Here is a 72,089-nt window from a genome sequence, read left to right on the forward strand (position 1 = left end):
CTGTAGGAAGAGTTGTTTGGATTGGACAGCGGGCTATCTATTGGAAGATTGGTATATTGGAAGATTTACTGATGTAATTCATAATGAATAATTTTTTTGTAATTTGGCTTTTTTTCATCCTCCATAGAGCTCAAGTTCAACTAATTCGTATTAAATGGATGTAGAATTGATGCAATTCCACTGTGGTTCATTAGGCATCAGTAAAGTGAGATATGAACTTGACTCGGAGAGTTATGAGGCCATGATGGCTTACTCTGAGGAAGATCAGATCTCACAAGAGAAGCATGGTGATGGTGACTCCAGTACAAGTTTAGCTCCAGTGGCCTTGAAGGAACCGAGAAAACCGCATAAGATACTGAGCTCCTCAACACCGAGAAACTCCAGAAGAAGTAGCTCCTCAACACAGAAGAGAAGAAACTCTTCAACAGCTAAAAGCCCTCACAGAAGGAGCTTTTCAACACCATGGAGCTCTAGACGAATGAACACATCAACACCAGGAAGTTCTCAAAGAAGGATCTCCTCAGCACAGAGTTCTCCTTACTCAAATGCACCAGATGAAGTTTCGAGAAGTCGTTCTCCAAGGCATATGTCTGGGTCTGTGGTGGGGAAGAGTGATGCAAGAAGGGTAAGACCAGGTTCTGTTTACTGGTTTGTATTTATATGGTTCATACTGGTTTTGAACATTCACTGGTCATTGAATGGAAACAAAATCTTCTGGATAGGTGATCATGGATTACTAGCTACAGTATGGGGAGGTTCATGGTAAATTGAATTTTTTTTTTTTGTTACTGTTAACAGCTGTCTCTTCTCTCTGCCTCCCTTCACACCCACTGGGCCGGTCCTGGTCTTGACTCGGTTTCGTTCTACCTTGATCTTGATTTGATCTGAACTCTTCAAAGTATTGGTCTTGATACACTCTGGTCTTGGTTTAGGCAATCTTGACTGCAAAACTAGATCAGACATGAGTATCAGTATGGGCTATAGTCCTTCCTGCACCGCATGGCGGTGCTGATCTCCATTTCTGTAGCCCTCAGCCTCTCACCTATTACACAGCTAGGGTTACAGTGGGGGGCTGGTCCTCTGGTAACCACAAGAGTTTAACTCCCCACTCGCATCTGTATTGCAGCATGCCTTGCCAGACAGCAGTAGGTACCATTTTTATGATGGTCTTTGGTATGACCTGACCTCAAGTAGAACTTGCGCTCTCCTGATCGAGAGGCGGACACACTAACCAGTAGGCCAACTCACGGCTATTAATTATACATACTGTACAATAAACGGTTTTGAAATGAACATACTAAATTACAGATTAGCATTGGCTACTTTTACCAAACATTTTTACATATCCGGCATCAGTGAAAAGTTCTCCATGTTTAACGATTTCTTGAGATGCTACAAAACTGGCAATGATGTTGATACCAGATGATTTGATAATACATTGTAAAAGATAATTTACTACTTCTATAAGTGTTAGCATCCCAGCATTTTGAACAGTTATAAAATAAAATGTATCTCAACTTATGACTTTTTTTGGGGAGGGGTTACCTCATTCCCACCCACTAGCATGGAAAGCTAACATGTGGTTCCTCTGAGATCTACCTCTACATTTTTAGCCCTCTTCTGCATACATGAGCTCACAGATACTCACCATGAGGTAATGTTAGTCTGACTGACAGGGAAGAGAGGAGAATATTAGCATGGCCAGTTTTGTTCTCTTGGACTTCCAGTCACTGATGGCTGTAGCATCATCGAAGATTTTAAATCACAACAATAAGGCAAATGCTTTTCCATTGTATCAATCAGTAGCCCCCTTGCAAGTTAGCCTAGTGGTTAGCAAGTCTGCCTCTCAGCTGGGAAATTGTGAGTTCTACTTGGGGTTGGGTCATACCAAAGACCATCATAAAAATGGTACTTGCTGCCATCTGGCAAGGTATGCTGCAATATAGATGTGAGTAGGGAGTCAAACTTTTGCAGTTACCAGAGGACTACCCTCACTGCCCACTGTAACCCCAGCTATGTAATAGGTGAGAGGCCAAGGCTACTGAAATGGAGATCGGTGACACCTGATGTGCCTTGTGGCATGGGAAGGACTTTGAATCAGTAGCTCAACCATGTTGTACATTAAACATGCTAACAAGTCCTTTTGGACATAAGTTTTCAACGTTCATTTAGAATCTTTCTCTATTTTGTTAGCTAGCTAGATGAGATTCCAATATCTGTTTTGCTATGTCAGTAAATTAGCAGTTATACAATAGATGCTTGAAAAAGTGGTATTTAATTTTGACCAAAATGATATCAACCTCCTCTACCCTGTCTGTCAAGGTATCCATTACTGAGCTGATATGATTTGGGTGTTGAACCACAGCAAGGACTTAGACATGGTAGTAGAAAAGTGTTTAGCGCTGGTATAAGGGTATTATCCTGTTGCCCACCGGTATGAGTTCCTGACCACAGCACTAATAAAGACTAAATATGCAATATGGCCAAAAGTTTGTTGCTGCCTCCATTCTTCTGCGTGGGTCTTCTAAGCTTTCCAGCAAATTTTGGAGTGGGGGGGATAGTACAAAGACAACATATCAAATGTTGAAACTGAAAAATTTTATTGTTTTTTGAAAGATAAATGCTCATTATGAATTTGACATCAGCAACACATTTCAGAAAAGTTGGGACAGGGGCATGTTTACCACTGTGCTGCATCACCTCTACTTTTAACAACACTCTGTAAACATTTGGGAACTGAGGAAACCAGTTGCTGTAGTTTTGAAAGAGAAATGTTGTCCCATTCTTGCCTGATATGCAATTTAATTTGCTCAACAGCTCAGGGTCTCCTTTGTCATATTTTGCGCTTCATAATGCACCAAATGTTTTAAATGGGAGACAGGTCTGGACTGCAGCAGGCCAGTTTAGCACCTGGACTCTTTTACTACAGAGTCTTGCAGTTTTAATATGTGCAGAAAGTGGTTTGGCATTGTCTTGCTGAAAGAAGGAAGGTCTTCCCTGAAAAAGATTTTGTCTGGATGACAGCATATTGCTCTGAAACGTGTATAGATCATTCAGCATTAATGATGCCTTCCCAGATGTACAAGCTACCCATGTCATGTGCACTAATGCACCCTCATGCCATCGCAGATGCTGGGTTTGCACTGATAACAAGCCAGATGGTCCCTCTCCTCTTTATCCTGAAGGATGTGGTGTCCATGATTTTTAAAAAGAATTTCTACTTTTGATTCGTCAGACCTCAGGACAGTTTTCCACTTCACCTCAGTCCATCATAAAAGAGCTCAGGCCCAGAGAAGGTGGTAGTGTTTCTGGATATTGTTTATATCTGATTTTAATTTGCATTTGTGGATGCAGTAATGAACTGTTTTCACAGACAATGGTTTTCTGAAGTGTTCCTGAGCCCATACAGTGATTTCCACTTCTGACATGTCTGCTTTTAATGCAGTGTCGCCTGAGGGCCTGAAGATCACAGGCATCCAATGTCTGTTTTCAGTCTTGTCTCTTGCATACAGAGATTTCTCCAGATTCTCTGAATCTTTTAATGATATTATGGACCATAGGTGATCCCCAAATTCTTTGCAGTTTTACATTGAGGAACATTATTCTTAAACTGTTGCACTGTTTGCCCATGCAGTCTTTCACAGAGCAGTGAACCCCTCCCCATCTTTACTTCTGAGACTCTGCCTCTCTGGGATACTCTTTTTTATACCCAATCATGTTACTGGCCTGTTGCCAATTCAGTGTTTTTTTGGCATTTACACAACTTTTTCAGTCTTTTGTTGCCCCTATCCCAAATTTTTTGAAATGTGTTACTGACATCAAATTCAAAATGAGCATATCCATCCATCCATACATACATACATACATACATACATCTTCTACTGCTTATCCGGATCTGGGTCGCGGGGGTAGCAGCCTAAGCAGAGCAGCCCAGGTTTCCCTCTGGCTACCTCCACCAGCTCTTCCGGGGGAATTCCGAGGCATTCCCAGGCCAGCTGAGAGATGTAATCTCTCCAGCATGTCCTGGGTCTGCCCCAGGGTCTCCTCCCAGTGGGGCATTCCCAGAAAACCTCCCTTGGGAGGCGTCCGGGGGTATCCTAACACGGTGCCCGAACCACCTAAACTGACTCCTTTCAATGTGGAGGAGCAGCGGTTCTACTCTAAGTCTCTCCCAAATGACCAAGCTTGTCACCCTGTATCTAAGGGAGAGCCCAGCCACCCTGCAGAGAAAACTCATTTCACCTGCTTGTATCCCCGATCTCATTCTTTCGGTCACTACCCATAGCTCGTGACCATAGGTGAGAGTGGGAACATAGATGGACCAGTAAATTGGGAGCTTTGCCTTTTGACTCAGCTCTCTCTTTACCACAGCAGAAAGGTTTAGCATCCGCATCACTGCTGATGCTGCCCCGATCCATCTGTCCAACTCCCGCTCCCCCTTACCCTCACTCATGAACAAAACCCTGAGATACTTAAACTCCTCCACTTTAGGTAGCAACTCCCCCCTGACCCAGAGTAGGCACTCCACCCATTTCCAGCTGAACGCCATGGCCACGGACTTGGAGGTGCTGATCCTCATCCCAGCCGCTTCGCACTAGGCTGCAAACCGTCCCAGTGCATGCTGTAAGTCACAGATTGATGAAGCCAACAGGACCACATCATCCACAAAAAGCAGAGACATGATCCTGCTGCCACCAAACCAGACACCCTCTGGCCATTGGCTGTGTCTAGAAATTCTGTCCATAAAAGTTATGAACAGAACTGGTGACAAAGGTCAGCCCTGGTGGAGTCCAACATGCACTGGGAATGAGTCTGACTTACTGCCGGCAATGCGAACCAAACTCCTGCTCCGGTCATACAGGGTCCAAATGGCCTGCAGTAGTGGGCCCTGAACCCCATATTCCCAAAGCACCCCCTACAGGACACCATGAGGGACATGGTCATAAGCTTTCTCCAGGTCCACAAAAGACATGTAGACCAGTTGGGCAATCTTCCATGCACCCTCCAGTACCCTAGCAAGGGTAAAGAGCTGGTCCAGTGTTCCATGACCAGGATGAAAACTGCATTGTTCCTCCTGAATCTGAGGTTCAACTATCAACCAGAATCTCCTCTCCAGCACCCCCAGCATATGCTTTCCCAGGGAGGCTGAGAAGTGTGATCCCCTTATAGTTGGAACACCCTCTCCAGTCTGCCAATCCAGAGGCACTGTCCCGGACCTCCAAGCAATGTTGAAGAGGCATGTCAGCCAAGACAACCCAACAACATCCAGTGCCTTCAGGAACTCAGGACGAATCTCATCCACCCTCGGAGCCTGGCCACCGAGGAGCTTTTTAACCACCTCAGCAACCTCAGCCCCTGTGATGGGCAAGTCCTCCCAAGCACCCTCAGACTCTGCATCCTCCTCAGACAACATGAAGGTGGGATTGAGGAGCTCCTCAAAGTATTCTTTCCACCGTCGGATGATGTCCCCAGTTGAGGTCAACAGCACTCCATCCTCACTGTAAACAGTAGGGACAGAGCACTGTTTTCCCTTCCTGAGCTACCAGATGTTTTGCCAGAATCTCTTCGAGGCCGACTGAAAGTAACTTTCCATGGCCTCACCAAACTCCTCCCACACCCGAGTTTTTGCTTCAGTGACTGCCAGAGCTGTATTCCTCCCCTGGTATGCAGTTGAAGCTCTGCCAGATGTGGCAGTTGAAGATTTGATGGACAGGAGCCTCCGCCAGATGTTCCCAGCATACCTTCACTACTCGTTTGGGCCTGCCAGGTCTGTCTGGCCTCCTCCCCCACCATCTGATCCAGCTCACCACCAGGTAGTGATCAGTTGACTGCTCTGCTCCTCTCTTCACCTGAGTGTCCAAGACATATGGTCAGAGATCAGATAAAATGACTACAAAGTCAATCATCGATCTACGGCCTAGGGCAGGGGTCTTCAATCCTATCCGCAAAGGGCCGGTGTAGCTGCAGGCTTTCATTACAGCCAAATTGGAGGCTCACTTGATTGTTGACTGGAGACGAGGGTGAAATGATTAAACAAGTGAAATCAGGTGTAGCTCCTGCTTGGTTGGAATGAAAGCCTGCAGCCACACTGGCCCTTTGTGGATAGGATTGAAGACCCCTGGCCTAGGGTGTCCTCGTGCCACGCACACTTATGGACACCCTTATGCTCAAACATGGTGTTTTGTTATGGCCAAACCGTGCGTGGCACAGAAGTCCAACAACTGAACACCACTCAGGTTCAGATTGGGCAGACCGTTTCTCCCAATCACACCCCTCCAGGTCTCACTGTCATTGCCCATGTGAGCATTGAAGTCCCCCAGTAAAACAATGGAGTCCCCTCATGGTGCACTGTCTAGCACCCCACTCAAGGATCCCAAGAAGGCCGGGTACTCTGAACTACCATTTGGCACATAGGCGCAAATGACAGTCCGAGACCGTTCCCTGACCCGAAGGCGCAGGGAAATGACCCTCTCATTCACTGGGGAGAACTCCGATGTTAGCGCGCTGAACTGGGGGGCTACCAATAGCCCCACCCCTGCCCAGCGCCGCTCACCCTTGGCAACTCCAGTAAAGAAGAGAGTCCAACCCATCTCCAAGAAATTGGTTCCAGATCCCAAGCTATGTGTTGAGGTGAGCCCAACTATATCTAGTCAGTACTGCTCAACCTCACGCACAAGCTCAGGCTCCTTTCCCACCAGAGAGGTGACAGTCCATGTCCCAAAAGCCAGTTTTGTCAGCTGGGGATCAGTATGCCAGGGCCTCCGCCTTTGGCTGCCACCTGATCCACAGTGCACCGGACCCTTACGGCACCTCCTGTGGGTGGTGGGTCCACAGGAGAGTAGTTCCGTATTGCTCATTTGGGCTGGGCCCAGCCAGGCCCCACGGACATAGGCTTTGTTTTGTGGACATAGTCATATGTTTTTCAAAAAACAATAAAATTTCTCAGTTTCAACATTTGATTTGTTGTCTTGGTACTATTTTCAATGAAATATAGGGTTTCCATGATTTGAAAATCTTCACATTTTGTCTTTTATTTATATTTTACACACTGTCCCAAATTTTTGGAATCAAGGTTGTCATAAAGCTCACTGGTGGTCCATTTCCTTTGATGGAGGTATATAACTTAAGGTAGTGTATTCTTTATATTTCCCATTAAAGATGACCTCATCGAAGAGGACTCGTAAGAAAGCTCCATCGACTACATCGAGACGTGATTCACTAAGACGGAGACAACATGGACACCCAAATCCTGAACACGTGAGTGATATTACAAAACCGGACAATGTCTTACTTTGATAGCAAGTTGTATCTTTCATTATGTATTAGGACTATATTTATAGACATACATTTTTATGTGTTTTTTTAATCTGATGTGTCTAGTCACCGGGTGACTTTAATAAACAACATTAAAATAATTACAGTGAAAAAATGAGAATGTTGTGTATTCAAAGGGCCTATGGGGTGGCCAGGGGTTCATGCCCCTCTCACACCTCGCAGAGGTGCCACTGTTTATAAAATGCACTGTATTTAGTGGTCTAACAGATGTCTGGTCATTACTCAGCAATGCATGGGCATTTTTATTACCTAAACAAGCACAGGATTAACCCAAATTATTAAGTTCATAAAGGGGGAAAAAAATCAGGATTGATTGCAAAACACTTGCTGTGTTTAAACTATCGCAGCTTTTATTGATCCGTGTTGCTTTCACTGGTCAGTGGGCTGTGATCATGTGGGTCAAGGGCTGATCCACACATCAAATGCAAGATGCATCAATAAATATCAACACTGTTTGTATGTATGCATCTATTTATTTTATTATGATTTGTGTTCATGGCATGTTTTGTTAAAAATCCAGAAAATAGCTAGGCATGAGGTAATCCATTAAACGTGTGTGTGTGTTTTTTCATACTGTACAGGACGACCTCCCTGCACCTCAGTGGGTCATCAATCTGATGTTTGACATCGAAGATGCCACCAGCCATGAGCTGACTGTGGAGTAAAAATAGTCTCACAGTATTATATAGAGATCAAAGTAAAGATTGATGATGCTGTCAAGGCTCATTCTTCAACACAATATGGTCAAACTTTGCTGTTTGTAAACCATAATAAACTCTAAAGCAGTGTGATTTGTCTTTTCATCTGGAAGTTCTGTATAATTACCGAGTTCTTTCCTCCTATAGCTGAGAAACTGAGATAAAAATCCACCTTGAATACTGACCTGTCCTAATCTGGTGCACTTGCATAAGCTTGACAGAAGAGGACGATTCCCTCTTGTTTTTCCAGCATCATCCCTGTTTTTCTTTCTTCTTGCATAACCCTAGCCTCTGGCACAGGGGCGTCATGTTAATCATTGGCTCAGCAACTGTATGAAGGAAATATAAATTCTCATCTACATGAATTCATGAATAAATCTTTATTATAGACTTAAGTATCTCTAGATACTCATCTTCTCAGTCTTGGGTCTCTCAGAACTCAATAAAGTCCATTGATGTCACGTTTGTAGAAGATAGGTCAGATTAATACTATACCAGGAAGCTCGTAATTACCCCACAGATGAACATTTTGTGATTTGAGGCAAACCTCTGAAGAATCCATCCTGTTCCTCGGTATACTGATAACCTTGTTTTTGTGACCTGTGTCACTGATGAAAGAGAAAAGGTTCAATGTTTTTGATGCAGGCAATCACTGGGAATGTTTACGAGGAAAGAAAGCTGAGTGGAATATTCCGTAACCAATGAGCAGTCCCGGACTGCAGTGGCAAAGTGTTAGGAGGTGGAGGGTCTAAGGGGTAGTGCCCTTTGTCCTCTTGAAAAGCTACATAACTCCACTCTGTAGTACTTTGTGTCAATGCGAATTCAGGCCGCAATAAGTCTTACCAGTGGAGCTGGGGTCCCATTCAAGATGCTTGAGGTGTTCACTGATCTCTCCTGCAGCAACCCCTGCATCTGTTCCTTCTCAGATGTACTGGCTTTGCCTCTCCTCTGATCCAGATAGACAACAGACGAGAGAAGCCCTTGGCCCATGCAAGGACCACCCAAGGAAGCTTAAATTGTCCTGGCTGCGATTGTCACACCATCTCCTGATTAGGACTTTTTCCTCTCGCAGAGGCAACTGCGTCTTCAGTCAGACCCTTGGACACAGCTCTCACAGAGTCGCAACGTATGGTGCTCCAGTCTAATTTCTGGAAGGAAGAAGGATCATGCTAATAACCTGGAAAAACTCAAGAGACATCGCCAACACTCAGCTTCCATGGAGTGATGATTTCAATGGCATTGTTGGTTACGACAGATGCCTGCCTGAACCTTAATTTTCTCTCAGAAACCGGAAAACGTAAACTCCTCTGTCCGAAAAAGTTACAGCTTTACCTCTGATATGTTACAAAGCACCGACACTGGAGACTCCTTCCAAAAAAGCTCCCCACAGACAATTACAACAATCAACACTTCTTTTTTTATTTGTTAAAAAAACATGCACACATGTTTCAATCTGTTTATTAAGAGTCTTGGGTTACACTGAGCATCTGCTGTATAAGTCCCTGTGAACGAGTCCCTATGTTACCATAGAAACAATACAATAGCATATTAGAACAAGCATATTAACAAACACCCATCTGAGCTGCTGTTTTAGAAAATGAATCAACACCTTCTGACCAATCAGAATCCAGAACTGAAGAGCACTGTGTTATAATGTGCATCATTTTCTTGTCATCTTATGCAGATATGGTATGGGATTCTCGCTGAACAGAAATGGACACTGATGAAAGTTAGTGGATGAGAAACACACACAGTGTGTGGAAAAATTAAATTATACACACATTTAGAACTGCCTTGTTGTTCCATCTTCTCTATCAGGAAAAAAAAGGGTACTATAATGGTACTGTTGCTTGTGGCTGGGGTGGTGTGGGGTGGTACTCTTGGGGTGGGAAGAGAAATGAGTTGCTTGACAATATAGTGAACAAATGTACAGTGGGTATATCAGAAATATAACAAATTTGTTAATAGTTCATTTCATGGTTTCATTTTGGCATAAAGGTCCTTTTTCTTATTGCTAAGGTGATATCATTAAGTGGACATGTTCTCCTGTGCATGTTTGACCTGGTGTAATGAATGGGGTGAAAGTCATGAAGGTCTTTTTTATGTACGATAAAGGGAAAAGATCCAGAACTAGAAGGGCACTTGGTAGAGTGCATACCTCCACCAAGCCACATATTATCAATATCAAAATCAAATCAATTGGAACAAGGATAATACTAAAGCTGTACACCAAATTTCATCCAAATCCATTCACTACTTTTTGAGTTATGTTGGGAAAAGGAAAAAAAAAAGATCCTGGTTCCACATACATATCTGGATCATGGCTCGGCATACATATTTGGATTTACGTAAAAATTGAACCAATTGTTCCTTAGCCCATGGCTCACCTTTCCACCAAATTTCACCAAAATCCATTCACGACTTGCCCTGCGATGACCTGGCGACTTGTCCAGGGTGTACCCCACCTCTCACCCATAGTCAGCCTGGATAGGCTCCAGCTTGCCTGGCAACCCTGCACAGGATAAGTGGTTACGGATAATGGATGGATGGATGGATGGAAAAAAAATTATGACTTTTTGAGTTATGTTGGGAATGGACAAAAAAAATCCTGGCTCCATACACATATCTGGATCCTGGATACACATACAGTACATATCCATATTTGAATCAAAATTGAAATAATTGTTCCTTAGCCCATGGCTCACCTTTCTACCAAATTTCACCAAAATCCATTCACGACTGTTTGAGCTATGTTGGGAATGGACAAAAAATCCTGAATCCATATACATATTTGGATCCTGGATCAGCATATGCATTTGCATCAAAGATGAACCAATTATTCCTTGGCCCATGGCTCACCTTTCCACCAAATTTCACCAAAATCCATTCACAACTTTTTGAATTATGTTGGGAACAGACAAACAAACAGAAGTGAAAACATAATCTCCTCTAGCAAAGATGGTGGAGATAATAAAGGGCCACAAGATGCACACATGATAGCACCACTTCTGTACCAAGGAAGGTACAGTTTGCTCCTGTTATTTCTGAGAGTCTAAAGTTTATAACTGAAGCCAAACTGTTATGCAATTCTCCTTTGCTCTGAAAGTTGCTCTCAGTGTGACAGTTTTGTGACTTCAACCAGTTCTGGCTATGTGACAGTAAATAAGGTTTCCAAGGCCAGAGCAGCAAAGCAGTGAGAGCTGGTGAAGGAGGACAGGGCTACCCTGACTCGGTAAATAATTAACCATCAGCTCAAACACCCAAACCGTGGCTCTCTATCTGACTGTGTAAAACCACCCACGGCTATTTGTGTGCAAAAACAACACATTTGTTTGTTTCGTAATGGATAATTATTCCAGGGGGATGTATGTTACGGTGGGGTATAAAAGCAACGCACTCTGACTGTTTTATACGTTAAAAAGAAGTTAAGAAGAGGATCCGGTCATAATTCACCCTTCAGTGTTACTGTCTGTTTTTGCGCAATGCATGGATTAGTGCTGATTTCTGCACTCGTCTTCATCCCTGCTCCAGGAGAACAGTCCCCTGTTCTAACGCCGGAGCCAATCCGGTGTGCACCGTGTACCCTGGAGAAGCTGAGCGCATGCCCGGCTGCTCCATCTGGCTGCAGGGAGCTGGTGAAAGAGCAGGGCTGCGGCTGCTGCATGAGCTGCGCGCTGCCTGAGGGCACCCTGTGCGGGGTGTACACGGCACACTGCGGCACGGGACTGCGCTGCACGCCCAGAGCCGATGATCCGCACCCGCTCCACTCGCTCACCCATGGACAAGCTGTGTGCACCGTGGACCACACTGTGCAAGGTGCGTCTCTTCTTCCTGTCTCTTCCGCTGAGATAATGTTTGCTGAAAAGTTGCACTCCGTGATGATGAATTATAACCATCTCCTTCTAGAAGAGGCCAGTGACCACGACTTCTCCTTACACCACCTGCTGGGGCTGGATAAAGCCGGAGACCCGGAGGCGCACAAAAGTATCAAGGCGAAAGCCAACCACATCCAGAGGATCCTGGTGGAACTGGTAAGACGGCAAATCACACAAGTGCAGGCTTTAACCATTCACCTTGTTAGACAAGCTCCTGACCACATGACCTCCTCAAATAGGCCTAAAAGAGTAACCTACCCTTGCAACAAGGGCACATCTATTATACCTTGGCTTTAGTGTGTAGGCTAACATGTACGTGTACCATCAAACGAGTACTCTTGATGGTAGAGACAAGGAAAAGTACCTTTGGTACCCTTATTTCTGACACTGTAGGATAATTAACATGCTGGGAGTATGAATGCATTTAGTTTTATGCAATTGATTGATTGATTGATTGATTGATTGATTGATTGATTGATTGATTGATTGATTGATTGATTTTGCAACATTTGTACATTTACAAAAATAATAATGACACAATTTAAAAAAATGAGAGAAATAAATTCTACATATAAATAAACTAGAAATGCACAACATCATAACTATATCTAATTTGTAAAATAAAATAAAAAACAGATCAGAATCAGAGACTTTTTATTGGATAAGTAAGATTTCACTGACAAGGAATTTGACTTGGACGTGTCCACCATTAGCACAAAACAAAGCAATGAGTTTGGACGGGTATGAAGGAGGGGAAAGTATCCAAACAGAATACAGTATAAGACAAGAATGAAAACAGAATGATATGAAACTAAACTCTACATATTCAAAGTGAAATAAAGATTAGAGTATTAAACAAAGAATAATTCAGGAAATGTGCAAATGGACATTCATAATAACATCACACATTTTTAACACTGTGGAGGCTTTTCTTGTTATTTACTGAGCTAAAAGTCCAAAATCTATTAAGAGAACATCAAGGTTTTTTTTTTTTTTTTACATCATTAAAAAAAAAAACAAAAAAAAACCACCATCTGTATGTCAATCTAACCCATTAAAATCATATCAGTGACAATGTCCAAATCTTTAACAGATCACATATCACATTACATAGCTCCAAAATTATTATTTAATTTCCTGGAAAAATAAATCAATCAATACGTTCTATTAAAAGGTGCAGACAACAGGACAAAGAACAAAACGTTGCTGTGCTGATTCACACTGACTGGACCAAAAAACAAAACAAAACAACCCCCCCCCCCCCCCCCCCCCCCCGCCGTTAAGAATTGTGGGTTGTTTTTTGTTTTTTAAGAGTTTGCTATTTATTTAACTTTTTGTTGAGTTTATTGTGTAGAATCTTCAAATGAATTGTGGATGAAAGATTTATTGGGTAAAAGCCATGTTTTTCATTTTTGTATTTTTTTAACAATTAATCTTAGTCATGGACATTTTTCTAGGAAATTTAGTTTTTTTGTGTTTGTTTTGTCTGATAACTAGTATAGATATAGACTACTAGATATTTAGTAATATACGGTTAGCTACTTGGATGTGTTATGTGATACAATACACCAATTATAAAAAGCATAGTTAACTACAGAGATGATTTCACCCAATGCCCCCCCCCCCCCCCCCCCATGTCTGGCTATCAGAAATGTGCAGTTCCTGGATTTCCCATCGATTAAGAGTGAAATCAGTATTTGAAACTGCCTAGCAATGTGTCCTAAAATAAAAACCCTGGCTGCAATTTACACTGTGTGACCCTAGGGGGCAGTGTTGCAACACTTGGCAAGAGTGATTCACTTTCAGACTTGCTGTGAATGCAACCCCAGGCCGTTCGAGATGGTCCTCACTGCAGAACCAAAATTCGAGGGGGTGGAGCTGGATCTGATCCAACTCCTTCTATAAGCCTAACCCCTACCTCCTAACCCACATGCACAACATGAAACAACACATTTATCCAGGCTGAACCAAACTCTGGACACTTAGCTCGATACTGTTCAGCTCCACCCAGATACAAAGAACTGGATCAGGTCCAAGTTCACCACATGGACTATTTGTTGTGCAACAAGGGGTACTTGGGCCATCATGAGGTGTTTTAAGGTCAGGCTACCAATCCAGTTTTGCCAGTTAATTTTTTTCATGCTTGTCTGGAAAATGTGGAACACTTGGAATCCTGATTGTTAGGATGGGATGCGATACATTTATCAAACTGTGGACTTTCTCAGCAGGGGCCACATCTGATAGTCTATTAAAGGCCAAGATAAACTGATTAAACTTGTTTGGCTCTTGATTGGCTGGAACTGCAGTTATATCCACAAGCCCTTTGTGGATATAACTGGACACCCCTGCACTTAGGGCTGGATTAAGAACCTTTCCCCTAAACCCTATTCACAGTTCCTTGGACCATAAATCAGATGTTCTCAGTGACCCACAGTCAATCCTTCAAATGGACTTCCAAGTCTAAACCAACTTTATCCAGATAATCCAGAGTAGTAATGTCCAATCTCATTCTCAAAGAACCTGTGTGGAAGTAGGTTTTCATTCCAACCAATCAAGAGCCACTAGTTTAATCAGGTCACCTTGGCCTTCAGGTCACCTTGGACTATCAGATGTGATTTCTGCTTGGTTGGAAGGAAAGCTGCAACCACACTGACACTTTGCAGATAAGTTTGGGCACCACTGACTATCTGGGCTATCTATCTGAGGATCTCAGAGAACATCTGATTTTAAGGTAGATAGGGTTTAAGGGAAGGGTCCTTAATGTCTCTGAGTGAGGATACATTTCCATAAATGCTTTGTATTCCATTCTATTCTTTAAATTCGTTTCTTAAGACAAGGATTTTTTTAAGATGTTACCTTGACAGTTTCGGCGATAAACTTCCGCCTTCTTCAAAACAGTCACCAGATGTCGAGTGGTGACGTGCCTTATCAGCTGATGTTACTCTAAGGAGGCGTGAACGTCCCGCCCAATTTGACAGGTAGTCCAATTTGACAGGTAGCTTTGTATTCCAGTTCCTAAGACACCAGGTATTCCAAGATTGGACCCCCAGGATCCAGGCAAACAGGAGCTAGAAAAGAAACTCTTAAAGCAGAATAAACATTATATTAATGGCCTTTTGCAGACAGTCCTCTCCCTGTGTCTGCGTGGGTTTCCACTGGGTGCTCCGGTTTCCCCCACAGTCCAAAGGCATGCAGGTTAAGCTAATTGGTGGCTCTAAATTGACCGTAGGTGTGAACGTGAGTGTGAATGGTTGTTTGTCTCTATGTGTCAGCCCTGTGATGATCTGGTGACTTTTCCAGGGTGTACCCTGCCTCTCACCCATAGTCAGCTGGGATAGGCTCCAGCTTGCCTGCGACCCTGTAGAACAGGATAAGCGGCTACAGATAATGGATGGATGGCATTTTGCAGACACTCTTATCTAGCCTGGGGAGCAGTTGGGGGTTAGGTGCATTGCTCAAAGGCACTTCAGCCATTCCTGCTGGTCCAGGGAATCAAACCAACAACCTTTTATTCTCAAAGCTGCTTCTCTAACCATTGGGCCATGGCTTCCCCCTACTCTTTTTGCAGATCCCTAATGACTGGATTGAGCTTGTCCATTTCCAAATCAATTCAATTTGACACAAAGCAGCTTTCCAGAAATCCAGATGTAGATTTAGATCCCAAATGAACCAGCCAGAGGTGAAGCTTCCTGCCCAGACTTAAAAGGGTGTAGAAGCATAAAGACAAACAGTACTGAGTACCGAATGTGTTTAGATGATATGATATTATGAGCAGATCGTGAATGAGTCCTGCGATGAGTCACAAGACAGTCTTTAAGGTTACAGCAGCAGCCCTTGGGTACAAATCTACACTATCCAACTGAAATCAAACACTGATGCAAGCCCGAGACTTGGGTTATAAATGTTTTTTGGGACATGTGAGTCTTTGTGTCCATGTTGGACCATCTCCAGGAGTCAAAGTGAGTCACAATTTCATTGATTTTTAAAAATTCTGGTCAACGTTTCATTCCAGGGTCCATGTCACACTAAACTACACTTCGCCCTGGACACCATTGCGGCCTCGCAGCAGGCTCTGGGCGAGAAGTTTACTACACTTTACCTTCCCAACTGTGACAAACATGGCTTCTACAAGAGCAAGCAGGTGAGCTTGGATGTGAAAACCAAGGCCAGCTTGCAAAAATGCATTTGCTTGAATTGCTCTGACCTACACTGATGGTGTGGGTTCATATGGTTATGTGATCTTCAGGTTATATGTGATATGTATGCTTCAAACTGGGTGGTGTAGTGGTTAGCGCTGTCGCCTCACAGCAAGAAGGTTCTGGGTTTCAGCATCATGGCCAATGGGGGCCTTTCTGTGTGGAGTTTGCATGTTCTCCCCATTTTTTTAAATTTATTTTATTTTTATTTATTTATTTATTTCCTTGTCTATAATTGTAAAGCGTGCTTGGGTTTCTTGAAAGACACTATATAAATTTATTATTATTATTATTATTATTTTTATTTATGTCTGCGTGGGTTTCCTCCGGTTTCCCCCCATAGTCCAAAGATATGCAGGTTACCGGTAGGTTAATTGGTGTCTCTAAACTGACCGTAGGTGTGAATGTGAGCATGAATGGTTGCTTGTCTGCGATGATCTGGTGACTTGTCCAGGGTGTACCTCGCCTCTCGCCCAGAGTCAGCTGGGATAGGCTCCAGCTTGTCCGTGACCCTGCACAGGATAAGCGGTGATGGATGGATGGATGGATGCTTCAAACTTCTGTATCTGCACCTTGAGACTATTCTAAACCACCATATGCTAAATCATATCTCTGTTTCTCTTTCTGTCTCAAACACAGTGCGAGACATCCCTCATCGGCCAGCCTGGACGCTGTTGGTGCGTCTCCACTTGGAATGGACAGAGAATCGCAGGATCCAGCGACATCCCCGAAGATGCGCTCTGCCACCAGGAGATCACTCATTGAACCCTGTTGATCTTCCTCACACACTTACACACAAGCTACATCTCATAAAGCACTTTTCTTAATAAGGACTACTTCAAAAAATCATCGGGACATACACTGAACATTTTCTTGATATAGAGATTGACTTTGTTCATTATTTTTTGTTTCATATCGCTACATATTTATTGAATGTTCCTAAATACAGTAAGTAATCATTCAAGTATTTATATTTGCTGAAATGTATTGTTACTGTTTTATATTTTTTATTTGACTATTACTTTTGTTTGGTTGGATTAAACAACTCCATTACTACATAGTACATTGAAATAGCAGTAGAACCATCTATGGGACATATTAAAGACCCAGTGCTACACACAAGACTCTGAAAAGAGGCAGAGCGGGTTCGCATACTTTTCGTCTTGGCCCAATTTAGGAGCTTTGTACTTAAACAGCTTCACCATTCATTTGCTTTACGATGTGTCGATTCAGCCTACATTCGTGCAAGTCTACTAAGCTTTCTCCCTCAACCTGCGACGCCCGTGTTTGTGAATTTGTCCGGGCTGTTTTTTTTTTTTCCCCCCTGCCCCAGAAGGAATAGCTCTGGATTTTTCCACTTACACGGGACAACTGCCAATTGATCCCAGATGTTTTGAAGTAGATCGCAGATCTGGCCCGTGTTTGTGACTCGTATAAAACTTCTACCTCTCCGAAGTGCAGGTTCCTCTGTTTCCCGAGGGCCCTTGCTCTGGAAATCACTTCCCGGTTGGTTCCTCCGTCCTTTGAGAGTATGAAAATGTCAGAAAAGCTGCATTTTTTTTGTCTTGAAAGGCAAATGGACTTCCTGTTGGTTTGGAAAGCAGGAGTTATAACACGATTGGGATTTGTTTTATTCGCAAGCAGGAACGTTTTATGAATACGGATCCAACTTCGCTGCATGCCAGGACATTTTTACATAGGGAAAGAGAGAAAAACCAGACAGGGATTTGTAAACCCATGTTGCAGGCGTGCCCTTTGGCTCTTTGCAAAAAAAACACATCCATCCTTCCATCCATCCAGAGTGCTGTCTGAAGGTCACAGGTTCAAATCGATTTGGTGCATTCGGTTTACAAAGACTGGGTTACCAAAGTCTTCTTGCGTGATGCTTCAAACAGGTTTGGTGAAAGAAAATGTAATGGGATGTTATGCATTTGTGTGGATCTAGATTTGGTCTTGCATCAATGCCTTTGACCTCGAGAGCATGAACATTTACATGCTGCTACAATTCATTTCTCTATCTATCTGTATATCTATTTTTTTGTTTTGTAGTACATATAGAAATGATATCAGTGTATGCAATATAATTTCTCTGGTACACTGTATTCTTTTAATAAAGCCAATAATTGATATACCGAGACACTTTCTTCCTTCCTTTTTTTTTTTTTTTAAGGTAGACTGCCTTTCAGATTTTAAGTGTAGGTCATAAAAAGAATTTTCCCTGACACCCAATTATTTTTGTTTAGTGGACTGAAAGCTACTGAATTTGAATCACAGACTTCCAATTTTATTAGGTTTTGTTTTCTAACAGAACAATTAATGAATTTAAGGCCACGTGGCCTTAAATTCTCCGCTATTTTTTCCTGCTTCACCATGGCCCAATTCAAGATGCTACGTCATGCATCACGTGGTGGGCTTTCCCTGTTCACACAAGGCATTGTGGGATACAAACTTGAAACAGGAGAGAAGAATGGAGGACGCGAGTACACGAATGAAACGTGAAAGACCGACTACAGTAACGGAAAGTAAGTGAGAAGAAAAGACGTTATGTTACATACGAAGGAAAGGAAAAACAGGACCAAGCTAATAAATATCAGCAGTCAGCGAGCACCTTGGTGTGATCAGCTGTTCGTTTTGAGACAGAATGATGGCACTGTCAGTGCACAGTCAAAGGTAAACCTGTGCACACACGGACTTCCTCTGTCTGCCTGACTGCACAAAGCGAGCAATTCCATGCACATTTGCTTTAATCCCCTCAAATTAAATAACTTCCCAGCCACAGAATGGCCTGATATTTTGTGAGATATTATAGAAATGAATTGTATATATATATATATATATATATATATATATATATATATATATATATATATACACAGTGGTGCTTGAAAGTTTGTGAACCCTTTAGAATTTTCTATATTTCTGCATAAATATGACCTAAAACATCATCAGATTTTCACACAAGTCCTAAAAGTAGATAAAGAGAACCCAGTTAAACAAATGAGACAAAAATATCATACTTGGTCATTTATTTACTGAGGAAAATGATCCGATATTACATATCTGTGAGTGGCAAAAGTATGTGAACCTCTAGGATTAGCAGTTAATTTGAAGGTGAAATTAGAGTCAGGTGTTTTCAATCAATGGGATGACAATCAGGTGTGAGTGGGCACCCTGTTTTATTTAAAGAACAGGGATCTATCAATGTCTGATCCTCACAACACATGTTTGTGGAAGTGTATCATGGCATGAACGAAGGAGATTTCTGAGGACCTCAAAAAAAGTGTTATTGATGCTCATCAGGCTGGAAAAGGTTACAAAACCATCTCTAAAGAGTTTGGACTCCACCAATCCACAGTCAGACAGATTGTGTACAAATGGAGGAAATTCAAGACCATTGTTACCCTCCCCAGGAGTGGTCGACCAACAAAGGTCACTCCAAGAGCAAGGTGTGTAATAGTCGGTGAGGTCACAAAGGACCCCAGGGTAACTTCTAAGCAACTGAAGGCCTCTCTCACATTGGCTAATGTTAATGTTCATGAGTCCACCATCAGGAGAACACTGAACAACAATGGTGTGCATGGCAGGGTTGCAAAGAGAAGCCACTGCTCCCCAAAAAGAACATTGCTGCTCATCTGCAGTTTGCTAAAGATCATGTGGACAAGACAGAAGGCTATTGGAAAAATGTTTTGTGGACGGATGAGACCAAAATAAAACTTTTTGGTTTAAATGCAAAAAGGTATGTTTGGAGAAAGGAAAACACTGCATTCCAGCATAAGAACCTTATCCCATCTGTGAAACATGGTGGTGGTAGTATCATGGTTTGGGCCTGTTTTGCTGCATCTGGGCCAGGACGGCTTGCCATCATTGTTGGAACAATGAATTCTGAATTATACCAGCGAATTCTAAAGGAAAATGTCAGGGCATCTGTCCATGAACTGACTCTCAAGATAAGGTGGGTCATACAGCAAGACAACGACCCTAAGCACACAAGCCGTTCTACCAAAGAATGGTTAAAGAAGAATAAAGTGAATGTTTTGGAATGGCCAAGTCAAAGTCCTGACCTTAATCCAATGGAAATGTTGTGGAAGGACCTGAAGCGAGCAGTTCATGTGAGGAAACCCACCAACATCCCAGAGTTGAAGCTGTTCTGTATGGAGGAATGGGCTAAAATTCCTCCAAGCCGGTGTGCAGGACTGGTCAACAGTTACCGCAAACGTTTAGTTGCAGTTATTGCTGCACAAGGGGGTCACACCAGATACTGAAAGCAAAGGTTCACATACTTTTGCCACTCACAGATATGTAATACTGGATCATTTTCCTCAATAAATAAATGACTAAGTATAATATTTGTGTCTCTTTTGTTTAACTGGGTTCTCTTTATCTACTTTTAGGACTTGTGTGAAAATCTGATGATGTTTTAGGTCATATTTATGCAGAAATATAGAAAATTCTAAAGGGTTCACAAACTTTCAAGCACCACTGTGTATATATATATATATATATATATATATATATATATATATATATATATATATATATATATATATATCACAGTTTCAGAAGGAATTAAATTTCACCCATTTTATGAAATCGAAAGGCCATCTCGTTTTAAACAAAAGTGGATGTTTTAGCATGCAAGAAGAACCACACGAAAGTGCCAGTCGTTCCTTAAATTAGATTTTTAATTACTGAAAGTAAAAATATACACAGATATATCTCCCTGTTTTAAGGCACTGGGAAAAACGTGACACTTATAAAACTCTAGCCACACAAGTTAATAATGTCAAAATACTGTTGACACATGATGTGCTGTAAAGTCCCCAGGTAGAAGGTTTGTTTGGTTGTTTTTTTTTTTGGTTTCCTGTTTATTTTCTTGCTTATAGCTTATCACAATGGGGATTTAGTCCAAAAGAAGTGGGTATAATGGAAAAAAAGGAAAAAAGAAAGAAAGAAAGAAGCCGTACTCTTAGCTACATTGTACTGTACTGTACTAGAAGCATTTGAATATCACTAGAAGCCTGAGTAAGTGTTTAATGTGTACATGTACTATGTTCCTCTGTTCGTAGCAAAGTTTGCCTTTGGTCATGAAAGATCTATGAAGAAAATATATACCAAAAAAAGAGAAAAGGAAAGGAAACGCAATAGAAAAGAAAGAAAGCAATGCGAATTTTCTCAGATTCTCATCATGATGTTGAAACAACTGCCTTGTGGATTTGTCTGGTGGATTTCCTTTACATCTGAATTATTTACAAATTAACATCGGTTTGATAACTAGCTAGCAAAGTAACTAGCATCGTACATATGTAGCTGATCTGCGACTGAGCTTGTATAACGGCTTTATCAAGCATCATCAGGTATTGTGGATAAATGCGGCAGGGTTGGGACTTAAAAAGTGATTTTAATGGAGCAAATCAGATATTGTTTTAACTAATGATTCCAGATTACATCAGATTTATTGACGGGACTTACAGATTTAGAAACCAAACTGGAACGTCTTTCAGCCTTTCAGTTTAAGTTCTGCTCTGGACATCTTCATGCAGGTTGAATCATTTCATCAGGGTTCAATGTCTACCAATCCGACTCTCCATGATGAAGTAATGGAATGGTTTCAAGATGTTACTGGGATTTCCACAAACAATAATAATGAAATTGTTGAAGGAAAGTCAAGAAGAGCTTGTTAAAAGTATTACGAGAACTAGAAATCATGGATAAACACCTACACACGGTACAAATCCCATCATCAGCTCCGAACCGGACCAAATGTAAGAACATGGACAAGCTAACGTGGGTTTTAGATCCTTATTAGCAATGTTAGCATTATAGTCAAGGTTTTTTTTTTTTTTAATAAATTTGCACCAGTTGGATAATGTAAAATTTTAAAATTTTTCACAAGTTGGAGGTTTTATAATTATTCTCCAGTTGCAAATTTTCAATTTTGTACTAGCTAAAGTTTATGAATGATTATGACAATTGGATATATTACAATTTTACACCCAGTTCAAGGTTTTTGATTTTTTTTTTCTTTTTACACCAGTTGGGATTTTTATAATTTTACACTAAACGTTTTTGAATTTTACTATAGTTAAAATTTTTTAAAAACGTACACTAGTTTTACTCCATTTGCAGATTTTATAATTTGAAATTTCATCTAGTTGGGAAATGTTATGCTAATCTTCAAGTTTTTATTCCTGTTGGAGCTGTTTACAATTTTAATCCAATTGGGAATTTGACCACTAGTACAAGTTTTAGTATTTTTCTCAAGTTGGACAAGTTCAAATTTTACACCAGTCGGAGATTTCTGAATTTGTCTCTAGATGGAGATGTTACAGTTTGAGACTTTTATACCAGGTTGGAATTTTATAATTTTTCACAAGTTGGAGGTTTTATAGTTACTCTCCAGTCATGAATTTTACAATTTTGTGCTAGCTAAAGTTTAGGAATTTTACATTCAATAGGATATTTTACAATTTTACACCAATTTGAGATTTTTGCATTGTTTTTTATCATCAGTTGGGAATGTTCAACTTTACACTAATTTAATGTTTTTATTTTATTTTATAATTGTTAAAATGTTTACATTTTACACTAGTTTTACTCCATTTACAGATTTTATCATTGAAAATTTCATCTAGTTGGGAAATTTTATGCTAATCTTCGAGTTTTTATTCCTGCTGGCATTGTTTAAAATTTTAATCCAGTTGGGAATTTGATGACCAGTACAAGTTTTAGTATTTTTCTCAAGTTGTACGTGTTATAATTTTACACCAGTTGGAGATTTCTGAAGTTGCCTGTAGTTGGAGATGTTAAAGTTTTAGACTTTTATACCAGGTTGGAATTTTATAACTTTACCCATGTTGGGAATTTTAAAGTTGAAAGGACAAGATTGAGCAAGTTATCAAAAAAAAAAAAAACGTACACTTAAAGCCACAGTCTGGAATTTCATAAACATTACGTCCTGAAAATATAAAGCAAATGAACCAAAATCTAGTGACATGAAGACAATCTTTGTATAACCCCCCCCCCCCCCCCCCCAAAAAAAAAAAAAAGACACAGCATCTTGTTTTGGCTCATATTAAGGTGCATGGAACAAGGACGTCTTCTGGAAAGATTTCAGCTTCACACACTCCTCTAAAAGCCATTCAAGCAAGATCGATAGTTAAGCCATACTGTATATGCAGAGGAAATAAAGCAGTTATGGAAGTCTTGAAGGTTTTATGATCCGTCCTAATATAGTGAGTTTATATGGTTGTACTCATGCATCATGCACATGCTCTTGATATTGAATCTGATCAATAAAGTCTTGTTTCGTTCTAGTTCCCGATTGTACGCGACAGGAATGTGTATTAAAGCTTTAATGAAACGATAAGCTTTGAAAAGTCACGGATAGGTTTGAAGATACGGAGGCACATGGTTAAGTTACTGTACTGCAATAGTCACACGCACACATACACACAAACTTACAGGAAGTGCTCTATAGCGTTAATGCCTTCTTCCATGTCCTTTTTTTTTTTGTGATCAGCCCTGACTCAAAAATCTCTCCAGCCTCCTGAGACACACCCACATTCCTTCATCCATCCATCTCTCTCTCCTGCAAGCATCTAGTGTTCCACTGCTGCTAAAGCGTGGAGCAGAAAAATAAATTAGACAATTTTAAGATGTTCTCCGAGCCCACCAGTCGATTTTTTTTTTTCCCTGGAGGGTACCGTCACACGAGTCCGAGATGAAGGGTCTGAGCGTGGAGATTCTTCAGCACACACACACACGCACACACACACACACACACACACACACACACACACACACACACACACACTCGATCTCTCTCTTTCCTTCGCCCATCCGTCCGCTCTTTTCTATTGGCTTTCCATGGCAAAGCACTGCGCATTTCCTCTCTCCTTTCCATCGAAGCCTGGCAGAGGCTGGCCGTATTTGTCCACGCACCAGCATATGCCGCGTTTTCGGCCCTTAGATGGCCAGCACTGAGAGAGAGAGAATGATAGACAGGATTATCAATCAATTTACTCATTATGCTTCGCTTGAAACCATTTTTGAACCTCATGACCTTGACTTTCCTGGTTAAACTCCCATCTCTTTCCACAGACCAGATTATGCTCATGTGACCTGCGACTAGGTATTTTCAGGGGGTCGTCTTTTTTTTCTTTTTTTTTTTTTTAACGATGCACATCCTGTTTTGTGTTCATATAGAGCAGCTTAAAGGTAAACACAGGGAGGCTGAAATATTTGCTCAGGGCCAGTGTGTGAAGCTCGCCAGCGCCAACTTCTATTTTCAGCCTCCCGCTGGCCAGTACAAATCATCCATTGCTGATTATACCCCCGGCTCCAAATTATGGGTGCTACAAATGACTTACAGAGCTTGGCGCTCCAAGCCAGAGGGCTGTTATTTAGCTGCCAATTTAACTAAAGGTCAAAGTCCTGTCTAGTGTGTGTGTAAAAAAAAAAAAAAAAGATGCAACAAAACCAACGGTTCCATGAGAGCACGAGAGGACTCGATGATTCGTAAATGGCCCATTGATTCATTCCTCGCAGTGTGTGATACCAAGGGAATTCACTCCAGACTGGGAGGCCTGTGTGGAGCTCGCGAAACTAAATGAAGTGAGAGACAAGAGACAATATCCAGACTGGGAGACGTAAAAAACACTGTGTGGGAGGGTCAAGAGGACTAAAGGGCTTTTTTTTTTTTTTTTAATGCAAGTTTCAGCGTTATGGTTCGTTAATATATTTGCGTAGCTTAGAAATGGAATACGTTATCACTCTCGCTCGCTGCAGAAGCCTTAAAGTGTCCTCATTAAAAAAAAAACTCTAAACCCTGACTGCTAAGCAGGCGAATCGAATCTTTTTATTTGCACGGGACCTGCAGCAAAAACGTTCAGGTTTAATCATTAGCGCCAGGCGAAGCTTTGTGCTGACCACAAAAAGTAAACACCCCGTCATGAAATGGTCACCCCTCCCTCTGTCCCTCCATCCCTCCCTCTATCCCTCCATCTTCTACAGCGCAGGTTTGCTTTCACGATCGTCACAGTAATATATATATAAGATAGTGATGATTATGATTTCGACTTTTTTTTTTTTCTCGATTGTGGGTCAACGAAAAGACTCCCATTAAGCAGGACCTGCCATGTTGTATAAATATTGCTTTCGACGATGGAGGATAAGTGCATCCATATGAAGGCGTCTGGGACACTCGTTTATTATAAACCAATTGTGGGCCGACCGCGTGAATCTGGAAGCGGCTCAAATCTATTTTCATGCAGCCGGCACAAGGAGTCCGATAATTATGGGGAGAGGCTCAGACCCCAGTAGCCACCTTGACGTCGCTCTCTCAGGGCGGCTTACGCAAGATAGCCACCACGGCAGCCACGCTCGGTTTGGCCTCGAGAGACAGACAGACAGACAGACAGGCAGGGCTTTAGCGCTAATCAGGAGGAGAAAAACGACTGAAAGAGACTGATATGAATCTAGTGGATTCACATCAACGTGTGCAAAACAAGGTGCGTTTCGAAACATGATGCAAACTCAAGTCAACCGATTACATCATGCTGCTTGTTGCACCATGACAAGAAATGCATCATGTCTTTCCTCATAACTTCATTTTTTTTTTTCCGGCTTTAATTAAAAAAAAAAATCTTCCATATTTTATTCCAGATACAATTCACACCATTAGTGAGTTGTATGAACACTAAAAACATCCATGGTAGATGTTTTAACCTTTCAAAACACCACCGAAGAACATAAAGGTGCTAGATTTTCCCCCCAAAACGTCATTATTAGCTCATCTGACCATAAGGCCAATTAGCTGTTGCCATGGCGTGGTGTCTGTCGTCTGTCATCCGTCATCCACGATTCAGGTAAATTGTATCTCCTCCATCAGTTCTCTATGGATTTCTGTTCCGATTGTTTTGTTTGAAAGAACTTATCACTCCGCACAAAACTTGGCCGTTATTTTGTCAAATTTTTTGCTAATTAGGCCAAATTAACGAAGGCCTCTCACTAGAATTGTACCTCCAATTTAGACCCCGAAGCCATTTGTTTTCAGGATAATGGCTGGCTGATGAAATTATTGGCTGGCTAGCTGACTCAGCCAAAACCTTAATGGCTGCTGCAGCCACCAAAATGTTTATGGCTACAAATGGCTGATACTGGACGTCACTGTGTGGCATATATCCGGGCGAACGGATCAAACAAATGGGGGGAATAAATAGCAAATTACCACAGGTCCCCTGGTCTCTTACTTCATTGTAAATATAAATCTAGCAAGATTGTAGTTCAATGCTAATAATAAGCTAATCTGGATTGTTCGAGGAAGGCATCTAGCTATCTACTCTCACTAGCAATGACCAGTGAAGGACTGGCAGCTATCTTACTATGATGAAAGTAGAGTGGTGGAGTACTTTTTTTTTTTTTATCAACCTCGAAGTATGTGAAACAAACAAACAAAAATACCTTTACACTTTCCCTCAGCAGCGGCAAAGAATGCAGCCATCTCGTCGATATCGGAGTCGATTGATGCTCTGGGTGGGTTCCCGGGTTCCCCAGTGTATCGTGGTAACGGTGTGAGGGGCGGGAAGCCAGACAGGTAGTCACAACGGCAAGCTTGTGGTGGCTCTCTGTGCTGTGATATCAGTTCTAAATCTCTACAGTGTATGCCTATACGTCTCTATTGTGTTACTACTAGTGTGTACAGTTGATCATGTTTGTGTCACTTTTCTTGTAGCTCATGATGTGGATAAACCCATTATTTGATGTACACAATTCTTAGTGGCTCAGCCAAATTTTATTAGATAGCGGCTCAAATTGGCTTACAAAATTATTGGCTGGCGGCGGCTCAAATTCTAAATGGCGGTTTTAGTGGCGCCTGGCGGCGGCTTCGGGGTCTACTCCAATTCCAGTTCTGATCGATGTTTTGGGTCGATCTTCCCTTGAGGAACAAAACCTGGTCGTTTGTTTGTTGATTTTCCTGTTGTAAACAATTTGTTTGCAACTTCATTTTCAGTTAAATCGTATGGTAGCTCCTCCCTCAGTTCTCACTGGATTTCAGTTCTGATTGTTTTATCTGAAAGAACTCGACCTTCTGCACAAAACCTGGTCATTGTATTGTCATTTTTTTTTGTGAACAAATTACTAATCAGGTCAACTTCACACATTTTGGGACTTCTGACTAGAATTGTGTCTCCTCTCTGATTTATCATGCGAATTCAGTTCTGATCGATGTTTTTGGTAGATCTTCGCTCAGGGAACAAAATTTAGTCCTTTGTTGATTTTCCTGTTGTAAACAGTTTGTCGTGGAGGATGGTCCTCTCTGACATTGCCATATTTCAGTTCTGTTTGACGTTTTGGTCGTCATGGTTGTTTTGATGGCAGGCCAGTTGAGCAACTACGTCCTTGACATTCTGGTATAAACCTTACAGCAGAGGAAGTGTTTCATTCGGAAATCCTTCAGTCGTGACATTTGTCCCTCACCTGTTTTTTCCTGTAGAAGCCTTTCTTGTCACAGTTTGGGATGCGGAAGCCTCGAGGGTTCACCATGTCGGTGATCTTCAGCATGTTAAGTATGCCATCCATTTCCCTTCGACATGGCCCCTGGACACACAACCACAATGCACAGCGTGAATACACACCTCAAAACACTGAATACACACCTCAAAACACTGCTTTCAATGACATTTAATCTGTCTATTTAAAAAAAAAAATGGATTAAAAGTGGGAGCCGGATTTGCTCTCGATGCCTTTTCTGAGCTCGGATTCTCAAAGACCTCCTTCAAAGACCTGGACCTCAATGATGGAAGCCTTGGAAACCTTGACAGGAACCAAACCTCCTCCAACACACAGACTGCGCAAAATAGAGACTGCCATGAATTTGGACATTAGCGGCGACGACTTTATGAATCTGTCTATCTGTGTACCTTGACTCTAATTCGTCCCCTGGGAAATAAATATTGAGGTTCGTTTCCAGGAAATGCAATCCTGTCCACGAAAACAGCGTCTGGCAGCAAACCTCTGACCCCAAACTCCACGAAACCAGTTAAACACACGATGCCACACACCATCCCTCAGAAATACGGGATTAGAAGCACTTTACTGCTGTAACAGCTCCAGAACCCGAGCAAACACGGGACTACAGGAAGTACAAGCAGCGCTCTGAAGCCGTGAGAGGTTAAAAACAGAAGCATGAATTAACCAATGATGCTAACAAGGAAGTAAAACGTGGAAGCGGAGAAGAAGAGTCTCGATTCAAAGACCTTCCTGTTCAGGGTTCCAGAGAATAAATGGAAACCTAATTCACACTGCAGATAAAGTATGGATGACCAACTGACCGGCTGAACTCATTTTTGAACTGAAGAAAATGTGCGTTTGACTTTGCATTAATTCATCGATAGTCTCGTTTTGGCACAGAATTCGCAAAACTAGCATCCAGGACTATTTAAAAAAATGTTATAATTAAGTTAACAGGATGGTCAAGATCACTAAAAGAATATTAACAATAAATAACTTTTTTCTTCATGTTTTCTTCTTCCCATAATCCTCAGGAAATTCAAATGATGCAACTTCCTGGTGAAGATAGAAGATGTAACCTATAACTCATGGAATATTCTAGACATTTCATAAGAGGGTGAATGTTTTCAGGTTTACATGTAACTTATGGAAAATGATGGTTCACTCAACAGATTAATGCAAATATTCAATCCATATTGAGCAATTATGAGCTCTGATTGGCTACTCTACTACTAGGATCTCATCTCATCTCATTATCTGTAGCTGCTTTATCCTGTTCTACAGGGTCGCAGGCAAGCTGGAGCCTATCCCAGCTGACTACGGGCGAAAGGCGGGGTACACCCTGGACAAGTCGCCAGGTCATCACAGGGCTGACACTTAGGTGGGGTTTACATTAGACCGTATCAGCGGATCATCAGATTAACGTTTTTAAAACGATTAGTGTGCACACAGCAACACCAATACACGATTCGTGTGCACACAGCAACACCAATACACGGATACGCTCGGCTCCGCAGGCATCCTGCGCTCCAAATCACTCCGCCCTGAACAGCGAGTGCCCTCTGGAGGGTGCGCACTCCGGCCCTGCGCAGCTCACACAGCGCGCGAGTGAAGCGCACGAGCAGTGATTCGGGACTGAGCCGCTGTGTGTGTGATCCCAGCGCATATCACTTACCACTTGCAAGTGGAAGGATGGCAAGCCTAAAGACAATCATAACTACACAATGGGCAGTATTTGCATCAGTATTTGCAGTATTTTCATACTTTTATACTCTTTAATGAAAGGTGATACAAGGCGGAAGTCCGCGCCGTTTTTCAGCAGTCGCGTCACATGACCAACGCCAGCGAATCAGGAAGGTGGATGTCACAGTGACGTTGTCCAATGACGACGCCAGCTAGAGCTCAGCACAGCGTATCCGCGTATTCTCAATGTTTACACAGCACCGGACCAGACATGATCTCATCTTATCTCATTATCTCTAGCCGCTTTATCCTTCTACAGGGTCGCAGGCAAGCTGGAGCCTATCCCAGCTGACTATGGGCGAAAGGCGGGGTACACCCTGGACAAGTCGCCAGGTCATCACAGGGCTGACACATAGACACAGACAACCATTCACACTCACATTCACACCTACGGTCAATTTAGAGTCACCAGTTAACCTAACCTGCATGTCTTTGGACTGTGGGGGAAACCGGAGCACCCAGAGGAAACCCACGCGGACACGGGGAGAACATGCAAACTCCGCACAGAAAGGCCCTCGCCGGCCCCGGGGCTCGAACCCGGACCTTCTTGCTGTGAGGCGACAGCGCTAACCACTACACCACCGTGCCGCCCACCAGACATGATCTGAATTGAATACGTGGACCCTGGCGGATTCCCGTTTCCCGGCGTTTCCAGGCGTTTTAATGTAAACGGACAGTGCATCCGCGAAGAAAACGAGACAGATACGGTCTAATGTAAACTTGGCCATAGACACAGACAACCATTCACACTCACATTCACACCTACGGTCAATTTAGAGTCAAAAAAGGGTCAATCTAGAGTCAAAGGAACTTGTTCTTGATTCTAAGATCCCTGTTCTTGGCTGCAGGAGTGTAACCTAATGTGTTCTTTTGTTTTCTGTTGCTTTTCTGCTCACCACGGTTGTCTCAGCAGTTTCTGAAATACTTCATGTTCCATCTGGCTTGAACCAACACCCATGCCACAGTGAAAGAAAGTCACACTTCACCATGAGATCACAATTTGTCCCATTCTGATGTTTGAAGTGAGTGAACACGAACTGAAGCGCTTGAGTTGTATCTGCATCATCCATCTCGCGGAGGTGAATAAACTAAAGAAAACTCTATTTCTAGAGTAGCATACTACACCAAGTTCTACATTTCGACAATGAAGGGACACTTTCTTTCTGAAACACAATGAGAAACGTTCAGACTAACGGTAGCTAAAGCTAAATGGCTGACGGCGCTGTTCGTTGTTGTCGTCGTCTCCGAACAGCTTTCCAGCACATGAAAGAAGGCACAAGCCACATGAATCAAAGCCTGAAAACCCCCATCCCCTCAGTGGCGTCCAGTCAAGGAGGCAGAGCTTGTTTACAACAGAAATGGACCAAAAGCAGGGAATGTGGCATTCAAAACAGCTCTAACACACAAACCAAGAGCCACCGGCTTTAGTTACTCATCAGAGTCCACAAATACCACACACACACAGCTAGAGGAGAGATCCAAAACACCACCAAGGTTTGGCTCATTCCAACATGGTAGCACATAAAACAAGACCCCCCCTAAAAAAAAAAAAAAAACACCCACAAAAGGTTGTTCACAAATCATGCATTTTACAAAGTTTACAGCTCACACACACATTATTAAACACCGCTTAAACTCTGATCATCAACCAGTGATGATGTGCCAAAGGAAAAATCAAACCTGATCACTACTCTCAGCTCCAAAGAGCTTTATCATCCAAACATACATCACACACACACTTCACTCACACGCTCACAGAAAGTCCCTGCTTGACACTCGGACTCTGCAGAGATGTCGATTTGCAATAGATATCAAGAAACAACACGAGATATCTCTGGAATGTTTGAAAAAAAAAAAAAAAACGGCGCAAGCGTCCAAAATCAACAGATATTATGAAAGGCATACTTCGATAAATGTGGACTATTCCTTGCCGTGCTACAGATGGCCAAGCTTTCTAGAACAGAAAGGTCGAGCTGTACCTTTTCTCCAGTTCTGATTTGGATCAGACTCGGTGCAGGAGGGATTCTTTATAGAACGGTTACTTCGAGGCAATAAAAATAAGAGGCAAATAAAAATTCTTGAAAGGGTGTGAGATTAAAAACAAATCGAAAGCCAGAGTGCTCTTGAATTGCTGCTGTTTTCACCAGTTTTCTTGCAACCTCCATGATTGGGGATGGGGTGGAAATGGGTGTCCCGATTAAATATAGGTTTGTTGCCCTACGTTCTCACCATGAGCCATGATTTCAGCAACGAGCGACATTTGAAAATAGATTCCCAAATCGAATACTAATTCGTTATGCTGTGATCTATGATAAAGCGCCGGTTCCAATTGATCCCTCAGACCGGTCCTATAGCATGTATCGGCAAACATATCTTCAGTTCTCCACTCACTACTTCAATTCCTACCTGCAAATATGTCCCGTTTTCCATTTGGAAGCAAAACACAGCCATGTTTCATCATATCCTGTCATATATGACCTCTGAGGGGCGGCACGGTGGTGTAGTGGTTAGCGCTGTCGCCTCACAGCAAGAAGGTCCTGGGTTCGAGCCCCGGGGCCGGCGAGGGCCTTTCTGTGCGGAGTTTGCATGTTCTCCCCGTGTCCGCGTGGGTTTCCTCCGGGTGCTCCGGTTTCCCCCACAGTCCAAAGACATGCAGGTTAGGTTAACTGGTGACTCTAAATTGAGCGTAGGTGTGAATGTGGGTGTGAATGGTTGTCTGTGTCTATGTGTCAGCCCTGTGATGACCTGGCGACTTGTCCAGGGTGTACCCCGCCTTTCGCCCATAGTCAGCTGGGATAGGCTCCAGCTTGCCTGCGACCCTGTAGAACAGGATAAAGCGGCTAGAGATAATGAGATGAGATGAGATATGACCTCTCATTGAATATCTTTAGAGAGAAATAAAGCTCAGAGAAAAACTAGCCAAGATCGAGTTTAACTTAGCTTGCTTTGCTAATCTGAGAATGAAGTGGAGTGCATTTCATTAAAAAAAATCAAACAAAAACGGACCAGTTTTCACTCTGATTAGTGCGCTTATCTAGTTAGCTTTCGATACTGTATATACCTGGACAAGCTCCGCCCACAACCGCCAACCGTAGCAATTGCTACACGCAAACAAGAGACAAACTATGAGCAACATGATTGACTTATCGGTTGCTAGCGTGAATACAGTTTCATTTGGGAAAACTGATTTGCTGTATAATAGCATTAATATATTCATTTATTCTATCCACATTCACTGGATATGAGCAATCGCATGCTCTGATTGGCTACTCTACTACTTGGATATCAGCTCATATACTGTGAGTAGAGGAAAACAAAATGGCGGAGCGTGTTGCTGAACCAACCGAGGACGAAATAAAAACTCGACTGGAAAACAAAACCACAAAAAGTACACACAAAAAAAAGAATAAAAGTATTTGATGGTAAGAACGTATCTTTTTTATTTTTAATTTTTCACAAATTATTATGATCGCATTTTTCACAAATTGCTCCTGTCATTTCGCCGGTTTGTTTACATTCTAAGTGGAAACGATTTTGTCGGATGTTTTGAATAAAGTTTTTGTTTATCAAATTTGCAAAAAATAAAAATGCTCCATTTCTCAAAATCCAGTGAATGTGGATAGAATAAAACAGTTATTCCACTCGATCTGGTCATACATGGCTTATAGCGGCTATCAGCTCATGTACGACTCGATTTCATGGAATAACTGTTAAATAATATATTTAACAATTATACTACCAAACTTCATGGCATCTTTAGTGCTTTGTGGAACAGCATTTTCCTTCATAATTTGTAATTCTTCCTCACTTACAGTAAAGCGATTGGCCGCCATTTTGCCAAGTCACTCGAGGTGATTATCAAGAAATAGTCCGAAATCCTCGACCAATCAGCGGGCACGATTTTCAATAATAATAACCTCCGTATTTATACTAATCATAGAGGACAGATTCCTAGACACATATTTACAACAGTATATCACTGTACTACAGGGATGATTTGAATCAGTATATCTGAGTCGGTATGAAATCAATATTTTTGGTTTGGTTTTATAATTTATCCAATCAAAAGGCAAAAAAGAATGAAAAGCTGAGTGGTGTAAGAGCTGAACATCGATAAACCTTCACTAGTTATGCATAGAAATGGGGAAAAAATAAATCACCCAATCACCATGAAGAACAGACCCAACTCTTCATCAAGTCTTCAATCATTATACAGTGGTGCTTGAAAGTTTGTGAACCCTTTAGAATTTTCTATATTTCTGCATAAATATGACCTAAAACATCATCAGATTTTCACACAAAAATAAAGAGAATCCAGTTATACAAATGAGACAAAAATATTATACTTGCTCATTTATTTATTGAGGAAAATGATCCAATATTACATATCGGTGAGTGGCAAAAGTATGTGAACCTTTACTTTTAGTATCTGGTGTGACCCCCTTGTGCAGCAATAACCACAGCTAAACGTTTCCGGTAACTGTTGATCAGTCCTGCACACCGGCTTGGAAGAATTTTAGCCCATTCCTCCATACAGAACAGCTTCAACTCTGAGATGTTGGTGGGTTTCCTCACATGAACTGCTCGCTTCAGGTCCTTCCACAAAATTTCCATTGGATTAAGGTCAGGACTTTGACTTGGCCATTCCAAAACATTAACTTTATTCTTCTTTAACCATTCTTTGGTCGAACAACTTGTGTGCTTAGGGTCGTTGTCTTGCTGCATGACCCACCTTCTCTTGAGATTCAGTTCATGGACAGATGTCCTGACATTTTCCTTTAGAATTTGCTGGCATAATTCAGAATTCATTGTTCCATCAATGATGGCAAGCCGTCCTAGCCCAGATGCAGCAAAACAGGCTGAAACCATGATACTACCACCACCATGTTTCACAGATGGGATAAGGTTCTTATACTGGAATGCAGTGTTTTCCTTTCTCCAAACATAACGCTTCTCATTTAAACCAAAAAGTTCTATTTTGGTCTCATCTGTCCATAAAACTTTTTTTTCCAATATCCTTCTGGCTTGTCCACGTGATCTTTAGCAAACTGCAGACGAACAGCAATGTTCTTTTTGGAGAGCAGTGGCTTTCTCCTTGCAACCCTGCCATGCACACCATTGTTGTTCAGTGTTCTCCTGATGGTGGACTCATGAACATTAACATTAGCCAATGTGAGGGAGGCCGTCAGTTGCTTAGAAGTTACCCTGGGGTCCTTTGTGACCTCACTGGCTATTACATGCCTTGCTCTCAGAGTGATCTTTGTTGGTCGACCACTCCTGGGGAGGGTAACAATGGTCTTGAATTTCCTCCATTTGTACACAATCTGTCTGACTGTGGATTGGTGGAGTCCAAACTCTTTAGAGATGGTTTTGTAACCTTTTCCAGCCTGATGAGCATCAACGCTTTTTCTGAGGTCCTCAGAAATCTCCTTTGTTCATGCCATGATACACTTCCACAAACATGTGTTGTGAAGATCAGACTTTGATAGATCCCTGTTCTTTAAATAAAACAGGGTGCCCACTCACACCTGATTGTCATCCCATTGATTGAAAACACCTGACTCTAATTTCACCTTCAAATTAACTGCTAATCCTAGAGGTTCACATACTTTTGCCACTCACAGATATGTAATATTGGATCATTTTCCTCAATAAATAAATGACCAAGTATAATATTTTTGTCTCATTTGTTTAACTGGGTTCTCTTTATCTACTTTTAGGACTTGTGTGAAAATCTGATGATGTTTTAGGTCATATTTATGCAGAAATATAGACAATTCTAAAGGGTTCACAAACTTTCAAGCACCACTGTATAAGTAACTAGTTTAAATCATTTTATTTATCATATTGAGCATTTATTATCCTCTGTATTTGTTGTTGCAAATGTCCACAGCTCATGGCATATCTGCAGTGCTCCAGCTCTGTCCTTTGGCTAAGTTTCGCAAAAAAAACCCACAAGATCAACTGCTCACTTACATATCCCCCCCACTCTCGCTTATATCAGAATGCAAGCAATCAAAGGAATAGGACACTTATTATGAATGTTGACTTCAACAAATAATGAACCCTGAAACACTTAAGTAAAGAACCATGTCTCTCCCCAGGGATTAAATAGCATAAAATAGCATTAAATAGCATCCTGGTAAACTGTCATTTTGAAATAGCATTTCGCTTCTTGAAATAGTGTCAAAATCCACCCTATGCGTTTTGTATACCGTTTTCAGGTCTGTCGCACGTCGACTTCTTGTTTACATTCAGTCAGTAAACAGGAAGTCAATGTGCAACAGACCTGAAAACAGTATACATGGTATAGAACCCCAAGCTGAAGCTTGCTACCAAATATCAAGCAGTTGTGATTTGTAGTTGCTGAGTAAAGTGTGCCAAAATTTTTGTAAATCCATGCTACATGTTTCGTAAATACATTCGGTCAGTAAACAGGAAGTTGACGTGCAACAGACCTGAAAATGGTATACCAGGTATAGAACCCCAAGCTGAAATTTGGTACCAAGTACCAAGTGGCTACGATTTGTGGTTGCTGAGAAAAACGGTGTTTTGGACGGACGGAAGGACAAAGGTTAAAAAAAAGCTACAAGCTAAAAACACATTGCATGTTTGGTTCAATCTTCAATGACATTTTAACAGGATGCTTCTTCACCAAAGTGATTTTCCAGAAGGTCCTGTAAAAACTAATTACAGGTTACAAGATTGAGAAAAGAAAGTTTAAAAGCGAAATATTGAACAAATTGAAACAAGTCAATACAAAAATTAACATTATTATAAATGAATGTTAAAAATTTGAATCATGTGCACTGATGGAGTTGAAAAGAATTTAGATTCAAACTGGGAAATCTTCGAGCACTGTTTAATATTGTCACTTATATCATTCCATTCTTTGATGGCTTGATACAATATCCTTATTATTGAAACATTGTGAGATTAAAAACAAATTTTAAACAGATTCACTTCCTGCAGTTGAGTCGATTCCAAGTCGAATCGCTTTTGACCGAGATTAGTTTGCTCAGACCGGTTGCTTTGGTCCATAACTGAACGTGATCACTTTAGTGGAGACCACACCAGGGTTTGATTCAAACTGACGAATCGCTGCAGGCATGAAAACACTCCAAGTGTGTCAGAGATGTGATTTCAGGTCAAGTCAAGGTTGATGTAGCAAGGCTCATTTCTTGTTGGTTCTGGGAATCCTTGGATAAAGACGTTAATGGATAACAGACTAATCACTAACAATCCATGCTTTTAGTTAATGTTTCCAATTAACAGTGCTTGAGCTCAGAAGTTGGACACATGCTGGATGGTATAGCGTATTTAAGCCAGTGAATCATCAATGTTAACCCTTTGATGCAAAACATGGGTCAAAAGTGACCCGGCTGAGTTTTTATCTTCTATATCTTTGCAATAAATTAATTCCATCATTCAGTATTCAAGGTATTCCTCAATTAACTTGTTTTTGATCATCATACATCCTTATTTTATTTTTTCCTTTCTTACTTTTTGAATAAAAACCCTTTTTGTATCACTACCCTTCTAATGCACAACATGGGTCAAAAACGACCTGCATTCATTTTACAGGTTATTTCATGTATGGCTGAGTGTTTCTATGATATACTTTTGAAATAAATTCATTTTGTCATTTACTTTTCCAAATATGCAGTTTTTGTTTAGCACAAATCATTTTTATTTTTCCTTTCTTAAGTTATGAACAAGCACAGCTTTTGTAATTCTACATCAAGTTTACACACATGGGTCAGAACCGACCCGCATGCATTTACTACAGCGTTTGGTGGGAACTGTGAATTGTGCTTGTGTCAGACATTTCACAGCTCAGCACAGCGCCCTTTGCCCATCTAATACATGGAAGTAATGTTTTTCAATTGTTCTAACATTACCTTAAAAAAAACTGATTATGTTTAGGTTACCTTGAGAGTGAGTAGATTACTTGTCAGAAAGTTACAAGTAATTACTATTAGCTACCGAGCTGTTGACATATTCTACTTTAGTTAGCTAATTTTATTGTAGTTGGCTTAGCTAACTACATAGTTAATAAATAAATAAATAAATAAATAAATAAATAACTGGCCCCATTCACTGCTAAAGTAATTACTTGAAACAAATTATTATTATAGTATTAAGACATTTAATTTTAAATTACACTTGGATGACCCATGTGTAGTACAACCCCGATTCCAAAAAAGCTGGGACAAAGTACAAATTGTAAATAAAAACGGAATGCAATAATTTACAAATCTCAAAAACTGATATCGTATTCACAATAGAACATAGACAACATATCAAATGTTAAAAGTGAGACATTTTGAAATTTCATGCCAAATATTGGCTCATTTGAAATTTCATGACAGCAACACATCTCAAAAAAGTTGGGACAGGGGCAATAAGAGGCTGGAAAAGTTAAAGGTACAAAAAAGGAACAGCTGGAGGACCAAATTGCAACTCATTAGGTCAATTGGCAATAGGTCATTAACATGACTGGGTATAAAAAGAGCATCTTGGAGTGGCAGCAGCTCTCAGAAGTAAAGATGGGAAGAGGATCACCAATCCCCCTAATTCTGCACCGACAAATAGTGGAGCAATATCAGAAAGGAGTTCGACAGTGTAAAATTGCAAAGAGTTTGAACATATCATCATCTACAGTGCATAATATCATCAAAAGATTCAGAGAATCTGGAAGAATCTCTGTGCGTAAGGGTCAAGGCCGGAAAACCATACTGGGTGCCCGTGATCTTCGGGCCCTTAGACGGCACTGCATCACATACAGGCATGCTTCTGTATTGGAAATCACAAAATGGGCTCAGGAATATTTCCAGAGAACATTATCTGTGAACACAATTCACCATGCCATCCGCCGTTGCCAGCTAAAACTCTATAGTTCAAAGAAGAAGCCGTATCTAAACATGATCCAGAAGCGCAGACGTCTTCTCTGGGCCAAGGCTCATTTAAAATGGACTGTGGCAAAGTGGAAAACTGTTCTGTGGTCAGAAGAATCAAAATTTGAAGTTCTTTATGGAAATCAGGGACGCCGTGTTATTCGTACTAAAGAGGAGAAGGACAACCCAAGTTGTTATCAGCGCTCAGTTCAGAAGCCCACATCTCTGATGGTATGGGGTTGCATTAGTGCGTGTGGCATGGGCAGCTTACACATCTGGAAAGACACCATCAATGCTGAAAGGTATATCCAGGTTCTAGAGCAACATATGCTCCCATCCAGACGACGTCTCTTTCAGGGAAGACCTTGCATTTTCCAACATGACAATGCCAAACCACATACTGCATCAATTACAGCATCATGGCTGTGTAGAAGAAGGGTCCGGGTACTGAACTGGCCAGCCTGCAGTCCAGATCTTTCACCCATAGAAAACATTTGGCGCATCATAAAACGGAAGATACAACAAAAAAGACCTAAGACAGTTGAGCAACTAGAATCCTACATTAGACAAGAATGGGTTAACATTCCTATCCCTAAACTTGAGCAACTTGTCTCCTCAGTCCCCAGATGTTTACAGACTGTTGTAAAGAGAAAAGGGGATGTCTCACAGTGGTAAACATGGCCTTGTCCCAACTTTTTTGAGATGTGTTGTTGTCATGAAATTTAAAATCACCTAATTTTTCTCTTTAAATGATACATTTTCTCAGTTTAAACAGTTGATATGTCATCTATGTTCTATTCTGAATAAAATATGGAATTTTGAAACTTCTACATCACTGCATTCCGTTTTTATTTACAATTTGTACTTTGTCCCAACTTTTTTGGAATCGGGGTTGTAATATAAAAAGTATTTTTGTTCATAAAGTAGGAAAGAAAAAAAATAAATTAATGATTTGTGGTAATTAAAAACAAAATATTTAAAGAATACTTGGAATATTCAATCATAAAATAAATTGATTTCAAAAGATAGCGCAAAGAAAAACTCAGTCAGCATGAAATAACCTGGAAAATGAATGCGGGTCATTTTTGACCCATGTTGTGTATTAGAAAGGGTGTGCATATGTTTTGCATCAAAGGGTTAAAGATGAACAATAAAGCTTGAAGTGTAAAGTAGCACCTTATACAAATTCTGTGTATTATTCATAAAACTAGCAACTTTGGAAACATGCTATATGGGTGGTCCAGCAATTGGATTGTAGTGTCTTCACAAAAAAGGGAAACAGACAGTGACTACATATCAGACTGAGCATAAATATTTGGACAAAGACGTGTTATTTTGACCAAATTTAGGGTATTTAGTTCATGACAAAACTTGAAACCAGACTACTGCTGACTGATATGTTGGACATAGCCAATGTGGCGAAGTAAATGATAAACTGAAGCTAAATTTAGATTTGTTGGTTTGTGCTACCTAAACTAAGTTTAGCCCAAGAAGAAAACTTGAATTCTGCTGCTGACTTTCCCCACAGCTAGTTGAAATCTTTTCCAGCTTCATTATTTGCGTTTACTTTAGCTAACAAAGACAAATTCATGCTAAATTTAAGCTAAGTGTCTGTGTGGTGCAGGAGGTAGCGCTGTCACCTCATAGTTCCATGGTCCGGAGTTTGATTCTGCTGTGCAGGTGCTTGTGTGTGGCGTTTCCTCGAGATAGGTGGATTGGCTACTCTAACTTGTTGCTGTGTGTGCATGAACTGATGTTCCAAAATACCATCATTTCCTGAAAAAAAGATGGTAGATACTCCTGATTTGTATTCCAGTGAAGTCTGGATTCTGTTTGCAACATTAGCTAGTGGAAGACAAAAACCATCAAACGTTCCCATGTTTAACAGGGAGCCTAGCTGGGGAAGCCATGGCCTAATGGTTAGAGAAACAGCTTTGGGACCACAAGGTTACTAATTTAATTCCCTGGACCAGCAGACCTGGCTGAAGTACCCCTGAGCAAGGCACCTAACCCCCAAGTTTCCCAGCAAGAGAGGTGGTGTACCTTGTGTCTGATTAGCCAAATATAAATCGATGATGTGATTATCAGTTTGGGCAGGAGCATGGCCATAACTCATAAATGCTCACTACACCTTTTCATTAACATTTGTTTTCAGTTTTATAAAACCTTGCTTTGGGGTTATGTTGTTTTGTTTATGGTTAATCAGCAACTAATTATGGTCAGTCATGGTCAAGGTCAAAGAATTAGCTAAAATTTGCATTCTTCACAGATGCCACAGGGTCCCTGTTCCTGACTTGCCTTGTAGTCATGGAGGCCACATAGTTCCTGCCTTTGTCTTCTAACTGGTCCATTATCCCTGATTATGAACACCTGCCCCTTGTTTCCCCTTAATTAGTCTATGTATTTATACCCTCCATGTTGCCCTTTGCATTTGCAAACATGTTGTTTGTTTGCATCAATTCCGAGCCTTGTTTCCCTGTGTACCGCTTCCTTGTGTTTCCTGTCTTTGACTTCTGCTTGTTTACTTAAAGTAAGGATTATCCTGTGCTAAATACCTACCACCTGCCGTTATTTGGACCCCTGCTACGAACTACATCTATGATTCTTACACACACCTTAATAAACTTAATACTAAGCCCATGTACTTGCATCCAGTCTCCAGCCTAATGTTACATCTGAACTACAGATGCCAACACAAGCAGTAGCAGCAGGACAATCCAGGCAGCTACACTGTGCAAACCTCAAGAGCTGAGCGAAAGAACTGAAATCAGATGTCTTCTTAAAAAGATTTCTTAGTGCAATGTTCTTGAGAACAAACAAAGTTTCAGAACTATAAAAAGAAATTCCAGTACCAGCAGCAACTGTCAAGGCAGTCGGCATTGAGAGCCATTGTGGGGAAATAAATTATATGCGTCCATATACTGACTGTTCTCACAGAGTCTGCCCATTGTAAAATGTCATTCTTGTTCAAAGCCAGCATTATGCAATCCCTTTCCTGGTGTACCACAGGGAATGCAGGTCTGGTGCCAAGCCTACACTGACACACCTACTTCAGCTCATTAAAATACTGAGTGGTCTCTGATTTTTAAGCACAGGTGTGTTCGATTAGGGTCGGAATTAAATTCTTCATGATGCCAGGAGCTCCAGCTCTATATCCACTATGCATGTCATGCTACCCTGAAGGAAAGCCGCAAGTTGCATAAATAGCTGATTGTATACCGATTTGAAGTGTACAGAATCTTTTACAAAGCCAGTAACCAAATGTTGCCACAAAGTTTGAAGGACGTTACCATCTGCGCCCACAACCTTCCAGATTCTATGCGGTTATCCAACAGATCCTGGCATTATACTTACATACTCTCGCTCCTGCTTGGACTCGAAGGCGATGTTCTCATGGTTGGAAGGGGCAACTGCCAGAGGTTCCTCGATTTTGTAGCTCTGGCTCTTCCGGAGTTGCTCGCGTTGGATGTCCTCAGCTTTGGGGTGAAGCCGGTAGGGCGGGGGACGCCGACTGTGGGAGGGAAAGACATCCGTTGACTGCTCATGTCCAGCTGGCACTGACGGACTCGTTGTGTTGCTGCTGGAATCTTCCTCAGGCATCTTGGCACTCTCGACTGAAAATCGGACAGAAGGAATGCTGGGAAGATGCAAAACTAGGATGCAAACCTGCCAACTTTTTTTTTTCCTACAGAAGAATCTAGGGAACAAGACAATCATTGTATATGAATACCTTTCTACTTAGTATATATTTTTTCCCCCTTTGGTTTTGTTTCAATCACAGGTTCTTACCAAGATATTTTTGTCAGAAGGAATGAAATTAGGTCTAATTTCTAGATCTGCAATTTCCTTTCCGTTGTTTATCCTTGTATTCATCACCTACTGCACACCCAGGGTCTAAAGCTGGGTTGTCGGCTGTTAAGGGCCTGTAAAGCCCATTAGGACATGCTTGTGATTTCAGGCTTTATAAATAAACTTGACTAAATATAAAGTACGCCAAAGTACTGCACTAGACTCCAGAAGGAAAAGAGGATTCAGGAGACGAGAGAGAAGGGGTTTTAGCTCTGGAACTTGCCCAAAATAAGGACAAACATGAAGAAGTTATACTGTGAAGGAGATTTTCTACCACAGTTCCAGACACCTTTATGTTCCATGTGGCACATTTGGAAAAGGCAAACATTCTGTTAGTTGTCCTGATCAAAAACAAATGGCACTTTCACTTCAACTCATGCAAAGTGTGACATTTTTAGAATTAAAAAAAAAAAAATTTTTAACCATGTTTTCAATTCTGTAAACTGGTAATGGTACTAATGGAGAGATCATACACCATTGGATACATACTTAATGAAAACTTGTGATAAACCAAACATTAACTTACCAAATAAGGACATTTTTATCAAGGCAGACTACTAATTTGAATTGGACTCCCCATGCACACACTCATTAATTAGTCATTAATTAGGCAACCATTGTAAAATAGCAATTGTAAGTTTTAAATCACATTGGACTGGTGAAAATGATACATTACCATTTAGAAATTACACCAATCAGCCATGACATTAAACCCACCAACAGGTGAAATGATTAACATTGATTATCTCATTACAATGGCACCTGTCAAGGGGTGGGATATATTAGGCAGCAAGAGAACAGTCAGTTCTTGAAGTTGATGTGTTTGAAGCAAGAAAAATGGGCAAGCATAAGTGAGCAACTTTGACAAGGTCCAAATTGTGATGGCAAGATGACTGGGTCTGGGAATCTCCAAAATGGCACATCTTGTGAGGTGTTCCCAGTATGCAGTGGTTAGTACCTACCAAAAGTGGTCCAAGGAAGGACAACTAGAGAACCAGAGATAGGGTCATGGGTCCCCAAGGCTCACTGATTTATGTGGGGAGTGAAAGCTAGCCTATCTGGTCCTATCCCACAGCAGAGTTACTGTAGCACAAATTGCTGGCTATGATAGAAAGGTGTCAGAACACACAGTGCATCACAGCTTGCGGTTTCTGCAGGTGTGTAGCTACAAACTAGTCAGAGTGCCCATGCTGACCCCAGTCTACCACCTACAATGGGCACATAAGCATCAGGAATGCACCATGGAGCAATGCAAGATGGTGGGCTGGTCTGATGAATCATATTTTCTTTAATATCACATGCACCATGTGCATCAATTCCCTGGGGAATGGATGGAACCAGGATGCACTATGGGATGAAGGCAAGCCAGTGGAGGCAGTGTAATGCTCTGGTCAATGTGATGTTCTACTGGGAAACCTTGGGTCCTGCTATTCATGTGGACATCATTTTGACATGGACTTCCTACCTCAACATTACCACAGACCCAGGACACCCCTTCATGGCAACGGTATTCCCTAATGGCAGTGGCTTCTTTCAGCAGATTAATGGGCCCTGCAACATTGCAAAAACTGTTCAGAAATGGTTTGAGGAACATGAAAGAGTTCAAGGTACTGACTTGGCCTCCAAATTCTCCAGATCTCAATTCAATCAAGCATCTGTGAAATGTGCTGAACAAATAAGTCTGATCCACGGATGGAGGCCCTACCTCGCAACTTACAGGACTCAAAAGATTTGCTGCTAACATCTTGGCGCCAGAAACCACAGCACACCCTCAGAGGTCTTGTGGAGTCCATGCCTCGAGGGGTCAGAGCTGTTTTGGCAGCCCAAGGGGGACACAGTATGAAGCAGGTGGTTTTAATGGTATGCCTGATCGATGTATTTCCTTCATGACAAGATTGGAGCCAACTCAGTCTGGTAGTTTTGAGTATGTAGGCATGGACAAATTATAAATCTAAATTAGCCCACTGGGAAAGTAAAAGCTCTGGTGTACTTACTACCTTGAGGCATTTTTGGGTTGAAACCTATTTGGCAAGGCTGAAAAGTGGTAGCTAGCATAACGTAATGATGAACGGTGTGCTAGTTTTCTAGTTTCTACTTTTAGATTGATGCTAGTGTTGCAATACAGGCTAAGGGAAGTGAACAAGTACAGTGCCCTGCATAATTATTGGCACCCCTTTGGAAAGATGAGAAAAAAGTGCACCTTTTGGTGAAGTCGCTTCATCTCACACTGAAAAAGAAAATGATAAAAATCCAATTTTTCATTGAAATAAACTCATTCAGAGAAAATCAAATCCCTCAAGAAAATTATTTTCAACCAAAACACGTTCCACTATTATTGGCACCCCTGGAAATGATAGTGAACACAATGCATCTGAAGCATGTTTCCCATTTAAATTGTAGAGTAGTTTTGAGTTGATTGGAGTATGTAGGAACTTTCAAGCTGTAATCCATGACTTCCTAATTAACTGGGGAGCAAATATGAGGTGACACAGTGGCCAAATTCCCTCAACATCAACATGGGAAAGATAAAAGAACACACAAACCAAACGAGGGAGAAGTGTGTTGACCTGCATAAGGCAGGGAACGGTTATAAAAAATAGCTCCTCACCTGAAAATGTCAATTTCCTATGTCCTGTTAGGGCAATAATAAAAAAGTGGACACCAACTGGAACTGTTACAAACTCACCTGGAAGAGGAGCCAAGTTTATTTTGCCCCCATGTAAGAGAGGCAAAAAAAAAAAAAAAATCCCCAAGCATCACTGTTGGTGAATTACAAGAAAAAGTAAAATCTTGGGGTTTCCAAGTCTCCAAAACCACCATCAGATTCTACTTCCATGGCAACAGTTTATTTGGAAGGTCTGAGAGAAAATAATTTTCTGTCAGTTAACTACAAACATAAGCACCTGAAGTTTGTGAAATGCTACAATAACTTTGACTGGAACCGTGTTCTCTAGTCTGATGGAACAAATATGGAGCCCCCCCCCCCCCCCCCCCCCCCAATAAACACTCATGGTGGGTTTGGTGTAAAAAGAAGGATGGCTATAATGAAAAGAAACTGATCCCAACTTTAAAATATGGTGGAGGTTCTGTGATGTTTTGGGGCTGTTTTTTCTCCAAAGCCCTGGTAACCTTGTTAGGGTCCATAGCATCATGGACTCCATGAAATAGCAGAACATTTTAAATCAGAATCTGGCTGCCTCTGCATTTTAGGAAACTAAAACTGGGTCGTCACTAGATCTTCCAGCAGGACAATGATCCAACGTCCAAATCAACACAAAAGTGGTTCACTGAGCACAGAATCAAGCTCAGTCCCCTGAGCTGAACCCCAGTGAAAACCTGTGGGCTGAGCTGGAGGAGAGAGCACAAGAGAGGGTCGAGGACCCTGGATGATCTGGAGAGATTGTGTAAAGAGGAATGGGCTCAGATGCCCTGCTCTGTATCTCCAACCTTATAAAATGTTATAGGAGAAAACTCAGTGCTGTTTTACTGGCAAAGGGAGGGTGCGCAAAGTATTAAATGCAGGGGTGCCAATAATATTGGGACATGTGTTTTTGTTGAAAATTATTTTCTTGACAAGGGATTTGTTTTTTTTCCGAATAAATTAATTTCAATTAAAGGTTGGATTTTTCTCATTTTTTTCAGTGTGAGATGAAGCGACTTCACCAAAAGATGGATTTTTTCGAACCCTTTTTACTAATCTTTACAAAGGGGGCCAATAATTATGGAGGGCACTGTGTATAATCATGTAGCACTTAATGTTAGCAGCTTCAATGAGTCATTGGCAAACATTTTGGCTTACAAGATGTCATGTGTCATCTGTCAAGGGCAATTATTCCACCTTGTAAAATCCACTCGACTGCTTTGCTCTGCCTTGGTCGATGTGTGTAGTGCAGCAGGCACTGGGATTAGGAACGAGGTGTGTCACCTTACATCACTGTAAAGGTCAGTTTTTATGACTACTGGGATGCCAGGGTCGGGCCAAATGCCATGCCAATTATCACATAATGCAGTCAGGAAATACTGAATGTAATCTCAGGAAGAAGATCCTACTCAGCATGGAGAAGGCACTATTCTCATCACTCCCATTACCAAAAATCAACCACATTATTTGTTAATTAAAAGTGCCTTCATGATAAAATCATAAATCAACTCTTACCACTTTGTTCCCCCATCTCATCCAGTAGCTAATTGTGCACGAATACCATTAATCTCGCAAACTGCAAAGTTTAGATCAGCATGTTGGGGGAGAAAAAAGAAAAAGGAACCAATAAAGTAAATCCATCCCAGGGATGTGGCCGTTCTGACGGCTTCAACCATCAAAGTGTCTAGGGAACATTACAGTAGTGGTTTCCCGTTGCCTTCTACTGGATTATTATAGAGGTTTTCTCCTCTCAACCATTCACACCTATGGACAATTTAGAGCCACCAATTAGCCTAACTTGCATGTCTTTGGACTGTGGGGGAAACCCACGCAGACAAGCTCCACACAGAAAGGCCCCTGTCGGCCTCAAACCCAGAACCTTCTTGCTGCGAGGCGACAGTGGTAACCACTACACCACTGTGCCGCGTAAAATAAACAGTTACACCAAGATAAATAAATAAAATTAAATTATAGCCCACTTTCATTCATAGCAGAAGAGTGTCAGTGTTTATCTGTGCACTACAATGGTTCTGCAAAAACACGTCTGACTCAGAAATTCCGATTTCCTTAGAAACCAGGCACATGTTTAAGAACTCGGATGCTGAAACAAGTACCACACACACACACACACACACATAGAGTAATAACATTTAGACTTTGCTATTCCCTCAGAAAACAGCATAAGATTTGGTTTATCAAATCAGAATAGCTCTGTGGTTCCAACTCTGTGCTTTGGAGCCACAAAACTGGTCAGAAATGTGCTGCATGCGCCAACTCGGCAAAGAAATACAGTACAGTAGGTCACTTCTGTATCGACAAAGTGTCGACAAAGCTGTTGATAATACTCAAGAGGTTCTGATTGGGTTTATTCCGTAATAAGATTGATCGTTTCTTACAAAATGATGGGGAAGCCATGGCCTAATGGTTAGAGAAGCAGCTTTGGGACCAGAACGTTGCTGGGTCGTTGCTCCCCAGGGTACGCTGTACATCACTCTGGATAAGATGCTGTTAATATAATAGAATGGTAATGGATGGATAGATGTCATGATGTGACCATCCTATTCGATTATCAAGCGGTAATGTCCAGACATGATCATACCCTCTGAGAACAAAGCAGTACCGAAGCACAACTGTCACTATCAAAGCATTTAGCTCCATAACTGGACTGTCTTAGAGCAAAACTTGACATGCATCATTGCAGTAACAAGGAGCGGACTGATTATAACCTTTGCATGAAAGAAGAAGAAAAAAAAGGTTGAAGTTCTATAAAATGTGCACTAATGCAAGGCTGCATGCCGCTCCTTGACAGGGTTGTGACAGCTGAGGGTGAAGAGAGAGGGCTGGACACGCGGAACGCTCGTGCGTCCTCAGAAATCCTGTTAATAAACAGCATGCAGAATAAAAATATATCTATTTTTACGCATGCATTTCTACTTTTAAGCTTTTTTTTAAACATCATTAGGTTTAATAAGACACTCAGAGCCACATGCATGCACGCACGCACGCACCCACGCTTTTACGCATGTTATGAGTGCTGTACCTTGTCGCGCGCTGACCGGAGGAGGTGCGGTCTGGTTCACGCACACCCCACGGCCCTCCAGCAGCGCGTGCAGCGGCCTCGGTTCGCCCGGCCGGTGTCGGCAGACCAGCCCCGCGCCGCAGCGCCCCGTGTAAACCCCGCACGCGCGACCCTCAGCCAGCGCGCACGTCACGCAGCAGCCGCAGCCCGGCTCGCGCACCCGTTCCACGCAGTCCTCGGGCACGGGCTCGCACAGTGTCCGCGCTCCGGCGTCGCACGGCTCACAGCGGATCACCGCGCCCACGGCGGAGCACAGGCGCGCCACCGCGGCCAGACTCACGGACACGAGCAGGGAGCGGAGCGCGGCCACCATGCTCACAGACAGGGGAAAAAAAAAAAAATCAAATAATACTCTAATAATAACAATGTTATTAACAATAATAATAATAATTATTATTATTTTTATAATAATAATAATAACAATAACAACAATGCGCAAAGATGTCAAAGTTTAGCGTCCCATTCGGCGTTTTAAATGGAAAACTTCTCTCTATATATAGACACAGAGATTCAAAGCCACGCCCCTTTAATGAATAATGCAGCACCGTCGGCTGTGTGACGTCACTCGCCGTCTAGTTCAGCACCAGACCTCAAAGTTCCAGGATTTTTTTTTTTTTTTTAATACAGTCATTTTGTACTTGTACACATTTTAGTTTCACTTTTAATGTTCACTTCATGAACTTATTTATTTATCTTTTTTGTCGTATCTTCCATTTTATGATGCGCCAAATGTTTTCTATGGGTGAAAGATCTGGACTGCAGGCTGGCCAGTTCAGTACCCGGACCCTTCTTCTACGCAGCCATGATGCTGTAATTGATGCAGTATGTGGTTTGGCATTGTCATGTTGGAAAACGCAAGGTCTTGACATTGATGGTGTCTTTCCAGATGTGTAAGCTGCCCATGTCACACGCACTAATGCAACCCCATACCATCAGAGATGCAGGCTTCTGAACTGAGCGCTGATAACAACTTGGGTCGTCCTTCTCCTCTTTAGTCCGAATGACACGGCGTCCCTGATTTCCATAAAGAACTTCAAATTTTGATTCGTCTGACCACAGAACAGTTTTCCACTTTGCCACAGTCCATTTTAAATGAGCCTTGGCCCAGAGAAGACGTCTGCGCTTCTGGATCGTGTTTAGATACGGCTTCTTCTTTGAACTATCAAGTTTTAGCTGGCGACGGCGGATGGCACGGTGAATTGTGTTCACAGATAATGTTCTCTGGAAATATTCCTGAGCCCATTTTGTGATTTCCAATACAGAAGCATGCCTGTATGTGATGCAGTGCCGTCTAAGGGCCCGAAGATCACGGGCACCCAGTATGGTTTTCCGGCCTTGACCCTTACGCACAGAGATTCTTCCAGATTCTCTGAATCTTTTGATGATATTATGCACTGTAGATGATGATATGTTCAAACTCTTTGCAATTTTACACTGTCGAACTCCTTTCTGATATTGCTCCACTATTTGTCGGTGCAGAATTAGGGGGATTGGTGATCCTCTTCTCATCTTTACTTCTGAGAGCCGCTGCCACTCCAAGATGCTCTTTTTATACCCAGTCATGTTAATGACCTATTGCCAATTGACCTAATGAGTTGCAATTTGGTCCTCCAGCTGTTCCTTTTTTGTACCTTTAACTTTTCCAGCCTCTTATTGCCCCTGTCCCAACTTTTTTGAGATGTGTTGCTGTCATGAAATTTCAAATGAGCCAATATTTGGCATGAAATTTCAAAATGTCTCACTTTCGACATTTGATATGTTGTCTATGTTCTATTGCGAATACAATATCAGTTTTTGAGATTTGTAAATTATTGCATTCCGTTTTTTATTTACAATTTGTACTTTGTCCCAACTTTTTTGGAATCGGGGTTGTATTTATTTATTTTTTGATTGATTTTTTGATTGATTGATTGATTGATTGCTTTATTCCGAACAGTAAAGAAGAAAGATATTAAAGAAACAAAAATAAATAATGCAATAATCAAAACATCGTCATAAACAAACAGAATAGCGTAGCCACAAGGCAGTAACATAATAATGTTCGGAAAGGATTAGGAAGAAGTAAATAACTTATCAAATCCCAACCCTCTAACTTTCTGCCACAATAAATTATATACAAAAGAAAACAAAAGCAACAAACAAAAAAACATACCAACATGGTATAATATCCACCAAATCAAATCATATACATACATACAATACATATATACAGTACATACATATACACATACCTATAACTATACACATATCCATATGTACACAGACACCCATAATATCATAATTATGCATATGCATATATATACACATACATACACACAATACTCATTATGATATAAATATATATATCTCCGTACGTATGCTTTCTTTTCCTTAATACTCGACTAATATTAAAGGTTAAAGTGCATATCCTGGACCAATGAGATGAAAGTATGTCCCTTTACACACTCATCCAGAAGGGTAATTTTGCACAAGGCCATCTGTCTACAGCAGAAAAAAAATAAAATAACAAAATATGTCTTGAAAAATCCCAAGGGAGTCTGGAGCCAGATTTGTGACGTCATCTGCGGAACCACCAGCAGGCTGCGAGAGGTTTCAGTGCACAGCCTGTGTAGACCAAGTTTAGCAAGCAAGCGATTTTGCATTGAAATAGGTCCAGAACAAGGTCATGACCAGTTCTGATCAAGGGAGCCGAGGTGGAGGCTGTGGATTCCTACAAGTACCTCGGGCTGTGGCTGGACAGCAAGCTGGACTGGACTTGCAACACCAACCACCTGTACAGGAAGGGACAGAGAAGGCTGTACTTCCTGAGGAGGCTGCGGTTCTTTAACATCTGCAGGAAACTCCTGTGGAAGTTCTATCAGTCTGTGGTCGCCAGTGTCCTGTTTTACACCGTGGTGTGCTTGGGGGGGGGCAGCACATCCAAGAAGGACACATCCACGCTGGACAAACTGATCAGGCGGGCGGGATCTGTGGTCGGCATGAAGCTGGACTCTCTGGTGACGGTGGCAGAGAAGAGGACTATGGACAAACTATTGAACATCATGGATGATGCCAGTCACCCTCTGCACACCGTCATCAGCAACCAGAGGAGCCTGTTCAGTGACAGAATGCTCCTTCCCAATTGTAGGACGAACAGACTTAAAAACTCCTTTGTCCCTCATGCCATCAGACTGTACAACTCCTCTCTGGGGGGGAGGAGGGGGAACAGGAGGACAGAGGACAGGAAGGAGCAGTAGCCTAGCCTGACAATAAACAATACTGGACAATGTGCAATATAATGTGCAATACCTCTTCTGTTGGCCCTTCCCCCTTCTTCCCCATATCTTATTCTTTTTTATCTTTGTATATGCAAATACCTAATTCCCATCTCATCTCATTATCTCTAGCTGCTTTATCCTGTTCTACAGGGTCGCAGGCAAGCTGGAGCCTATCCCAGCTGACTACGGGCGAAAGGCGGGGTACACCCTGGACAAGTCGCCAGGTCATCACAGGGCTGACACATAGACACAGACAACCATTCACACTCACATTCACACCTACGGTCAATTTAGAGTCACTAGTTAACCTAACCTGCATGTCTTTGGACTGTGGGGGAAACCGGAGCACCCGGAGGAAACCCACGCGGACACGGAGAGAACATGCAAACTCCGCACAGAAAGGCCCTCGCCGGCCACGGGGCTCGAACCCGGACCTTCTTGCTGTGAGGCGACAGCGCTAACCACTACACCACCGTGACGCCATCTCATCTCATCTCATTATCTCTAGCCGCTTTATCCTTCTACAGGGTCGCAGGCAAGCTGGAGCCTATCCCAGCTGACTACGGGCGAAAGGCGGGGTACACCCTGGACAAGTCGCCAGGTCATCACAGGGCTGACACATAGACACAGACAACCATTCACACTCACATTCACACCTACGGTCAATTTAGAGTCACCAGTTAACCTAACCTGCATGTCTTTGGACTGTGGGGGAAACCGGAGCACCCGGAGGAAACCCACGCGGACACGGGGAGAACATGCAAACTCCGCACAGAAAGGCCCTCGCCAGCCACGGGGCTCGAACCCGGACCTTCTTGCTGTGAGGCGACAGCGCTAACCACTACACCACCGTGACGCCATACCTAATTTAATTTAATTTAATTTATCTAGAAATGTTTTCTCTATTTCTATTCTCTGTTTATCCTGTAATGATGCTACTGGAATTTTAATTTCCCTGAGGGAACCTGCTCAAAGGGATCAATAAGGTTCTAATCTAATCTAATCTAATCTAATCTAATCTAATCTAATCTAATCTAATCTAATCTAATCTAATCTAATCTAATCTAATCTAATCTATGGAATTGTCACCTGAGCGCAATGTTACTTCATCTTTGGATGAAGAATATAATGAGATGTCAGAATTGGGGCTTCATCTGTTTGGATTTGATGATGATTCAAGTAGTGAAGATGATGGAGACAACACCGGGGATGTAAATAATACGGTTGTTTTCTCATAAAGAAACCAGCGCTGACGTAGGATTCAGAAGGAGGCGTCCCGCACGTGACATCACGAAAATCAATGTTTGCCAGGAAATCCAAATGCCAAGTTTTTTTCAGAGGTGGACGAATTCGCCTCAAATGGCTTGATTTCAACTGAATATTTATGGTATTGCGCAAGGTAAAAAAAAATTGCACAAAATGCAAAATGTGACAGATATTTGACCAAAGTTTAATATAAAACAGGAGAATTACATTGATCTTGCTCCTGAATTTACCCGTGATATGCACTTTAACATTTTAAAATGTGAAATATTAAAATTCTGGATAGACCCGATACCTCACAGCTCCACGCGCCACAGTTCGAGCTGGACCTCTTCTCCCTGTGTCCATATGGGGTTCTTCAGGGTTCTTGGTCAAGTCAAGGTTGATGTAGCAAGGCTCATTTCTTGTTGGTTCTGGGAATCCTTGGATAAAGACATTAATGGATAACAGACTAATCACTAACAATCCATGCTTTTAGTTAATGTTTCCAATTAACAGTGCTTGAGCTCAGAAGTTGGACACATGCTGGATGGTATAGCGTATTTAAGCCAGTGAATCATCAATGTTAAATATGAACAATAAAGCTTGACGTGTAAAGTAGCACCTTATACAAATTCTGTATATTATTCATAAAACTAGCAACTTTGGAAACATGCTATATGGGTGGTCCAGCGATTGGATTAGTTTCTTCCCACTTACTAAAAACATGCACATACTGTAGGTGGATGCTAACCTGTGTGTGTATGGTGTCCTATGAGTAATTGGCGTCTCATACAGGATGTAATCCCCAGATTACATGACATTACATGCATTTACGAGACCCTGACATACCCAGATGCATATCCATGGAGCAGTTGGGGGGTTTGGTGCCTTGCTTCAGCCATTCCTGCTGGTTCTGGGAACCAAACTAGCAACCTTGTGATCCCAAAGCTGCTTCTCTAACCTTTAGATCATGGCTTCCTAGGGAAGGGTTCCTTGGGAATTCCATGGGATTAGGCTCTGAGGATCCATCATGTAACCATGACTCTGATCAGTGGTAACTGAAGATGAATGAATGAATGACACCATAAGAGAATCTATTTTTTTTGCTTTCATGGTCAACTGAAGCAACATTTCATACCACTAATATTTACATCATGTGTAAGGTTCTTCACTGTAGCACCAACAAAAATGTCTGAAAAGTTCTTCTTCCTTGTTATCATCCTAGAGAAGCTTTTATGGCATCTTTCTTACCTTCATCAACTTTGTTGGAGGAGGTAATGTTTCACCTGTGTTTGTTTGTTTGTTCCCAACGTAACTCAAAAAGCAGTGAACGGATTTGGATGAAGTTTGGAGGAAAGGTGAGCCATTGGACAAGGAACAATTGATTAGATTTTGATGCAAATCCAGATATGTATGTGGAATGTAATTCAAAAAGTAGTGAATGGACTTGGATGAAATTTGGTGGACAGCTTTACCAAGGTTCAAGTGTGTTACAGCTCTGGTGTTGGAGGTGTTTTTTTTTTTTTTTGTCTCTCTCCAGGTACCACCCTCCACTGTTGCTGTGAGTGGTTAGCTGCACCGGCGCTTAATTGTTCATCGGAAGCTCATCTCATCTCATTATCTCTAGCCACTTTATCCTTCTACAGGGTCGCAGGCAAGCTGGAGCCTATCCCAGCTGACTACGGGCGAAAGGCGGGGTACACCCTGGACAAGTCGCCAGGTCATCACAGGGCTGACACATAGACACAGACAACCATTCACACTCACATTCACACCTACGGTCAATTTAGAGCCACCAGTTAACCTAACCTGCATGTCTTTGGACTGTGGGGGAAACCGGAGCACCCGGAGGAAACCCACGTGGACACGGGGAGAACATGCAAACTCCGCACAGAAAGGCCCTCGCCGGCCACGGGGCTCGAACCCGGACCTTCTTGCTGTGAGGCGACAGCGCTAACCACTACACCACCGTGCCGCCCCTCATCGGAAGCTGCTGTTTTCAAAGACCTGGGGAAACCTACGGACAGGGCCATTGGCCAGGGAGCAGTGTGGATGCTGTCTGTGTGCGTGTGTGCGTGCGCAATTTAACCCTGTATTACAGAGATCACTCTGTGTGTGTTTTTTGGTGTTGTCGAATTACAGCAGTTATGCTGTATGGATAACTGAAATCTGATTTCTGATAACAGCGATTACACTGTGTGTGTGTGTGTGTGTGTGTGTGTGTGTGTGTGTGTGTTAATAGTGGTGTCGTGGTGTGCATAGGTGTGCAACCTTGTCTTCATAGAGAGTGGTTTTGGGTTTTGCTTTCCGTTTTGTTGTGCCCCTTTATCTTTTTTGTTTTATAAATAAACTCACTCACTCATGTATTTCCGTTTGCCCTCTATTTTTTTCTTCTTCTTTTCTCGGTTGATGTACTTTGTTACCTCCCCCATCCCCTGGACTTAATCCTCAGGGACATAACATATTTGTGGCCTCATCCGGGATACTGAAAGTGATTGGTAAGCAGAATTTTTAAATTAGTGTTCTTTGTTATTTTATTATTCTACTGCATTGACTAGCCTGTGTTAGACATTTAAGCAGCTCCCTCGGATTAGGTAGGTGAGTGTCCAGCTGGGCTGTACCAGCCTCTCCATCGGGCACTCGTTTATTATTTTGCCTTTCTTATTTTTAGGGTAAATCCTGGGTGGGGATAAAGTTCTCCAGCAGTGGTAGGCATTTCAGGGCTTCGGCCGCTGATGTTAAGCCTTTCAAGTCGCCTTGAGCCCGGCACACTCCAGAAGATAGGTAGGTATAGTGTGGGCCAGGTATGATCTGGTGGGAGTTTTGCTTCTGTAAGGCTGAGTTTGGTAGTTGCCTATTATGTCTATGAACTCCGATATCAATATTACTGCATTTGCCTAGGTGACAGTGAAAGCCTCTATATCAATAAGGTGTTGTTAGAAGCTACGTTGTTAGTTTTGTTAGGGTTGGTCTATGTGTACAGTTAATTTACTTGTTTTTGGTGAGTATGGCAACATTTAATTTGGAGGAGTTTGTGGTTAATCCCACTCTGAGTCAGCTTGATGAATGTCGGAAAATTGACTTGTGTATAATCGCCGAGCATTATGGTATTCCTTTTTCGACTTCCCTTGTTAAAAGAGAACTAAAAGCTGCTGTGTTAAATGGGTTGAAGGAAAAAGGTATCTTCACCTCACAGGATGGTTCAGTGGCTGCAGCTATGGCAGCAGTGCGAGGGCTGCATTGGTATGGCGGAGCCCTCGGGTGAAATCTCCGTTGTTCTTCGGTTGGGACAAGTGACCGAGTTGCAGCCTGTTACCCACACTCCTGGTTTAGAGAAGAGTGAGGTGGAAGGAAAGTTCACTTTGCCGTGGTTTGATCCTCTCTCTGTGGGCTTGTCTTCTGGCTCTAGGCTAGATGCACGATTAAAAGTGCGTCTAGCTCGTCTTCAATTGGAGACGCAGGAAAAGTTGCTGGTTCGTAGAGAGGAGCAAGAGTTTCAGCTCTGGAGGGAGTTAGAAATAAAGAAATTGGAGGCAGACACAGCTATTAGAATGTGTCAGCTAGAGTTGCATAGGGGTGAAACGGGTTTTAGGGCTACCTTGGCAATGATTTCTAACTCTGGCGAGCGGCTGTCATCTGAATCTGCAAGTACATTTGACGTAAGTAAAAATATTTCCTTGGTCCTGGTTTTTCGAGAATCGGAGGTTGAATCTTAGGCCAAGTTTACATTAGACCGTATCTGTCTCGTTTTCTTCGCGGATGCACTGTCCGTTTACATTAAAACGCCTGGAAACGCCAGTAAACGGGAATCCGCCAGGGTCCACGTATTCAATCCAGATCGTGTCTGGTCCGGTGCTGTGTAAACATTGAGAATAAGCGGATACGCTGTGCTGAGCTCTAGCTGGTGTCATCATTGGACAACGTCACTGTGACATCCACCTTCCTGATTCGCTGGCGTTGGTCATGTGACGCGACTGCTGAAAAACGGCGCGGACTTCCGCCTTGTATCACCTTTCATTAAAGAGTATAAAAGTATGAAAATACTGCAAATACTGATGCAAATACTGCCCATTGTGTAGTTATGATTATCTTTAGGCTTGCCATCCTTCCACTTGCAAGTGGTAAGTGACACGCATGCCCGACATGCACTGGGATCACACACACAGCGGCTCAGTCCCGAATCACTGCTCGTGTGCTTCACTCGCGCGCTCTGTGAGCTGCGCAGGGCTGGAGTGCGCACCATCCAGAGGGCACTCGCTGTTCAGGGTGGAGTGATTTGGAGCGCAGGATGCCTGCGGAGCCGAGCGTATCCATGTATTGGCGTTGCTGTGTGCACGCGAATCGTGTATTGGCGTTGCTGTGTGCACGCTAATCGTTTTAAAAACGTTAATCTGATGATCCGCTGATACGGTCTAATGTAAACCCCACCTTAGTGCATTTGAACGCATTGCTGCTGCTCTGCATTGGCCGAAAGATGTGTGGGCAATACTTTTGCAATGCAAGCTGGTTGGTAAGGCTCAAGAGGCTTGTTCTTCTCTCTCTATTGAAGACAGTCTTGTCTATGAGGGAGTAAAAAGCGCTATTTTGCAAGCGTATGAGCTAGTACCAGAGGTGTATAGACAACGTTTCCGAAGTCTTAGGAAAAGCTCAAGCCAGACTTATCTTGACTGTGCTAGAGAGAAAGGAATCCTCTTCGACAGGTGGTGTGCAGCATGTCAGGCTGAAGACCTGGCCTCATTGCATGAGCTGATGTTGCTAGAGGAGTTTAAAAACTGTGTGTTGGAGCGTACTGTGGTTTACTTAAATGAACAGAAAGTAACTACACTGCAGCAGGCCACCACTTTGGCGGATGAGTTTGTTCTCATGCACAAAAATGTTTTTAATAAATCTGATTCTTCTTCCCACCGTGGTTTTACCCATAAATCTGGCGACACACAGGCCAGCGCATCTTTGTCAGCTGCTAAGGCAGAGAAACAATGTTTTTTCTGTCACAAGCCTGGTCATATAGTTGCTGACTGTATGGCATTAAAACAAAGACAGCAGGCGTCAGCTTCAAGGCAGCCAAAGTGTGTGGGGTTAATTAAAAAAGTGTCTCCCACTGATCAGTCCACCGCTCAGAAAGTGCCTGATGAGTGTTTTAAACCTTTCACGTTTACTGGATTTGTGTCTCTCACAGGAAAGTCTGAGGACCAGCGCCCAGTCACAGTGTTGCAGGACACGGTGGCTCACAGTCTTTCATCCTCTCCAGTGTCCTGCCCTTGAGTGCTACATCTGCCTGTGGCATGAGTACCATAGTGAGAGGTATTGGGATGGATTTCGTGCCTGCACCCCTCCACCGCATTCATATGAAATCTAGCTTGGTTACTGGTTTCTTTCCAGTAGGGTTCCTCACTTGTTTTCCTATTGACGGCATTGATTTTATCATGGGAAATGACATCGCTGGGGGTAAAGTCTTTCCTGCTCCTGTGGTTACTGATGTTCCCATTTCTGGGGGAGGACAGGATGGCCTGGCTCTACATCATCCAGATGTTTTTACAGTTAGTGTTCTGATGAGAGCTCAAGCTAATAAGCAGGTCCCAGATGTTGATTTGTCTGATTCCCTGTTTGCTTCTGTCTTGACAGAGGAAAAGCTGCTACCGGTTGGTAAGTTGAACCCCATAGCATTAAAGCCAAGAGGTTTGATAGAACCTATCGCTCCTCCTGGGGTATCACTGCCACTGACCCGTGAGGCGCTCATCAGTGCCCAGAAAGATGATCCATCCTTAGCCAAGTGTTTCAGAGCAGTCGTTAAGGACACTAGTAAGTGCAAGGAAAAGAGGTCATTTTTTATGGATAATGGCGTGTTGATGCGCAAGTGGGTTTTAGAACCAGGTGAAGCAGGAGATGTTTTAGGTGGGGATTGGGGCACAGTATACCAGATAGTCATTCCTGTTGGTTATTGGCAGCATGTACTCGAACTAGCACATGAGCATGGATGATCTGGTCATCTACAGTGGTGCTTGAAAGTTTGTGAACCCTTTCGAATTTTCTATATTTCTGCATAAATATGACCTAAAACATCATCAGATTTTCACACAAGTCCTAAAAGTAGATAAAGAGAACCCAGTTAAACAAATGAGACAAAAATATTACACTTGGTCATTTATTTATTGATGAAAATGATCCAATATTATATATCTGTGAGTGGCAAAAGTATGTGAACCTTTGCTTTCAGTATCTGGTGTGACCCCCTTGTGCAGCAATAACTGCAACTAAACGTTTGCGGTAACTGTTGATCAGTCCTGCACACCGGCTTGGAGGAATTTTAGCCCGTTCCTCCGTACAGAACAGCTTCAACTCTGGGATGTTGGTGGGTTTCCTCACATGAACTGCTCGCTTCAGGTCCTTCCACAACATTTCCATTGGATTAAGGTCAGGACTTTGACTTGACCATTCCAAAACATCAATTTTATTCTTCTTTAACCATTCTTTGGTAGAACGACTTGTGTGCTTAGGGTCATTGTCTTGCTGCATGACCCACCTTCTCTTGAGATTCAGTTCATGGACAGATGTCCTGACATTTTCCTTTAGAATTTGCTGGTATAATTAAGAATTCATTGTTCTATCAATGATGGTAAGCCGTCCTGGCCCAGATGCAGCAAAACAGGCCCAAACCATGATACTACCACCACCATGTTTCACAGATGGGATAAGGTTCTTATGCTGGAATGCACTGTTTTCCTTTCTCCAAATATAACACTTCTCATTTAAACCAAAAAGTTCTATTTTGGTCTCATCTATCCGCAAAACATTTTTCCAATAGCCTTCTGGCTTGTCCATGTGATCTTTAGCAAACCACAGACAAGCAGCAATGTTCTTTTTGGAGAGCAGTGGCTTTCTCCTTACAACCCTGCCATGCACACCATTGTTGTTCAGTGTTCTCCTGATGGTGGACTCATGAACATTAACATTAGCCAATGTGAGAGAGGCCTTCAGTTGCTCAGAAGTTACCCTGAGGTCCTTTGTGACCTCGCTGACTATTACACACCTTGCTCTCGGAGTGATCTTTGTTCATTGACCACCCCTGGGGAGGGTAACAATGGTCTTGATTTTCCTCCATTTGTACACAATCTGTCTGACTGTGGATTGGTGGAGTCCAAACTCTTTAGAGATGGTTTTGTAACCTTTTCCAGCCTGATGAGCATCAACAACGCTTTTTCTGAGGTCCTCAGAAATCTCCTTTGTTCGTGCCATGATACACTTCCACAAACATGTGTTGTGAAGATCAGACTTTGATAGATCCCTGTTCTTTAAATAAAACAGGGTGCCCACTCACACCTGATTGTCATCCCATTGATTGAAAACACCTGACTCTAATTTCACCTTCAAATTAACTGCTAATCCTAGAGGTTCACATACTTTTGCCACTCACAGATATGTAATATTGGATCATTTTCCTCAATAAATAAATGACCAAGTGTAATATTTTGTCTCATTTGTTTAAGTGGGTTCTCTTTATCTACTTTTAGGACTTGTGTGAAAATCTGATGATGTTTTAGGTCATATTTATGCAGAAATATAGAAAATTCTAAAGGGTTCACAAACTTTCAAGCAGCACTGTAGGTGTGACTAAAACATATAAATCGGATCCTGAGACATTTCTTTTGGCTAGGAATGAAAGCTGATGTAGTGCCCTTTTGTAAGACTTGCTGTACCTATCAAATTGTGGGTAAGCCTAATCAAGTGGTGCCTCCGGCCCCTCTGCACCCCATTCCTGCTGTTGGTGAACCCTTTGAGCATGTTATTGTCGATTATGTTGGCCCACTGCCCAGAACAAAGTCTGGTAACCAGTTTTTATTAATTGTAATGTGTGTCTCCACTCATTTTCCAGAAGCAGTTCCCTTGCGAAAAATCACGGCATCAGCTGTCACAAATGCATTGACAAAGTTCTTCACCACCTTTGGTTTACCGAAAAAAGTGCAGACGGACCAAGGTACCAATTTCCTTTCAAAGACTTTTAAACAGACCTTTCAATCTTTGGGCGTTTCTCAATCAGTGTCCAGCGCATATCACCCAAAGTCACAGGGTGTACTTGAACGTTGGCATCAAACACTGAAGTCAATGCTGAGGAAGTACTGCCTTGATACAGGGCAAAACTGGGATGAGGGGTCCCCTTTGTTCTCTTTGCTATACGGGATGCAAAACAGGAGTCCCTTGGGTTCAGCCCAGCTGAACTGGTATTTGGTCACAATGTGCGTGGCCCACTTAAGGTATTGAAAGAACAGTTCATGTCTAGTTCTTCCTCAAAATGTAGTGCGCGAGAGTTTGTGTCACAGTGTAAAGAACATTTGCATCATGCATTTTCCTTGGCAAAAGAAGCCCTTTCCTCCTCGCAGGAGAGTATGAAGAAGCGCTTTGACAAGAAAGCAGTTGAGCGACAGTTTCAGCCAGGTGATCAAGTTTTAGTCCTATTGCCAATGCCTGGCTCTGCTCTTTCTGCCCGTTTCTTAGGTCCAACACAGATTATGTTATCTACACCCCTGAGTGACAGAAAAAACAAGATTGTGCCATGTTAACATGCTCAAACCCTATCATTCCAGGGAAGCTACTCAGGGGGAGCAGGAAAAAACTCCGGAGACTGCTGCCCCCGGTTAGACATCTGCCTCCTTGGTTTGTGTAGGATCTTTGTCTGATGATGGCTTGAGAGGGTTAACTGACAGTCAGCCATGTGGTAGATTTTCAAATTCTGAGTTTCTGTCTAACATAGAAACCCATTTGTCCTATCTTCCTAAGTGTCACAGGGATGATGTTGTTACGCTCCTTCACTCCTACCCCACTTTGTTCAATGATGTCCCATCATGTACAAGTGTGTTACACCATGATATTGATGCTGGTACTACTGCCCCCATTAAACAACATGCCTACCGCTGTCCCATAGAAAAGAGGGAGAAAAAATTTTTTTTGTCTCATTTGTTTAACTGGGTTCTCTTCATGGGCGATTGCTCTAAGACAACGAGGGAGGCTCAGCTTCATCTAAAAATGACGAACATCGTGTAGGATGAATTGCACTAGGCTTATGTTATAGCCGACCTTATAACATTGCTATTTCAGATCCAGAATCATAGAAATATATGTGCTCAACCCAACTACAGTGCGAAATCATTCCGTTATAACTTTCCTCAGTTCGCCTAATGTGTGCGTGAGTTTTTCCCCCTCGTGACAGCGCGATGCAGCCCAGCCTCAGTGGACTTCAATGGCATTTGGGAGCTATGCGCTTTTCAATCTCAAAATGCAAGACGGTTATTGGACAAATACTGCAAAAATACCCGCCCACGGACTCCGGGCCTCACAGTGGGAGGGACATGGCAGTTTCTGCGAGGAGGCTGGTGATTGGTGAAAGCGGCCGGATATTTTCTTTGATTGACAGCTCGTTTCAAATATAGACAGGCAGCGGTGAATTTCAGTTCAGTCTCATGCGGATTCGCAAGTGGTGTGGTGTATTGTAAGAGATCAGCTTACATTTCGATTTCATTCATTACATACGGTTTCTACCAGCTTTTTTAGTTTGTATATATTTTCACTGTAAATAAAGTGTAAATATAGTGTTGTCAAGTTTGCTATCTTAGTTCCAGAAATTTCGTTTATTTGAGTGACTGAACTTGAACTTGAGGGGGCTAGTCAGCTAGCAAGAAAGCTGCGCACGGATGCCAAGCATTGCTGATTTAATTTTGGTGAAGCCATTTGCCAGTCTTCCTTTCGAGGAAAAAATTAAAATTAAAGAGCAGGGTAGACCAACGCCTCAAATTGACTTGGTGAAAAAGGTAGGGAATAATACTCGTTCCTTTCAGCTCTCCTGGTACGAGAAAGTGAATTGGCTAACAGCAAGTGACCCACATCAACAACAGTAAATAGGCTACTTTAGTAATATGTCATGGATGGACCAAAAATATAGAATCTATTTAAAATGTTTATGCTGAGTATATTATATTGGAATATATATTTCTCTGGATATGAATTAAACACAGCTACAATTTGGAAAACATTTTTAAACAAAAACACAGCCGAGAACATTTCACACTACAGACCTGGATTAAAAGTGAAGGGTTATCAAAATTGTCAATAAAACATTTCTCAGTCAAAATAAGTAAAATATAGGGAAAGTGTCATTGAATGAAATGTGTGGCACCCAGCTCTATGTTTGGCTCCCCAAGGTCAGTGCTTGTGCCTATTCCAGAACACTCTGCTGTTACTGCTGAGGTTCCTGACAAAGAGCTGCTTTCAATAATGATCAATTTTTAAACAACATGCCACAATTTTAAAATATAAAATGTTAAAATATACCCCCCCAACACCACCATCATGTATATTGGACAGTAGGCTAATGGGCCAAAAGAACCTGTTATTTCACAGTTTGTGACCCTGCCAACAATCAGCCAGATCAGAGGCAAGAGCATGGGCAAAATTGATGCATTTTTTCTTTTTTCTTTTAAAATCTGGAAATATCGTAACCAACCAGCCTCCCCTGTTTGAAAGACTACCAGCCGCCACTGGTTCTCTTTATCTACTTTTAGGACTTGTGTGAAAATCTGATAATGTTTTAGGTCATATTTATGCAGAAATATAGAAACTTCTAAAGGGTTCACAAACGTTCAAGCACCACTGTATATAGAGGACTATATAGTGAGCTCATTGGTAAAATGAAAAAAACAGTTTCGGACACTACTCTGTCATGCTGTTATTTATGTCATTACTGTCGGGCAATTAAGTGTCCCATTTCAGTCGCCTGGTGGGTTTTCAAAATAATAAATACATGCATGTGATAAAATTTTTGTGATAAATCCATATTATACTGAGCGTATTTCCCACATTAATAAATGCAAAGTACTTTTTGTCTGCTGCATCTTTCAGTTCTTTTAAATCAAGACTGAATACTTTCTTTCTTCTTTGCCATTGCCTTTTATTAAATCAAATTTGAGGCTTTTGATTTGATTTCTTTCAGCGTGACTGCAATGCATGATGGGATATATTGCTTGGTTAGTGACCATCAGTGGTACACTACTTTTCGTGATGCATTGTGGGATACTTTGACAGTACACCCTACTGTCTAGGGTGTAATCATTCTCACTATACATTCGGACAGCACTACAAAATGGTGAACTCACTATATGGTATAGACCACTATATAGTGAGTAGGGGGTGATTTTAGACACAGGGACAGAAATAGCTGAAAGAATATACACCCCCCCCCATCTCCTGTTTCACACTCCAGCCCAGACGGTGGCAGTAATGCACCTTTAAGTTGGTTTGCCAACCACCAAAAGACCTTAAAGAAGAAGAAGAAGAAAATGGTGGCGCGTGTTGCTGAACCAACAGCGGACGAAATAAAAACTCTACTCAAAAACAAAACCCCCAAAAATACAAAAAAAAAGCAACCAAGTATGGAATGAAAATATTTGATGGTAAGAATTTTTTTTTCAAGGATTATTATTGTTATTGCATTTTTCACAAATTGCTTCTGTAATTTCGCCGGTTTGTTTACATTCTAAGCGGAGATGATTTTGTCAGACATTTTGTACAAAGTTTTTATTTATTGAATTTGCGAAAAACAAAAATAAAAATGCTCCGTTTCTCAAAATCCTGTGAATATGGACAGAATAAAACAGTTATTCCACTCAATCTCGTCGTACATAGCTTATAAACAACTCGGTGCTACGCGCCTCGTCGGCTATCAGCTCATGTACGACTCGATTTCATGGAATAACTGTTAAATATACATCTATGAAAAAAAATTATTGTTGTCTTATGAGACACAGTTATGCATTCAAAGGCAATTTAATAATTGTTAGATTTAATACACATGTATTACAAAAGCTACAAACTATTTTATCTAGAAAGTGTAGAACCTTCTGGATGAAGAGACAGAAAGAACAGAGGAGGAGGAGAGCATCAGGAGCGATCAGGAAGGAGACATGTCTCAAGGTCAGGAATAAGCTGTTTTGCTGTTACAAAAATAGAAAAAAATAAACTAATAATAAATAAATGAATTCTTTGACTAATTTTTTTTAAAATGCGCCAATCAGAGGACAGCACATGATTACACAAAACTTACAAGACAGCTACATATACAACTACAAATACTACAGCTGCACTCGGTGTTCCGAGCTTGCTTTGTGCACAGGAGCATTGTCATGCGGTTACAGCTTCCGATGAAGGGAAATTGTAAAGCTACATCATACAAAAGAAGACATTCTATACATTTACATTTGTGTGCTTTCGACTTGGTGGCAACAGATTGGAGAAGAACTGCATACGGGTTTCATGGTGGGGTGTCCACATACTTTTGGCCACATATAGTGCCTCAAGCTCACGTTGAAGGAGGTTTGTGTTTATGTGAGCCTGTTTTCTGCACGATCACACTCACGGATGAGGCAAACATGATATTCATTTTCTTCGAATTCATCTATCATGTAAACTGACATGAAGAACACACACAGCTCAGATTTTACTGGGCTCCAAGTCATAATTTTGAAACACAGCTGTAGTCGTGCAGTGTTAAAAACACGGTTGGCTGAGAGAATGCTTTATTAGGTATTATAGTGCAGCAGAGCAGTAATGTCTGGAACATACAAATTGAAACCGGTGAAGAGGGTGGAATAATGAATGTTTTCTTGGGTGGTTATGTTTCATGTTTCTAAAAAGGCATCTGAGGAAATTTGTAATGACAAGAAAATCCCTTTCAGCCCTCTTTACCAAGAGCAGGTGCTTTTAAATGTGACTATTCAAGCATAAGTGATTTTTATCGAGAAAATAAACTCCCTTTCAGTCAGCTGGAGAGTTGATCGTGGTTCTATTTTCATTACACATAATGCAGAGTAACACTGCCGCAATAGGAGAACAGAACACGTGAATAGGTGGATATTAACTGTTACAGTGTTATATATGGGCCAGGATACGGCCCGTTCTAGAATTGCGGGTACATCTGTTAGTCGTCGTCAACTGTGTTATCGTCAAACCAGGCAGAATTGGTGACAACAGAGTTGACGCGACATTTTTCCACCATTTTGTGTCTTGACTCCTCATACTAACCTCAAACTAGCTACCACATGGCACGTATGAAAACGGAATGTCAGGAATTTTAATCATATCATTATTTAAAATATATACATACAACCCCGATTCCAAAAAAGTTGGGACAAAGTACAAATTGTAAATAAAAACGTAATGCAATGATGTGGAAGTTTCAAAATTCCATATTTTATTCAGAATAGGACATAGATGACATATCAAATGTTTAAACTGAGAAAATGTATCATTTAAAGAGAAAAATTAGGTGATTTTAAATTTCATGACAACAACACATCTCAAAAAAGTTGGGACAAGGCCATGTTTACCACTGTGAGACATCCCCTTTTCTCTTTACAACAGTCTGTAAACGCCTGGGGACTGAGGAGACAAGCTGCTCAAGTTTAGGGATAGGAATGTTAACCCATTCTTGTCTAATGTAGGATTCTAGTTGCTCAACTGTCTTAGGTCTTTTTTGTCGTATCTTCCGTGTGATGATGCGCCAAATGTTTTCTATGGGTGAAAGATCTGGACTGCAGCCTGGCCAGTTCAGTACCCGGACCCTTCTTCTACGCAGCCATGATGCTGTAATTGATGCAGTATGTGGTTTGGCATTGTCATGTTGGAAAATGCAAGGTCTTCCCTGAAAGAGATGTCGTCTGGATGGGAGCATATGTTGCTCTAGAACCTGGATATACCTTTCAGCATTGATGGTGTCTTTCCAGATGTGTAAGCTGCCCATGCCACACGCACTAATGCAACCCCATACCATCAGAGATGCAGGCTTCTGAACTGAGCGCTGATAACAACTTGGGTCGTCCTTCTCCTCTTTAGTCCGAATGACACGGCGTCCCTGATTTCCATAAAGAACTTCAAATTTTGATTCGTCTGACCACAGAACAGTTTTCCACTTTGTCACAGTCCATTTTAAATGAGCCTTGGCCCAGAGAAGACGTCTGCGCTTCTGGATCATGTTTAGATATGGCTTTTTCTTTGAACTATAGAGTTTTAGCTGGCAACGGCGGATGGCACGGTGAATTGTGTTCACAGATAATGTTCTCTGGAAATATTCCTGAGCCCATTTTGTGATTTCCAATACAGAAGCATGCCTGTATGTGATGCAGTGCTGTCTAAGGACCCGAAGATCACGGGCACCCAGTATGGTTTTCTGGCCTTGACCCTTACGCACAGAGATTCTTCCAGATTCTCTGAATCTTTTGATGATATTATGCACTGTAGATGATGATATGTTCAAACTCTTTGCAATTTTACACTGTCGAACTCCTTTCTGATATTGCTCCACTATTTGTCGGCACAGAATTAGGGGGATTGGTGATCCTCTTCCCATCTTTACTTCTGAGAGCCGCTGCCACTCCAAGATGCTCTTTGTATACCCAGTCATGTTAATGACCTATTGCCAATTGACCTAATGAGTTGCAATTTGGTCCTCCAGCTGTTCCTTTTTTGTACCTTTAACTTTTCCAGCCTCTTATTGCCCGTGTCCCAACTTTTTTGAGATGTGTTGCTGTCATGAAATTTCAAATGAGCCAATATTTGGCATGAAATTTCAAAATGTCTCACTTTTGACATTTGATATGTTGTCTATGTTCTATTGTGAATACAATATCAGTTTTTGAGATTTGTAAATTATTGCATTCTGTTTTTATTTACAATTTGTACTTTGTCCCAACTTTTTTGGAATTGGGGTTGTAACTGAGAGAGTCACTCCGATATCACAATAACAGAGTTGATGAATAATGAATCTGCTGTCAGTGTAAAATCCTTAACATTTTGTTCAAATTAATGAGAGAAGAAACAGAACACACTCTCCCTCACCGCCTTTCTGAAGTTTCCTGCAAAAGGAAGTGACATCACTCGGTGCAGGGGTCATGCGTATTATTAAAGGTCTTTGTGGGTTTTATGCCGTTTTAGAACAAAGTTAACAGAGTTGACAAGAACGTTGGGATGTGTGTGTATATATATATATATATATATATATATATATATATATATATATATATACATATATATATATCTCATCTCATTATCTGTAGCCGCTTTATCCTGTTCTACAGGGTCGCAGGCAAGCTGGAGCCTATCCCAGCTGACTACGGGCGAAAGGCGGGGTACACCCTGGACAAGTCGCCAGGTCATCACAGGGCTGACAATATATATATATATACACTGGTGGAAAAGATTTTTTATATATATATGTGTGTGTGTGTGTGTGTGTGTGTGTGTGTGTGTGTGTGTGTGTTTTATTTCTGAAATTTCACAAAATACAGAAAATAGACTTTCTATGTACTATAAATGATTTTGTAACAGTGAATAGAATAAGCCCCAAAAACCACACTATTCAACTGAATCACTTCCTGTTTATTCGAGTTGAATGGATGAATCAGGGGTCAAGGATGACCAATAGATGACTTGCAACCACGTGATCAAAATGTGCTATGTCATGAGCGTCCGCCATGATGGTGGATTTACAAAGCAACTAGGATGGCAGCCACTGAAAGTGTGTCTGTAAACAATACTGAATTTTCTCAGTATTACCACGATTTGAACAACCGCGCAAAGATTCGATACAAAGAGAAGATAGATGTGTGTGGTTTTGACCCATATTATTTAAAAAGTCAGACTTTTCTGAAGATAAGACGCTTCTACTGACCATTGAGTACCCAGATATCGCATTCTATCTGGTTTGGCTGCCGAAGAATCAAGTCCGACCTTGGAAGAAACACAGCCCATGTTCTGAGTGGGTGCCCAGTCTGGATTGTTTCTATCATATAATTTTGCTGGCGCTCCTAGAAGCAAAATGGTAATGCATGTGTTAAAATTATAACAACGACCAAGTGAACCACGACAAGAGAGAATGCTCATTTTATAGCAAAATTCTAGCAACACGGAATAAAATTATTTTATTCCGTCGACTCCAAGCCAAGACCAAAGTGTTTGAATCCATCTTGCAAGAGTTCCTGTTTGCGGATGATTGTACTCTTGTAGCTCACTCTCATGAAGGCATCCAGTGCATAATGGATCGATTCACATCAGCGTGCAGATGCTTTTGCCTCACAATCAGTCTTGGCAAAACAGAAGCCATGTTCCAACCAGTACCTTCACAGGCTTGCAATGCTGTGCCACCACCTGCTGTCATCAACAACACAGAGATTAAGACCGTGGAGAAATTCTGCTACTTGGGCAGCACTGTAACTAGCAACAGATCCCTGGATGCAGAGGTGACTTTGCGTATCACCAAGGCCAGTGCTGCCTTTGGCAGACTCACTAAGAGACTATGGGAAGACCCCGGCATCAAAGTCACCACCAAGATTGCTGTGTACAGAGCAGTTGTCCTGAGTGCCCTACTCTACTGCTGTGAGACCTGGACCACCTACCGTCGACACATCACCCAGCTTGAGCAGTTCCACCAAAGATGTCTGAGGAAGATCTGCAACATCAAATGGCAGGACAAGGTGTCCAACTTGCAGGTGCTGGAAAAGTGTGGCCTCGCAAGTATTGAGAATCTGATCACCAAGTGTCAGCTCAGGTGGGCAGGACATGTTGTTGGGATGGAAGACAACTGGATACCCAAGATGCTGCTTTATGGACAGCTGATCAGTGGGTATCGTGACCAAGGAAGGCCATTCAAGAGGTACAAGGACACTCTGAAGGCCAACCTCAAGAGCTGTGACATTGACACTGTCTCCTGGGAAGACCTGACCCTTGACAGGGCATCCTGGAGACATCACTGCAGTCTGGGCATAAAGACGTTTGAGTCCAATGGGGCAGCTGCAATCCAGGCAAAGAGAGAAAGAAGGAAGCAGCCCCCAGTCCCACTGAACTCTTTTGCCTGCAACGTCTGTGGCCGACTGTGCACCTCAAGACTAGGTCTTCATTCCCACATGAGGACTCATCCTGGCAAATAATCTGACTGCCTACTCATCTGTCGTATCGACAGGAGACTCCATCATCGTCATATGGATAAATTGGGTCTAAAATGTACATCAAGCATTGCTACTGGTGAAAGTTTGTCATAATTTGCATCATTGTTCAAAACTGATTCAGTAAAGATTTCTTTTGTGGAAAATAACAAAAGGTTTATCTCGGAGACGCAAAATGTACCCTGAATTCTAGAATGAACCACATACCGTATATTAATACAAGAGTCAGTTCTGATTCTCTGATAGGATTGGTCAAGCGTCATTTCAAGAGTTTACATCAAGACACTGTGATGTTTCACTCTGATGTGTGTATTCCTTCGCTTATCCATGTCTTGCATGTAAAATTCCACTTCCTTGTTCGAAACAGTTACTACATTAGCGTTAGTGACATCATTAGATAATATGGTAAGTGATACTTCCTAGGTAACCTTTGATTTAAAATGTGAAAGCTCGTCAGATGGAGATGAAAAGGAGGAAGGGACGCTAATGTTACTGAAATGTAAAGTCAATGTGAGCTAGCTAGCCAGCTAGCTAACATGCGAAAATGTGGGTGGCTTGTCCGGGATCTATTTCCACAAATGGAGCAAAAATAAACAGAACATGTTGTCATATTGTGTCCAAAATGTCACTTAGTCAAAATTAATTTCTCATTGTATAAAAGAGATACCACACTCAAAGTCATGATGTACTGTATATTAGCATGACTGTGATTAGCACTCCCTTTTGCGTAATATTGCTTTAGTAGAACTGGATTTAAAATTCCATCCCTATAAAATAAAATGATAGACAATGCATTCTTCTGTATTCATATTGTAATTATTCTTGGTACTTCGACCAATACTTATTGCCATTCTTTGATGTGTAATGAGACTCTTTCAGCCTCAGACTGGCCTTTTCTCATGTAGCGTTCATTTACACTGAAATGGGAAGATCATGCCACAGCGGGGGTCAGACTCGTTCTTGGCTCTCAAACATAAACAAAACAACACATTGTAAAAGAAAAGAGAAAAAAAGATTACATTTTATTAGGTTATTACTGTGACCAGCTGCTTGGCGTATTTCTTTCTGACTGTGTGCCTACCCCTGTGTAACCTCGACCAGCGGTTTTCATTTCCCAGAACAGGAGGCGCATGCGTTTACGCACAGCATGATGCAGCGTTTCCTCTAATACATACAATTCACTTCAGCAGAAAATTCGTAAAACTTTTTCATGAGGCGAGTTTGATATTTCAGAAAAAAAGAAAGCTGATAACGGCTTAATGACAGCACAGTAGAATATGTGAATAATAATAATAATAATAATAATAATAAATTATCTGTAGCTGCTTATCCTGTTCTACAGGGTCGCAGGCAAGCTGGAGCCTATCCCAGCTGACTATGGGCGAGAGGCAAGGTACATCCTGGACAAGTATAATAATAATAATAATAATAATAATAATAATAATAGGCAGCACAGTGGTGTAGTGGTTAGCGCTGTCGCCTCACAGCAAGAAGGTCCGGGTTCGAGCCCCATGGCCGGCGAGGGCCTTTCTGTGTGGAGTTTGCATGTTCTCCCCGTGTCCGCATGGGTTTCCTCCGGGTGCTCCGGTTTCCCCCACAGTCCAAAGACATGCAGGTTAGGCTAACTGGTGACTCTAAATTGACCGTAGGTGTGAATGTGAGTGTGAATGGTTGTCTGTGTCTATGTGTCAGCCCTGTGATGACCTGGCGACTTGTCCAGGGTGTACCCCGCCTTTCGCCCGTAGTCAGCTGGGATAGGCTCCAGCTTGCCTGCGACCCTGTAGAAGGATAAAGCGGCTAGAGATAATGAGATGAGATGAGATAACCATTAAGGGGGAAGCCATGGCCAAATCGTTAGAGAAACAGCTTTGGGACCAAAAAGTTGCTGGTTTGATTCCCTGAATGAGCAAGATTGGGTCAAGTGCCCTTGAGCAAGGCACCTAATCCCCAAGTGCTCCAGCAAGTGTGGTGGCATACCTTTGTGTCTGATTAGCCAAAGAAAAACTGATGATGCAATTATCAATTCAGGCAAGAACCTGGCCATAGCAACAATAATAACCGTAAACAAAACAACAGAATGGATAGCATGCTAGAACAACAAACAAAAGTGTAAATATCTGGATTCAAATTTAAACCTGAAGTGGGTGTGGCCTTCCACCATGCTGATGGAAATGGTGGATAGAATGGAATGGAAGAAAACAAACAAACAAACAAACAAACAAACAAAACCTCCGCTACATCACTCCAGTTCTCTAGAAAAGTGGGCAGGACTAGTTTTAATCCCACCCACACAGTCTTTTTTTTTTCATTGTACCTGCCTGTGAAACTTAGTCGGTTGTAGTTCTCAAAATATAAACCAACTAAAACCATAACTGAAACCACTATGACCCTGACCAGGCGGTTACCAAGGATGAAGACTAAATGCATCACTCAGTACCACATGTTTGGTGAGTATGGAACTATGAAACTATGGAAGATGGTGTTTATTCATTTGTTCTTCCTGCAAGTTTTATATCTCAAAACCCCCAATCCTCATGCACACTTCTTATCTCAACCAGATGCCTCATTAACCTTTCAGGAAAGCATTTACATACAACCCCAAATCAGAAGAAGTTGGGATGGTATGGAAAATCCAAATAAGAAAAGAAAGCGGTGATTTCTAAATTTACTTTGACGTGTATTTCATTGCAGATGTTTGTTCTTTCATTTCATTTGTTAATATACATCAATTCCTGTGTTTCTGTCCTGCAACACAGTCCAAAAAAGTTGGGATAGGGGCAATTT

The 72,089-nt window shown here is 41.9% G+C and overlaps 2 protein-coding genes across 2 annotated transcripts; one reads left to right on the forward strand and one right to left on the reverse strand.

Moving 5' to 3' along the window:
• Positions 1 to 11,515: 11,515 nt before the first annotated feature.
• igfbp1b (insulin-like growth factor binding protein 1b) lies at positions 11,516 to 16,869 on the forward strand. Its single transcript, XM_060925946.1, has 3 exons — positions 11,516 to 12,064; positions 15,921 to 16,049; positions 16,744 to 16,869. The coding sequence occupies exons 1-3, from the start codon at positions 11,516 to 11,518 to the stop codon at positions 16,867 to 16,869; spliced, it is 804 nt and encodes a 267-aa protein (XP_060781929.1).
• A 6,272-nt stretch (positions 16,870 to 23,141) lies between these two features.
• Positions 23,142 to 48,263, reverse strand: LOC132881529 (insulin-like growth factor-binding protein 3). The gene is made up of 4 exons (XM_060914079.1): positions 47,786 to 48,263; positions 41,610 to 41,869; positions 27,583 to 27,702; positions 23,142 to 24,083 (listed from the first exon to the last, which is right to left on the reverse strand). The coding sequence occupies exons 1-4, from the start codon at positions 48,135 to 48,137 to the stop codon at positions 23,958 to 23,960; spliced, it is 858 nt and encodes a 285-aa protein (XP_060770062.1). The 5' UTR covers positions 48,138 to 48,263; the 3' UTR covers positions 23,142 to 23,957.
• Between the last annotated feature and the right edge of the window lie 23,826 nt (positions 48,264 to 72,089).

The sequence above is a fragment of the Neoarius graeffei genome, chromosome 1 (genome assembly GCF_027579695.1).
Source record: "Neoarius graeffei isolate fNeoGra1 chromosome 1, fNeoGra1.pri, whole genome shotgun sequence".
Taxonomy (NCBI): Eukaryota; Metazoa; Chordata; class Actinopteri; order Siluriformes; family Ariidae; genus Neoarius; species Neoarius graeffei.

Excerpts from the sequence above, each read along its gene's own strand:
- igfbp1b (XM_060925946.1), top strand. The coding sequence starts at position 11,516 with ATGCATGGATTAGTGCTGATTTCTGCACTCGTCTTCATCCCTGCTCCA. Across the intron at positions 12,065-15,920 it reads AGAGGATCCTGGTGGAACTG|GGTCCATGTCACACTAAACT; the intron begins GTAAGACGGCAA and ends GTTTCATTCCAG. Across the intron at positions 16,050-16,743 it reads GCTTCTACAAGAGCAAGCAG|TGCGAGACATCCCTCATCGG; the intron begins GTGAGCTTGGAT and ends TCTCAAACACAG.
- LOC132881529 (XM_060914079.1), bottom strand. The coding sequence starts at position 48,137 with ATGGTGGCCGCGCTCCGCTCCCTGCTCGTGTCCGTGAGTCTGGCCGCG. Across the intron at positions 41,870-47,785 it reads TCCGGTCAGCGCGCGACAAG|TCGAGAGTGCCAAGATGCCT; the intron begins GTACAGCACTCA and ends TCCGATTTTCAG. Across the intron at positions 27,703-41,609 it reads CCAAGCAGGAGCGAGAGTAT|GGGCCATGTCGAAGGGAAAT; the intron begins GTAAGTATAATG and ends TTGTGTGTCCAG.